Here is a 72,089-nt window from a genome sequence, read left to right on the forward strand (position 1 = left end):
AAGTTCCTGGAATAAACGAACCCCGTGTACGACGCATCTGCTCATAACAAACCAAACTTTATTCACATATCTTTATTGAATTGTACCATAGCTTACTCTAGACACATTACATGGAGCTTACTAATGTACAAACAAACCTACGGGTACGAAAACAGAACTACATAACTTAACTAAAGCTACTATTATACAACTCTCCTCCTTTCCTCAATTTCTTCAAACTTCAGGCTCGGTATCCATTCCGGAATTATTACCGCCTTCATCATCACTTTCATCGATCATTACTAATTCTTCAGGATCTTCTTCTTCTTCCTCTCCCGATTCATCATCATCGGCAAGGATGACACTGGGGTCCATGGCATCAGCTTGAGGCTCATGATTTGGATTCAGTAGATTGTTAAGCCTATGAACTTCCTCATGTAGATAGGTATTATGTTCTTCTAAATCTTCTACATAGAATTCTAGCTCATGAGTTCTAGCTCTAGCTACATTTTCCCTGTGCCAAGCTTCATTTCTTCCCTCCACCGTACGAACTAACATACTTTCGCAGTTCCTATGCGCGGTGGTGAGCTGCCTCAATTGACCCTGTAATTCACCTATTTGTATAACATCCAAAGCCCTATCTCTAGTAGATTGTGCTAACTCTGCGGAAATCCTCTATATCTCTGCCTTAGGATCAGGCCTAGTACTGCTACTGCTAGCACCATCATTTCTAGGGGCAAGTTGGTGACGAGGAACTCCTTTGGGTCTGGTGGACTTACGGGGCGTCATCTTGGCACGAGCCATACTGTAGGAAACCAATTTAATCCAAGTAAGACCATTTGATCAAAATCCAAAGAGTAGCTAAGATGGATTACATTCCTCAAACCAATCTCACTACTTAACTCCAGACTAAGAGGTGAAGGAAGTAACGAGTGAATTATTCATGATGCATGAATCGTTCTTACGAACAAAAACATCAAAGTTTATAATGCACATAAACAACATTTATTTTTATATAGGGCATAGCATAATTACTACTCCACCACACAAAACATTTTAATCAAATAGGGAATGGTGAGAAAGAATTAAGATAAGTCAGAAGCAATTTGGACCAAATTATCAAGTTAAATTTAGTCATCCCAATTCATTTTGAAGTTTTCGTAAAACAATACAGCAAAACCTTGTAACGAACGCTCCGATACCATTCTGTGGCAGAACCTCTTAAGTTATAGGGCCCACATGCACCTGTCACTGTCCGACGACCTTTGACATTTATGCATATGTTTCCAATAACTTAAAAAGACTGTCGGGTGTCCTCGGGGAACCCCGAATCATCCACGATTTCTGAGCAGGATCACGTTACAGGGTCATTGCAGTATTACAACATTTATTCAAATATCAAAACCAGAGTAACAACAGCGGAAGTCTTACAATAACATAGTTTACAAACTAGTTGTTTCAAACCTTACAAACTAAGTTCCATAATTATTACAAACCATAGTAGTAGTGGAGTGGCATAATTAACATATACTTAACACACAAAATAAACATCCTGCCCAAGGATCACACATTTAATTCTCATCGTCAGAACGAACGATAGTCATGCAGCATGATCCAAAACAGATCTGCTCATGAGGCTCACCTGCAACAAGGGGTCAACGAACCCTGAGTACAAAGGTACTCAACAAGACTTATCCGAAATCTTAACTGATAAACTCAGTAATGCAGGCTCAAGGATTCAAGGTATAGCTTTAACAATGATCAAAGTTCTTTTGCGTAAAAGCTCTTTTAACAACATTCTTTATATAGAAAACTTCTCTAGAATTATATACAAAGCTGACACGATCCGCACTGAGATCATGAAACTTCATATCCAACATCTTCACAAGCCTTATTTAAGTTCTGGTTATTAATTCTACGATGATGAACAGTGAGTTGAGTCTCCATAACCGAGGAGCAACGACGATTCGAACCGATTAAAACCCAGCTGGGGATTCCAGACCACACGACATATGCAGGTCCCCGATCTACATATACCAACCTACCCTCGGATCCTCTAAAACAAGAATGGGTCCGCGCCACCCGAGAACACAATACTCCACCATTCCAGCCCATGGCCACGTGGGTACACGCTATTCCCGCCATCTCTCCACTCCCAGTGCGCGAGTAGCCATTCTCGTAATAGAATTGCCAAGTTCAGGCTTACCGGAGTATGTGGTTAGTACTACAAATTCTCACCTCATGCAATTCAACAACGGACGTGCCTTAATCGACATAGGCGGAAAGAACCCGCTCACAAGACCTCCATGTCTTGTGGCTCACACTCACCGAGTCCGCCCGGTCTAGATTTATTACTCCACATTCCCATATCACATGTTAACATAGTTAACTAGTGTTCCATTTGTAACTTGCAGGTGGCAGGTAGTCACCCGACTTTCATCGTTCTACGCATAGCTAAGCAAAACTAAACATATACGAGTTTAAGATTGGTAAAATGGTAAATATGGAATAACAAGGGTGGTAATGCAACAATTAGGCTTTTACTTAACTCCTAATCACTTAATGCAGTAACGGAAAGCAAAAGCGAAATTAATTTATAAAACACAAGGTAGGGTTGTATGCATCCGGGGCTTGCCTTCGTTGACGGAAAAGTCCGATTCCTGCGACGTTACACAAGTATTTGACCCGACCTCAACAGACGGATTAACCTCTTCAACAGCTTGATTAACTACCACGTTTTCACCTTCGTTCACTATACGTAATAACAATGCCATGTTTAATATGATACAGAATTCGAAACATGATGCTCGATGAGGGATGAAAAATTAATAATTTGAATACAACTTTCCTTCGCGGTACAGTTGCAAGTCAAACAAACTAATTCTTTTTCGTAAACACATACATCAACTGCCAAGGATCATTAACAACAAATGACCCAAGGTCATCACTCAATCCAAAATTTCAAACAAAACCTAAATCACTAAAGGTTACTATTTGCTTTTATGAATTAATTATTTAATTCAAAATTATGAAATAAATCAACTTATTCTAATTGAGCCCAAAATTTTAGTACATGTTCATTACATGTTAACTAAGTGGCAAAACAAATTTCATAATTTTTGGATAAATAAATAAGCCTAGAAAAATCCTGGAAATCCATTTATGAATAAATTGAGCAATTTTTATCACATTTAAAACTTACTGAAAAACATTATTTCATATTTTTCTTAAATACTATACATCTCAGAGAAGTCACACAAAAATTTTCATAATTTTTGGAGCTCTAAATAAATCTACACAAAAATAACAAAAACATACACTATTCATTCAAATCTGAAAATAGAAAAATCCATTTGAACGCTGAGTCACTGACATCGGACCCCACCTGTCATCTTCTACCTCCCGCGTGTTGACTGCGACGACGACGGCGCTGACCGGCGCAAACTCACCGACGGTGAGCCCAAAGGCGACGGTCAAGGTACCAAAATGACCACATCATCACGGCGCATCGACTGAAGGCACTAGCTAGACGAATTACTACGAGTTACGAGCTTGGCGTCGGCCATGGCGGATGCGGTGGCTCGGCGACGTTACGCCGGTGAAATGAAGCCGAAAACGGGGAAACAGAGGGCATGGGAAGGTCCAGTAGCTCACCACGAACACGTTCAAGCAAGAATTAAGGCCGGAGAAGTAACGTAGACACGGGTCGACGTGAACAGCAACGGCGGAGGAGCAAGGATCGTCGGTGACGGTGTGCCGGCGACTGCAGTGGATAAAAGGGCCAAACAATAGTGAAATGAGCACTACGGCATCGAGACGAAGCTAAAGGGACATCAATCAAGGGCAACGGCTCACCGATGGACTCTGGCCACGAAGATGCGCATGCGACGGTGAGGTTACCGGCCGCGAGGAAGAAGGCGATGAAACTCGAGTTCCCGGTGAAGACAAGCCAAATTGGTGGGTCAGATGGACGCGCAAGGTTCAGGCGGAGCTGGGACTAGCTTAACAGCGACGGTGGAGCACGACAACGACGGCACGGGCTCGCCGGAGATGGAGCAGCGGCGACGGGAAAAACAGAGAGCGAAGAAAGAAGAACGACGGCGGCTCCAGAGCTTTATAGGGCAGCCAAGGAAGCGCAAGGAAGCCATGACGTAGCCTTCAGCGCGCCAACGCGACGCCCAGACGGCCACGCGCGCGACTGGAAGCAAGCCGAAGATCGCCGCCGGTGTAGCCTGAGCGGTGAGTACTGTTCACAGAAATTACAAGTTTGCCATTCGCCAAATTTCACAAATTACTCTCAAATTTTCATAACAACTCAAAAATCTCCAAAAATAAAAGTTGTTCAAAATCAAAAGTTCTACAACTTTGCTTTTATAACCATCCCCTAATTCAGTCTAGATTTTGAAATGAACTTTTGAATTTGAATAGGGAAATTTACCGAATTACGCCTTTTTGATTTACTCAAAAATTTTCTAAACAACTTGAAAAACTCCAAAAACAAACTTTGTATAACTTGCCAAGCTCTACACTTTTGCTTTTGGGCCCAACCCCAAAATATGCTTAGATTTTGAAATGGATTTTCAGGGTAGGGTTTACATGTTGAAACGCGGGGTTTTCTCGAAAAATTCAAAACCCAGTCAAACTTTGAACTTGAGTCAAACAATACAATTCAACACTCATTACACAAATGTAAACTTGTTTTAGTAAATGCACATCAAAGTTTTCACCAAATGCCAAATGCTTTGCAATGAATATGATGACATGTCAGATTTTAACATTTAAACACCCGAGGTGTTACAATACACCCCTCAACAAAATAGTGTGGTAGAGAGGAAGAATCGCACATTCATTGATATGGCAAGGACAATGCTAGATGAGTACATGATGCGGGACATCTTTTGGTGTGACGCCGTCAACACCGCTTGCCATGCCATCAATCGCCTCTACCTACACAAAAAGTTGAAGAAAACTTCATATGAGTTTCTAACCGGTAACAAACCTAAGGTGTCTTACTTTAGAGTGTTTGGGTGCAAGTGTTTTATACTTAACAAGAAACCCAAAATCTCTAAGTTTACACTAAAGTTGATGAAGGTTTTCTTCTTGGTTATGGATCAAATGAGCATGCCTACCATGTCTTCAACAAAACCTCCAGGAGAGTTGAGGTTGCGGTAGATGTGACATTTGATGAATCTAACGGCTCTCAAGCGGAGTAAGTTGATTCAAGTATTATAGGAAAGGAGGATCCACCATGTGAAGCAATCAAGCAATTGGCTATTGGTGATATTAGACCACAAGAAGATGAAGTCTCTAAAGTGGTGGTTCCTCAAGTTGCTACTGCACCAGTTTCCGCTGACATACCTGATGCTGAGGGGGAGCAGACCCCTGCTGCAAATCAGCAGAGCAGCAGTGCCGCACTCCCTCTAACAGTAGCAAGTCCTACTCTGATTCAAGGACAGAACCTACAACCCATATTCGAGGAAGAAGATAATGAAGATCCAGAAGATGGTCAAGAGGCCATTGATTATCCAAGGCTAAGACAAACTATACAACGGGATATCCCGTTGACAACATCCTTGGAAGTCTTTGAAAGGGGGTAACAACTCATTCACATTTAGCAAACTTTTGCTAATATTACTCGTTTGTTTCCTCTTTGGAGCCTCTTAAGGTAGAACAAGCACTTGGAGACCCGGATTGGGTGATGACCATGCAAGAAGAGCTCAATAACTTCGAAAGAAATCAAGTATGGACCTTGGTGGAGAGACCCAACACCAATATCATTGGCACCAAGTGGGTCTTCCACAACAAGCAAGATGAAAATGGTGTGGTGATAGGAAACAAGGCAAGATTGGTTGCTCAAGGTTTAACTCAAGTAGAGGGCTTGGATTTGTGGAAATATATGCACCAGTGGCAAGACTTGAAGCAATCTGAATGCTTCTAGCGTATGTCGCTCATCACAACTTCAAGCTATACCAAATAGATGTGAAGAGTGCATTTCTCAATGGTCCTACTCAAGAACTTGTCTATGTTGAGCAACCACTGGGTTTTAAAGATCCCAAGTTCCCCAACCACGTCTATAAACTCCAAAAGGCGCTCTATGGGCTTAAGCAAGCACCAAGAGCATGGTATAAATTCCTTAAGGAATTCTTGCTTAAACAAGGCTTTGAAATAGGCAAAGTCGACCCTACCCTTTTCACTGACAAAGTTTGCAAAGATATATTTGTGTGCCAAATATATGTCGATGACATAATATTTGGTAGTACTAATCATTCTTTTTGTGAGGAATTTAGTAGGATCATGACCAAGAGATTCGAGATGTCCATGATGGGTGAATTGAAGTTCTTCCTTAGATTTCAAATCAAGCAAGTGAAGAATGAAACTTTTATTAGTCAAACGAAGTACACCCATGATATGCTTAAGAAGTTTGACATGGTGAATGCCAAGTCTATCAAAACTCCCATGCCAACCAATGGACATCTAGATCTCAATGATGAAGGGAAAGCCATGGACACCAAGGTATATCGTTCCATGATCGGCTCTCTACTTTATTTGTGCGCATATAGGCCTGATATTATGCTTAGTGTGTGCATGTGTGCTCGATTTCAAGCTAACCGAAAGAGTGTCACTTGGTGGCCATTAAGAGAATCTTGAGATATTTAGTACATACTCCTAACCTTGGTTTGTGGTATTCTAAGGGCTCTTAGTTTGATCTACTTGTGTATTCGGATTTCGATTACGTCGGTTGCAAAGTAGATCAAAAAAGCACTTTAGGGACATATCAATTTCTTGGATGATCCCTAGTGTCTTGGAGTTCTAAAAAGCAAAATTGTGTAGCCCTTTCCACTGCCGAGGCCGAGTACATTGCGGCCAGTGCATGTTGTGCCCAACTACTTTGGATGAGGCAAACTCTTCATGATTTCAGATGTCATTTTACCAAAATCTCATTATTATGTGACAATAAGAGTGCCATCAAACTTGCAAACAATCCTGTAAGCCACTCTAGAACCAAGCATACAAACATATGCCATCATTTTTTGAGAGACCACGAAACCAAAGAAGATATCGAAATTCGCCATGAGAGCACCGAAAAGCAACTAGCCGATATCTTCACAAAGCCCCTCGATGAGTCAAGGTTTTGTTCTTTGCATAGTGAGATAAATATACTTGATTCTCGTAACGTGGTTTGAATTTTAGCATGCCTCTATTTGATAAACTAGTATCTAGGCAAAAGAGTTGAAAATTTTCATATTGTACATGAAAATGACTTATAAAAGGCAACTTATGTATCATGATCATGGTCTGTATTGATTATTTGTTTCTGGTCATGGTATATAGGTTATATGTGTCCATATCTTATACAGAGAGAGACATATAGATTATAGCTAACTCCTACTATTTTGAGGAGTGCGGTAGTGCCGCACTATGATTCTCAATTGAGATTCAGCCCAAATGGTTTTACTGCGGGGTTCATTTATTCTTTTTCTTATCCTCAGGCCTGCAGTAACTTCTTTCCCTCTCTCTTCCCCCCAACGTCGACACCCATGCCTCTCTCTCTCCTCTCGTGCCCGCGCCGTCGTCGTCGTTTGGTTGCGTGTTGCTGGTCTCCAGCAGTGCTATGGCAGCTGCCAGCCCTCCCTCAACGTCACCAACAGCTGCTACCGCTCCTGGCCTGAGCAGTTCCTTCCCACTCCTCTCCATTCCTCATTTAAGAAGATGGAGCATGGAGATTATGACCGAAGAGGGAAAAGGAAGATGAATGAGCAAAGAGACAAGGATCGACCTCGCCATGGTTGAGGGAGGTCAATAGCAGCAGGCAGTAGTGTAGCTCCAAGGGGACTTGGTGACTGTCGACGAAATATGGTTGGTAGTCTACCTAGGGGTATGCCCAAGGTAGTAGATTGTAGGTAGACAGATGCGCAAGCTACAAACAAGACGGTGACGCAAGACACACACGAGGTTTTATCCAGGTTCGGCCGCCAAGAAGGCGTAATACCTATGTCCTGCGTTTGATTTGTATTGATGTATGTCAATGAGAGATGATTTTTAGAGGGGTCCCCTACCCGCCTTATATAGTCCAGGGGGCAAGGTTACAGATCTGAGAACTAATCCTAGCCAGTTACAATTGCCATATGTGGCCGGATAAGGATTCCTATTCTAACCGATCAGGATCTTGCTTGATTGCCAAATCTGCCTTGACTCCTTGCGCGGGACTCCGAACAGGTTGGCCGGGCCGCGCGTCATCTTTTGGTGGACCAGACCCACTGATCTGGGCCGGCCCAAGCCTAGCCGTAAGGGTATAGGGGTTAATACCCCCACAGCTAGTCCCCGAGCGCCATATATTATGCTGCGACACGCCGTTTTAACCTTTTCCGACAAGTAAGGCTGGAGTCCTTGACATCTCTGACCACCGTTATCGCCGAAGAAGTAGGTTGTTCGAAGAATGTATGGTGCTCTTAAGAAAAAAAAAGAAAAAGATTTACGTCCTGTGAAGTGTGCCCACTTGTATTTCTGAAAAGAAATGTAAGTGAATCTTGAAATGTAGCATCCTTGATCATCAGAGGCATAGGGGTTGAAAAATAAACACATTCACCGCAAGGTGAAGTGTGCCCACTTAGTCCTTGAGCCTGGTAGTAGGTGACACAGGCACGTGGTGCCAGGGTCTAAAAAGAATTCCCAGTTAAATTGATAAACCAATCGTCGTACAGGCGATACGAGATGCACCGGCAGGTGCATCGTACCGATGTAGTCCCCGGGCTTGCTGGAAGGCAAAGTATGAGCCTTGTAGCAAGGTCTAAAGAAATGTCTCTCAACTGTATATGAGTACAAATCACATGTAGCCAAGGAAAACGATCTCCGAGCAGTGGTCGGGACAGTTCCCAAGCACGATGGTAATCCTTACAATCAGTCAAAGCATAGGGGTCGATTAAATAAACACATTTGCCGCAAAGTGAAGTGTGCCCACTTAGTCCCCAAGCCTGGTAGTAGGTGACACAGGCACGTAGTGCCAGGGTCTAAAAAAGAATTTCCACTGAAGTTAAGAATCCAACCGTTGTACAGGCGATACGAGATGCACCGACAGGTGCATCGTACCGATGTAGTCCCCGAGCTTGCTGGAAGGTGAAGTATGAGCCTTGTAGCAAGGTCTAAACAAATGTCTCTCAACTGTATGTCAGTACCAATCACATGTAGCCGAGGAGAGTGATCTCCGAGCGGTGGTCGGGACAGTCTCCAAGCACATTAGTGGTCGGAGCAGCCCCCGAGCATGGTAGTGGTCGAAGCCGTCCCCAAGCACGGCAGTGGTCTAGGCAGTCCCTGAGCATGGCAGTGGTCTAGGCAGTCCCCGAGCACGGTAGTGGTCTGAGTCAGCTGGGAACACCATCAGTTGCAAGCCAACCGACAAAGCCTGCGGTCTCGACCAGCCAGGCATCGGCGGGGCCATCCCCTTCAGCTTGACCAGCACAAGAGTCCCCGAGACTCGAGTAGGATATCAGAAGCAGCGAGCAGTAGGTGCCGCGCGCCCCGACCAGCCAATGTAATAGGCTTAGAGCTGTAGAAGGAGGACATAGTTGTGTTATTGTAAACTTGGGCCTCTTCAGGCAAGCTTGTAATAACGTAACTGTATATCATCATAAGCTTGTTTGCTTTGTATAAAACGTATTTAAGCTTGAGACTAATGTTGGTGTAACTAAGTGAGAACATGTTAACGTTCTGTTTAGTTATACCATTTTGCTCGACACATCATCTCGAAAAGTTTGTGCGGCCCTAGTTTGCCATATGGTTGGAGTGTGAGGTGCGTGACCTGTGCACACGTAGACGCGGACAAGTCAAACCAAGTGGGACCTGCCGATCACCCGTAATGTAGAGAGCGGATCCCATGCACGTGTTGGGAGGAACCGGAGATAAGGCTTGCTCCGAAAACCGTAGAAGGAGTGGTGGTCGGCTTTTACTGGCTAAGTTAGAATAACCATAAAATTCAAAGTGACATATTGGAGTGGTCAGAGAAATCATAATAGCTTTATTGAAGTGAATCAAAAGTACAAGAGGAGTACATATCTTAGTAGTTAAGCATAGAAACGTCTAAGCTTGTCGATGTGCCATGGGTTTGGTACGTCTGTATCGTCCAGGTGAGCTAACCTGTAAGACGTTGGTCGTGTGACTTCCTTGATCATGAAGGGCCCCTCCCATGGGGTTGCGAGTTTATGGACACCAGCCTGGTTCATCTTTCACTTCAGGACCAGGTCCCCGACCATAAAGAACCGCTCTTTAACGTTCTTGTTGTAGTACCTACGCAAAACAGCAAGGTATTTGACCGTACGTACACAAGAATCGAGCCGCTTCTCTTCTGTGCTATTCACTTCTAGCTCCCGTACTTCATTGACCTTGCCTTCGTCGAAGTTCTCTACCCGTGCTGATCTGAAAGCTATATCTGCAGAGAGGACTGCCTCAGCGCCATAAACCATAAAGTATGGTGAGACACCGGTGTTACGACTGGGCTGAGTTCTGAGGCCCTAGACCACGGCTGGTAACTCTTTGAGCCATCTTCTGGGAGTTTTGTCGTTTTCTCTATACATCCTCTTCTTCAATGCGTCCAAGATCATGCCATTTGCCCACTCGACTTGTCCATTAGCTCTAGGGTGCGCCACCGAGACGTATTTTACTACTATGCTCCTTTCATCGTAGAAGTCCCAAAAAGCGTTCCTGGTGAACTGAGTACCCAGATCAGTGATGATATTGTTGGGTATGCCGAAACGGTGGATGACCTGGTCGAGGAATGTGATAGCCTTTTCTGAGGATGCCTGTACCAAAGGCATGTATTCTATTCACTTAGAAAATTTGTCGATCAGCACAAAGACACATGTAAATTTCCCTGGAGCCGGTTTGAAGGGCCCGATCATATCCAGTCCCCAGCATGCGAAGGGCCAGGAGGCTGGTATGGTCTGAATCTCATGTGCTAGTACGTGGATTCTCTTGGTGAAGAACTGACAACCCTCATAGTGGTGGACTAGCTTCTCTGCGTCGGCTACTGCTGACGGCCAATAGAACCCTGCTCGGAAAGCCTTACCGACCAGCGTTCTTGAGGCCACGTGGTTGCCGCAAGAGCCAGAGTGGATTTGGTCCAAGAGATGTTCACCATCCTCCTAGGTTATACACTTCATCAAGATTTCCTCCTTTGCGTTCTTGCGCCATAGCTTGCCATCGACGAGTAGGTACTGCTTACTGCGACGCATCAGGCGCTCATTTTCTATCTGATCAGTGTAACCACTGCCATCTGTTAGGTACTTGATGAAAGGTATTCTCCAGTCGGGCTCATGAGTGGTCGGAGGCGGCTCGGCGGTGCTTGACGTGGGAACCGTAGCCACCAATTGCTGGTCTAGAGGCTTGTCCACCGTGGAATCTTCTTCTTCGATGGAAGGTGTGAGCAGGTCTTGGACAAATACGCCATGTGGGATTTTTGCTCGGGATGATCCTAACTTTGATAGTGCATCCGCTGCTTGATTCTTGTCCCAGACCACGTGTATGTACTCGATGCCATAGAACCTGCCTTCCAGCTTTCTGATCGATTTGCAGTACGCATCCATCTTTTCGCTGGTTGTGTCCCAGTCCTTGTTGAGTTGGTTGATGACCAGAGCAGAGTCTCCATAGACGTAGAGATGTTTAACGCCAAGCTCAACCACAATGCGCAAACCATGTAGGCACGCTTCGTACTCGGCGGCATTATTAGATGCTGGGAAATAAATCCTGAGGACGTACCGGAGCTGCTCCTTGGATGGTGACATGAAAAGGACTCCTACTCCCACACCGTCAATGTTGAGAGAGCCATCGAAGTACATTGTCCAATACTCGTCGGATCCGGGAGAGGGAGGCGTGCTTAAGTCTGTCCACTCGACGATGAAATCGACGAGTGCCTGAGACTTGATTGTAGTGCGGCTTGCAAACTCCAAGGAGAAGGGGCATAGCTCCATTGCCCATTTGACGATGCACCCGTTCGTATCCTTGTTGCTAATGATGTCTCGCAGAGGGTACTCAGTCATGACCACCACACGATATCCATCGAAGTAGTGTTTCAACTTTTAGGATGTTATCAGTATGGCATAGATCAACTTCTGAATCTATGGGTACCTGGTCTTGGACTCATTGAGTACCTCACTAATGAAATAGATTGGTCGTTGTACCTTGTAGATGTGGCTGGGCTCATCTCGCTCGACCACCATGGCTGTGGAGACCACTCGATTAGTAGCCGCAATGTAAAGCATGAGTGTTTCGTCTTCTCTTGGAGCAGTGAGGACCGGAGGTGACGCAAGGTATTATTTCAGCTGTGTGAAGGCAGCGTCTGCTTCCTCCGACCACTCAAACTTTTTGGATGCTTTGAGGAGTTTAAAGAACGGTAATCCTTTTTTGCCTAATCTTGATACGAAATGGCTGAGGGCGGCCATGCATCTGGTAAGCTTCTGAACATCCTTCACCTTTTTGGGTGGCTTCATGTCCAAGACAGCTTTGACTTTCTCCGGGTTAGGGCGTACGTCGTCGTGACTGACGACGTTGCCGAGTAGTATGCCAGAAGGAACACCAAAGATGCACTTCTTTGGGTTTAACTTCCATTGGAATGTGTTAAGGGCTACAAAGGTGTGTTCCAGGTTGTCAACAAGGGTATGTGCTTCCTTGGTTTTGACAACTATATCATCAACATAAGCCTCGACGAGGTCGTCTTTTATCTCGTCTTTGAGGCAAGCTTGTATAGCGCGTTGGTAGGTAGCCCCGGTGTTCTTGAGCCTGAACAACATGGTCGTGTAGCAGTAGGCACCGAAGGGCGTGATAAAAGATGTCTTGATCTGGTCATCCTTTTTTAGAGCGATCTGGTGATAACCAGAGTAGCAATCGAGAAAGGAAAGCAGCTCGCAACCGGCGGTTGAATCTACGACCTCGTCTATGCGAGGTAAGCCAAAGGGATCCTTAGGGCAGTGTTTGTTGAGACCAGTGTAATCAACACACATTCTCCATTCATTATTTTTTTGCGTACAAGAACCGGGTTGGCTAACCACTCTGGATGATACACTTCTTTGATAAATCCGGCTACCAAAAGCCATGTAACTTCTACCCTAATCGCCTCCTTTTTGTCGTGAGCAAACCGTCGTAGCTTCTGCTTGATAGGTTTGGCCATGCCGTTGACATTCAAGGAGTGCTTAATCAAGTTTCGAGGTACACTGGGCATGTCAGCAGGTTTCCATGCGAACACATCCACATTGCTCCTCAAGAATCTGACGAGCGTGTCTTCCTATTTGGGATCCAGGTTGGCCCCGATAAGGGCCGTTTTGCTGGGATCACCGTCGACCAGCTGGATCACCTTGTGCTCCTTGGACTTGATGTTCTTGCATGGAGCCTCAAGCTCCAGGATCTCCAGGTGGTTGGTAGAGGTCTTCTTGGTGTCGAGCATGGTCTTGGCCATGCGAATAGAGAGGTCGTGAGCCTCTGCTATTTTGAAACTGTCGTCTTCATAGGTATAAGCTACGTACACATTGCCTCGAAGGGTTAGAACTCCTTTCTTGGTAGGCATTTTGAGCACCAGATACCTGTAATGAGGTATGGCCATGAACTCGGTGAGCGACAGTCGACCAAGAATACCATGGTAGGTGCCGTCGAAGTCAGCGACCACGAAGTTGACGTAGTTGGTGCGGAAGTGGTCCGGGATCCCAAACTGCACAGGTAGCGTGATCTGCCCGAGAGGTATAGAGCTCTGTCCGGGGAGAACACCCTAGAACTGTGCCTCATATGGCTTGAGGTCCGCCTGAGCTATCTTCAGGGTGAGCAGACTGTTCTTGAACAGTATATCGATGGAGCTGTCGCCATCGATCAGTACTCCATCAAACTGAACCTTATTGATACAAGGATCGAGGACCAGGGGAAAATGCCCTGGCTCAGGTATTGCGGCCCATTGGTCCTTTCTGCTGAAGGAGATTTCGCGGTGAGACCACGGAGGGAGCCGCGGATCGGTGAGGAGGTTGTTGGTGTTGGCCATGTTCAAGCACGCACGGGCGAGCAGCTTGCGTTCTCGTTTGGTCTCGATGGACACTTTGCCTCCGATGATGGTGTGTACATGATCGGTTAGCTTGACGTACTTGTGACAAGGATTTGCATCGTCGTCGTCATTATCCTCGTTGCGCTATTCCCCTACGTCGTTAGGCTTGTTGGATGTATCCGAAGCCTGTTGACGCGTGTAGATAGACTTGAGAACGCAGCAATTCTCCATGGTATGGTTTGACTTAGGATGGAGCTGGCAGGGCCCTTTCGATGCTTTGGCGTAGTCGTCTTCGTAGTTACGACGTCCGCCACCCTTTTTAACGGTGTTGACCTCGCTGTCGTCTTCCCGAGCACGCTTGCTCCTATAATCGTCACGGCGATTACGCCGCTGATTACGTTGGTCACGGTGGTTGCGGGAGTCATTGTGCTGGTTGCGGTGGTCAAAATTGTTGTTCCGACCATGATTGCCGCAGTAGTCGTCGTGGTGTGGGGGGTGGTCGGAGCGTGGAACCCTTGCTGCTTCTTCAATAATTATCATTTTAGCGTCGTTGGCGTCCGCATATTTCTTAGCGGTGGCCAGGAGCGCTATGACCAATTCAGGTCTCTTGCGGAGGAGCTTGTCCCTTAGGGCGTCGTGGAAGCGGAGGCCAGTGATGAAAGCCTCGATTGCCTCGTTGTAGAAGATTGATGGGACCTTGATGCGCATCTCCGAGAAACGCCGGACGTACTCACGTAGTGGCTCGTCTTTCTGATCTCGAATTCGTTGCAGATCATATTTGTTTCCCGGTTGCTCGCAAGTTGCAATGAAGTTGTCGATGAAGGCTTGCTTGAGCTCCTGCCAAGAGTCAAAGTAGTTCGCTGGCAAGCTGACTAGCCATTGGTGACCTGCATGGCCAACAGCGACTAGGAAATAGTTAGACATGACGTGCTCATCAGCCATGGCTGATCTGTATGCAATTTCGTAGAGCATGACCCATAATTCGGGGTTTTCTTTGCCGTCGTACTTCTAAAGTTTCTCGAGCTTGAAATTCTTGGGCCATATGACTTGGCGAAGGTGTGGAGTAAACTGCTTCAAACCCAACGGGCCGTGGGCAGTGTCATATTCCATACAGCGATAACTTTTGTGGGATGCTCGATCGTCGGCTCTCTGGTTGATGCGAGCATGCAGATCGCATCCACCGAGGTAATGGCGAAGATCGTTATTGCCATCACGGCGATCTCGATTGCCATCTGGATTAGCCCTGTGACCGTGGTTATCGCGATGATTGTCGCAGTTGTCTTGGCGGTTATCGTCCCAGATGTCGCATCAATTGTCGTCCCGACAGCGGTTTTCATCCTGGCCACCATCATGGCCACCGTTTCTGCCTTGACGGTTGTCTGATGGGTCGTTGTTGCGCGAGCCATGTTGGTTGAGTGGCTATGAGCGACTTGGGTGCTAGCGGCTATGGCTTGACTCGACTGAGATGGATGGAGCCCGAGCTTGATTTACAATCTCTGCGGTCTGGGCCATAGCAGCCGTCAGATAGGCTTGTATTTCATTGCGAACTGCTTAGGTTTTTGGGGTGTTGGGTAGCCGTTGCATTGTCGCCATGGCGACGACTACATTGGCGCTTGGAGTCCTGAAGACCTATTTGTCCCCCACCCTGTCGAAAGCATCATTGAGGTCACGTGGCTGGACCCTTATGCGTCGTGCCTCCTGGTCTGCTTTGGCTTTGATTTGCCGGCGATTAAACCGGTCAATATTATGTGCTTCACGTGCAGTCCTTTCTTGTTCTGTTTTGCCAACTACCGGCGGTTCATCATTGTTGACAACATGGATCAAATCCCCTCGCCTTGGCAGGAAAGACGGGAATTGTGGGAACCCCGGGGCGTGGTCTGGGATATCCATATCGTATTTGACGCCTTCATCTTCATGATGCTGAAGCTCGGTGTGGACAGATGCATTAGATGTGATGCCACACGAGGAGCTGGAGTCGCCCTCTTGGACTATGTGGACGGACCCTTCTTGATAATCTTCAATCTAGATCATGTTGACAAAGTTGCGTGGCTTCGGCCGAGGTCGGTGCATAAATCACAGATCCAAACGGCATTGTAGGTTATACGCGTAGCTGGAGGCAATGTTTCGTAGGCCGTAGGGCTGGACCTGGTGGTTCTCCGTCGAGGCTTCATACTCGGAGAGCCGAAGACCCATCGTGAAGGTTGGCCGGCGATGAGCGGAGCGCCCTTTAGGAGTAGATATGACCACAAGATCTGTACCAAGTTGTGTAGGATGACTGGTCCGAGCTGGTCGGGTAGATCTATTGTGGGGAGCGGTTACTTGCTCATTAGGTTGACTTTGAATCGTACTTACCAGAGCTAGGGTTTCAGCGAGTTTGGTGCCGACCCGATCGATGGAGTTGAGCAGGTCGGTGTTGTCGATCTGCTTCCCTTTGTAGCAGGGAAGCGGATGACGAGTTGTCAGCGTGGCTGAAGATGATGTAGGTGTGGTCGAAGCCAGATCCATCGTGGTCGGAGCCAGATCCATCGTGGTCGGAGCCGTATCCGTCGTGGTTGGAGCCATATCCGTCGTGGTCAGAGCCGTAGCCGATGCAGGTGAAGCCATGGTCGACGTAGACTGAATCCATGCCTCTTCCGTGGTCATGGTGATGAAGTCGTCAGAGCCAGTGGTCCAGGTGATCTGGCCAACGGTGAATGTGAGGCCGTTCGGCGTAGTCATGGAGCCAGAGATTATGACCATCTTGTTTGCTTGGAGAGCAGTACGCACACCCCCTACCTGGCGCGCCACTGTCGACGAAATATGGTCGGCAGTCTACCTAGGGGTATGCCCGAGGTAGTAGATTGTCGGCAGACAGATGCGCAAGCTACAAACAAGACAGCGACGTAAGATAGACACGAGGTTTTATCCAGGTTCGGCCGCTAAGAAGGCGTAATACCTACGTCCTGCATCTGATTTGTATTGCTATATGTCAATGAGAGATGATTTTTAGAGGGGTCCCCTGCCCGCCTTATATAGTCCGGGGCAGGGTTACAGATCTAAGAACTAATCCTAGCCAGTTACAATTGCCATATGTGGCCGGATAAGGATTCCTATTCTAACCGACCAGGATCTTGCTTGATCGCCAAATCTGCCTTGACTCCTTGCGCGGGACTCTGAATAGGTTGGCCGGGCCACGCGTCGTCTTTTGGTGGACCAGACCCACTGATCCGGGCCGGCCCAAGCCTAGCTATAAGGGTATAGGGGTTAATACCCCCACAGTGACATGGGGAGGCGCGAGCAATACATTGAAGATGAGGAGAGGCTGGAGATAACAGGTCATACCACTGATGCTAGTCCTGACACCCTACAACATCTCTCTGAGTTTGATGGTAGATGCATGAGAGATTTTGGGGGTGAGATCATCATGGGACCTCCAGATGACTCCCACCAGCATACAGTTGTCAACTATTCCAAGAGTTAGAAGCTGGTGGAAGAGGCATGGAGGATCAATCCTTATGCAGTGCGCAATGATTTGGGCGTTGATTATAGATTCTAGAATAAGTTTCATTTCAACTTTTATGCCACTGCCATTCTTGCATCCAAGAAAATCAAGATCATCAAGATGCAATATATTAATTGAGATGAGATGCAGGAGAAGGAGGAGCCTAAGTTTGACAAAGTAATCAAAATTTGTGATAGGTTCCAGCTTTTCAGACATCATGGGTTTTTAGTATAACTGAAATGAGAAGGTCCTTGCACAGTTTTAGGCCACATACTTCTATGACCAGACCTCTAATAAGATTCACTAGATGACTGATGGTCGGCACTACCAAGTCGACTTTGTCACTTTTAGTCGGATTCTTGGCTTTGGGGAGGAGCATAGAGTTACACTTACATTCATGATGACCATCGAGCTGAGATCCGTGATATCAGTTACATGTGGAGAGATAGAAGAATTGCAAATGGCATGAGGAGCGGTCTACACAGCTTCTATTACATCCTCAACAACCTCATCAGGAACACCTTCAACCCAAAGAATGGAGCAGCCTCAGATATTAATGGCTACGTGAGAAATGTGTTTGCTAGATTTACTCCAGGTGGGGATAGGTTCAATGTTCCTAGATTTATATGGACTGAGTTGAGATTTGTAGTGGAGGATGGGAGGAGGGGGCAGCCCTATGCCCCTTACCTCATGTCCATGATTGAGAGGGTCACTAGATTTTATTTTCCGAAGGATGGGATACACACCGTCTACAAAATTGAGAAGACCCAGCCAATTGCAGCTACTCAGGGAGCGAGGAGCTCTCATGCTCATGTAGATATACCTGAGTCTTCCCACTCTAAGTCTCATAGATGAGGCAAGATGAAGAAGTTTGGCAAGTGGTTGAAGGCAATCTTCGACAAGTTCACCTATGCAGCTGACAGAGCGTATGAGATATAGCTTGAGCAGCGTCAGCAGTGTGGACAAGACCTTCCACCACTTCCTCCTATACCACCTCCTCAATAATATGACCTTCCAAGTCTCTCCAACACAGATTCAGATGAGGAGGATCATGATGATGAGGAGGAGGAGCAGGGACAAGCAATAGATTGAGCTGAGACCCTAGAGGGATACCGTCAGAGATAGGAGCCACGGCGTTCCACTCGCTACACAGCCACTACTCACCATCAGGGCCGTGCACGTATTGACTCCAATGACAATGATGGTGATGGTGGTACCAGGACTATTGCAGGAGGTGCTAGGGCTATAGGAGGTGATGATATTGATTGGATGGACATCCAGAGAGATGATGAGTAGGAGTTGATCGTTCTTCTTTTCTTCTCTTTTTGGTGCTTTATGCCAAAGGGGGAGAAAATTAGAGGGGTCAACAACTTTTTGATGCCATGATCAGTAGCTATGCTTCATGTCTGATTCGATGAGTGTTAGTTTTCTCCAGGTGAAAAGTTTGAGAATCGCTCAAAACTCTAAATTATGAAATAATGCTACTATTTGACTCTTTGTGTATCGGATATGGACATGTATCGTTTGTGTGGATTAGAAGTCATCTTATTGTGCAAGGTTGCATATCTTTTTCTTATCTGAGGTGGCTCTATGGTGCTTGACCCTATCTTGCTCGTACAGTCAGGTGCGGCAGTGGCGCACTCAGTTGTAGCAGCAAGCACATGTGTGCATGGTCTGTCATATGCATCACGTATATATTTTCTTGACACAGTGTGCAGCACCCCACAAGAGCATGGATGTAGGGGGAGCCCCATCACTTTCACTAAAATATGAATCTTGGCTTCTTATGCCAATTTGAGAATTTAATTCTCTATTCACATACTTAGGGGGAGGCTCTACACCCATGGCTCGAAAAGTCTCAGTATTTATTTCATATCTTTTATAAGCTCTAATTGGGTTGTCATCAATCACCAAAAAGGGGGAGATTGAAAGTGCAATCAAGCCCTAATTATGGGTTTTGGTGATAATGACCACGCAATTAGAGAACTAATGAGATTTATCGAGATGACAAGCAGGGAATTTATATTCAAGGATGCTACACGAAACGGAGGAGCCCCCAACTATAAATGTAGATGGCTTCAAACTCAAAGGAGATTTAAATTTCTTTTATATATTGAATTTGAGTATAGGAAAAGCCATACTATAAAGGGGGATGTCGATAGAATATCGTCAGCAGTCCTCCGAGGGGTATCCCATGAAGGTAGATTGATCGGCAGAGATGCGTGTAATCAAGAACAAGAAGGCAACAGAGACACAAGAGTTAGACAGGTTCGGGCCATCAGCGCGACGTAATACCCTACTCCTATGGCCTATTGGTTTGTATTGGCTATCATATGATATTGCGTGTGATCAGATGCCTTAGGCTAAGCCTAGGATCTATATGAGGATGTATGAGGTCTGTCGACTAGGGGACCCCTGCCCCTCCTTATATATTCTGGAGGGGTAGGATTACAAGGAAAGTATCCTATTCAGTTATACGGTAGGATTACAATATCTATAAGAGTCCGATCAGATCTTCTAGATGCCTTGTAGTGTACGTCGAGCAGTGTCGTGCGCCGCAAGTCTTGATCTTATGGGCTAGACCGTCCCTGACCGTGTGGCCTATGTCTTGTCTTATGGATACCAGGGGTCATATCCCCACAGCTAGTCCCCGAGCACCTTGTATCCTTTGAGCAACGCTGTCTTGAACAAGTCCGAGCAGTTTGATGTGAAGCCGACCAGTTCAACTGGTGATCCGAGCGGTGAAAGTCAAAGCCGACCAGTTAAACTGGTGACCTAGGCGGTGAAAGTAGAAGCCGACCAGTTAAACTATTGACATGGGCGGTGAAAGTCGAAGCCGACTAATTAAACTGGTGACCTGGGAGGTGAAAGTCGAAGCCGACCAATTTAACTGGTATGCAGATCTCGGGCTTAGCCAAGTAAGGCTTTCCAAAAGGATGTAAGGGGCTCAAGATAAAAATTGAAAATTTCTCCAAGCGAAGTGTGGCCACTTAGACTCTGTTTGCGAGGAATCATCCATGACTTAGTCGATAAGGAGGGTAAATCAAGAAAAGAGCACTACATTCATCGCTAGGTGAAGTGTAGCCACTTAGTCCCCGAGCCTGCTGGAAGATGAAGAAATAAATCTTATAGTAGGGTCAAAGAAAATAAATCAGAAAGCTTGCCAATGTCATCTGTCATGTGCGTATCAAGACCCCAGACGTGCTGCCCAAGATCAGCACCCTGATCCGAACAGCATGGAGCAACTTGATAGCACACCAATGAGATGTAGAAAGATCCGACCACCAAGGGAGTCCCCAGGTTAGCTGGCGATGCTTGGGCGAAGGATCGGAACGTCGAGGAGTCCCTAGCTTAGCTGATGAGCCCTCGGCGTGGCTGATGATGAAGCGACAAACAATCCGACCAGTTGGTTGGCGAAGAATCGTGCAACGAGCAGCCCAACAAACTAATCGGTGGCGAAGTGATGGAACACCGAGGAGTCCCCAACTTAGCTGATGAGCCCCAGCGTAGCTGACGATGAAGCGACGGACAATCTGACTAGTTGGCTGGCGAAGAAACATGCACCGAGCAGCCCAACCAACTGGTCAGCGGTGAAGTGACAGAACGTCGAGGAGTCCCCAGCTTAGCTGGCGAGCCCCAACATAGCTGACGATGAAGCGACGGATAATCTGACCAGTTGGTTGGCAAAGAAACATGCATCGAGCAGCCCAACCAACTAGTCGGTGGCGAAGTGATGGAATGCCGAGGAGTCCCCAGCTTAGCCGACGAGCCCCCAGCGTAGCTGACGATGAAGCGACGGACAATCTGACCAGTTGGTTAGTGAAGAATCATGCACCGAGCAGCCCAACAAACTGGTCGGCGGTGAAGTGATGGAACACCGAGGAGTCCCCAGCTTAGCTGGCGAGCCCCAGTGTAGCTGATGATGAAGCGACGGACAATCTGACCAGTTGGTTAGCGAAGAAACGTGCACCAAGCAGCCCAACCAACTGGTCGGCAGCGAAGTGACAGAACGCCGAGGAGTCCTCAGCTTAGCTAGTGAGCCCCAGCGTAGCTGACGATGAAGCGACGGATAATCCGACCAGTTGGTCGGCGAAGAAACGTGCACCGAGCAGCCCAACCAACTGGTCGACGGTGAAGTGACGGAACATCGAGGAGTCCCCAACTTAGCTGACGATGAAGCGACGGATAATCCGACCAGTTGGTTGGCGAAGAATCATGCACCGAGCAGCCCAACCAACTGGTCGACGGTGAAGTGACGGAATGCCAAGGAGTCCCTAGCTTAGCTAGCGAGCACCCTGCGTAGCGGACGATGGAGCGACGGACAATCCGACCAGTTGGTTGGCAAAGTATCGTGCACCAAGCAGCCCAACCAACTGGCCGACGGCGAAGTCCATGAACCTAGCGGTCCGACCAGTTGATTAGCGGAGAAGTCCGAAGGCCAGGTGGTGCGACCACCAGGACGATGATCCTACAATAAATATGTAGAATGGGTAGTACATGATGTAAAAATAAATATATGAACTCGGCGATGAAGGCAGCAGAGCAGAGTAGATAAACATTATATTTGTATGAAGTGTTCATATTTTAAATATGAGTAACTTCCTGCTAGTTGGTTCTGTATCGCATCACCAGCCCCACCTAGCCCAAACTCTATAGCGCGGAGTGGCTAGCACCCGTGTACATGTAAGAGCATAGCGTCGCCGAGGAGCCACTGCTGATCACCCATAATGCAGAGGGCTGACGCTCGTACACGTGTAGTAGTGAGATTGAGAATAGGGCTATTTCTGGTAACGCAAGTGAGAATGTGGCTGGTCGAGTAGTTTATGGAGAAGATATTGCATTATTGGGCATCTTTAACATAGAGATATTAAACGTGGAGACATTTAATTATGGAGAATAACTGGAGAAATAATAATTGGAGAAGGCTGTGTTAAATGCAGATATAGGAGAGGTACTTAGCTTTAGTCAAAACGTCTGTTCGGTGAATTTGTCCCTTAGGGCATCCAGATGGATGGTGGTAGTATCCCTAGGAGTTTCTCGACTAGCTTCAGATAGATCAGAATCGGAAGGTGGTCAGCGCCGAACCGGAGTGGTCAAATCCGATTCCGTGAGGGAGAGGCAGTTGGAGAGCTTCTGGTCGACCTGATCGATCGATACGATCAGATCATCATTGTTGATCTGCTTCCTTGGATAGCAGGGAGACAAGCGATGAGTTGCTGATGAAGACGACCTCGAAGGCGGTTCTGAGATCAGATCTATTGGCGCAGGCGCAGGCACAGGCGTAATCGACGTAGTAGAGTTCTACACCAGCTTGATGATCTCCCCATCACCATTGTCGTTGATGAACCAGGAGATTGACCCAACTATGAAGGTTTGGTCGGGCTTTCGGGGAGAACGAAGAGCTCAAAAATTGTACCATCTTGTTCGCTATGAAACAGCACGCACACCCCTACCTAGCACGCCAACTGTCGATAGAATATCGACGGCAATCCTCCGAGGGGTATCCCACTAAGGTAGATTGATCGGTAGAGATACGTATAATCAAGAACAAGAAGGCAACAGAGACATAAGAGTTAGACAGGTTCGGGCCATCAGCGCGACATAATACCCTACTCCTGTGGCCTGTTGGTTTGTATTGGCTATCGTAGGGTTACAAGGAAAGTATCCTATTCGGTTACATGGTAGGATTACAATATCTATAAGAGTCCGATCAGATCTTCTAGATGCCTTGTGGTGTACACCGAGCAGTGTTGTGCGCCACAAGTCTTGATCTTGTGGGCTGGACCGTCCCTGACCGTGCGGCCCATATCTTGTCTTATGGATACCGAGGGTCATATCCCCATAGGGGCACAATGCTTAAGCTAATATGTGCTACCAAGTGCTTAAACAACCATACGCATCCTCAGATTCACAGCCAAGATAGTCTACACTTCAAGATTACCCTTGTTGTCTTGCGGGGTGCGAGCTCCGTCTCGCCTGACCCCAAGGTCGCGGGCTCCGGCTTGCCCGACCCCAAGGTCACGAGCTCCATCTCGCCCGACCCCAAGGTCACGGGCTCTGGCTCACCAGATCTTCTGGTCGCGACCTTATCTTGCCTGACCTCTCGAGTGTAGTGTTTGTTGAAGTCTAGAGGTATATATACCTTTCCCTTTTTCTCCCTAACGACTATCTGCAATTTAAGTGACCGTTGGGGGCTGAGGGGTATATATACCTTTCTCCTTCCTCTCCAACGGGTATGAAACCAACTAGCTCTTTTCTTCCTCACTTCAGCACGCTAAAAATAGAGCAGGAGCTCTCTCTCTCTCTCTCTCCATTGTTGATCTCAAGCCCCCAAGCAAATCCATTAATTTCCCCATCAATCCTTAAGGGAAAAAGGATCCACAACTCGATTAGAGAGTAGCTCCATTGATTCTCAAATACTAAAGAGCACTTGGCTCACATCTTAGCTGGCGGTTGTGTTTGTTACTTTTAGAGCTTGGCTCCTAGCCGGCTAGAGCGTCGCCCGTGGAGCTTGCCAACTTATGTGGCAGCTCCGAGAGGTTTGTAACCACCTCTTGCAGTGAGTAAAATCACTCATCATCTCAAGAGTTCACTCTCTTGACTTGAGAACAAGGTAGGGTTGCAAACCCCTAAGCCTTAGTGGTATACCTCAACAACGTGAACATAGGCGAGCCTTGGTGGCGAGCTGAACCACAGGATAAATCATTGTGTCATCTTGTGCCTGTGTTGATACACTTGTGTTCTTGTTGTTGTTGAGGTAATTTCTAGGATTAAGACTGATCTACTTGTGTGTGGTGTTCCCACCACTTTCAACTGTCGATCTGTGATCTACCACCCTGCAGGAAGCTAAGAAATTACCCTATCTAAATTTCGTTGGATAGATTTTTAACTGTGAACTAATCTTTCCTGCAGGTGTGGCAGTGCCGCGCTCTCAGAGCGGTAGTGCCGCGGGTGAATTTAATTTCGGTTTAAGTTGAATTTTTACAGGTCTATTCACCCCCTCTCTAGGCGTACCAGAGATCCTACACTTTTAAGTGTGGTTATGATCTTTTAATATTTGGATGAAGCAACAAATTCGTCCAGACTCTTGGTAGAGTCTACAAGACCACGACTGATCCTCAAAGGGGGTGGGCCGCGCTAGGCAGCGCTTTCATCTCGCCAGGTGGGCCGCGTCGTCACGAGCGTGCCGCCTTCGTGTCTGGTGTGCGTACTACCGGGCCACGCCGTTGTCGTGCCTAGAAGCCCAGAGAGAGAGAGAGGAGGGACAGAGAGGAGAGAGAGAAAAAAAGGAGAAAAGATTGGTATGCCTGATATATGGGTCTAATATAATGAAGGAGATGGAGTATTCAAAATATGTTGCAGCATTCCTCACCTATAACTTTCAATTCGGTTTTTCTCAATCCCTTATATGACATTTTTAGGGAAAATGATACTCAATCGGGTGGAGATGCTCTTAGCACCCAAAAATACTCTTCTTCGATCCCTAGGCCAACCCATGCTAGCATCAGCTCGAGAAAAATTGCATGTTGATGAAGTTGCGCGTAGGCGCAGAAATAGAACCAATGCAAGTTGGTGACGACCGAGACGGATGTCACTCCGACCATAACGCAAGGACTTTTTCGCATGGTGATGCTACCACCTTAATGTAAATTGTACGTCAAACCCTTACAGCCCATGTGAATTGGGATGAATCGAAATATATCCAAACAAGTCTTTAGTTAAAGTACTTAGTACAATTTGCATATGCAACATGTACTACTGTGTTAAGACCACAATTTGCGTTACTATAGATGAGTGAGCTCTATCTTGGCGATGGGATTGGCACTTGATCTGGAGGGTTTCCACACAAAGGATGATGGTAGCCAAACTATGGGCTCGTTGTCAGTTTAATTGATTGATTATTATCTGGTTTTTTCAAACCCTCGTGTGCAACCGCATTTTCAATGGGTGACACGTGGCATTCTAAAAACCATGTGTGGCCCGCACATCTATAAATCCATCCAGAGATGTAGTCTACGGCTACAATGCACCCAGGATTCTTTAGGTTATACGCGATGGAGTACGCCAGTTGTGGCATCAATTCCATGCACAGTAATCGTCCATCAAAACTGTGGTCGCCTAGGAAGGTTGGCACCCATGTCCACGGAATTTTCTGCTGAATTTATTGCTTTAGTATGCATCGGATGGACAGTGCCGACAGTAGGTATACTTGGCATGCGGAGAGCAAGTGCGAGAACAGTTCAGTCACTGTTTCGGCCCGGCTACCACCATATATTATCAAATATATAGCAACTTCGCTTGTTTAGTTTGGTGAATTTGGGAATTTGGGCTACTGTAACACTTTCGTTTTTATTTGGCAATTAGTGTTCAATCATGGACTAATTAGGCTCAAAACGTTCGTCTCGTAATTTCCAACTAAACTGTGCAATTAGTTTTTTTTCGTCTATATTTAATGCTCCATGCACATATCGTAAGATTTAATATGATAGATACTACAACACTTTTTGAGAATTTAGGATTAAAACTAAACACGCGCTTGGTCTTAAAAAAATGTAATTCTAGTTTTGAACACGAGAGCCTGTAGGTTCGGTCAGTGAGTGGTACCTGCTTGCGTTGCCTACCTGGATTGGAGACACTAAGCTCTTGTTTAGTTTATCAAAACTCCCTACTTTGACACTACGCAAAAAGAAGATTTCCCGTCACATCAAATTTATGGTACATGCATGGAGTACTAAATATTGACAAAATAAAAAAACTAATTACACAATTTGGTTGTACTTTGCGAGACGAACGTTTTGAGCCTAATTAGTCAACAATTGGACAATTATTACCAAATAAAAACAAAACGCTACGATGTAGCTACAGTGCCGACGAATTCAGCCGTTGCCGAATCTGGTCGGAACTCAACGCGGCCTAATAACAGGATTACATGGAGGCGTGAAAATATCGGGTAAAGAAAAAGTGTCTTGCCTGCGTGCTTTACACGTCATCAGGAAGAGAGATACGGATATCTTTTGGGGTAGCACGCACCTCACTTCACTCCGGCCGGCGGCTAGCGCGGTGCATGGTGGGGCCCGTGTGTTTGTCTGGACTCCACTCACACTCACGAGGCGCTCAGCTCAGCTCCAGGCAGGAGTAGCTCACTCCCACAGTACAGTTCCTGCCGAGCAGAATGATTTGCTTCTAGAAAAATTAGTGACGTAACGAACGAAGAGATATGCATGGGGCTCTCTCTGGGGGACCGACCTTTTGCACCAGCTCGGAGGTGGACACACGCCAGTCAACAGAAAAGCTTCTCAACAAGACGGAGTGGAGGAGAGGTTGTCGTGTGTCATGTGGGCTGCTGGTGGTCCCATTGGTTAGATGGGATGTCGTCAGCCAGTGAGTGTCCCTTCATCGTGCCTGCCTGCCCATTCCCATTCCCAACACATAGGCACGCCTCCAGATTCTTGGCCCTGTTCGTGGGTACGAAATTTGGCTGAAACTGATGGAAGACACTGTTTCTACTGAATTGTTGGGGGAGAAAAACACTGTTCCGGCTGAAAAAAGAAGAAATATTTTAGAAGGGAGTGAACAACATTGCTGTTCGATCTTAAGTCTCAACCCTCCTACACTATAGAATTTTATCTAAAAATTCATAATTGCACTACTTCGATAGGGAGCCTTGAGCCTCCGCGCCCACTGCTGGATCCGCCCCTCAATCAGTCTGTTCGCTTGCTCGTAAACGATCGTAAATTTCCAGCCGGGAACAGTGTTTTTCTCTCACACCAAACCAGCCAGCAATAAATAATCCACGATACGATACGGCCTCCCGAACAGGCTGAATATGGGGTAAACAGAGCCAAAGTGCACCACCCATCCACTCGATCGCACCGGCTCAAGGCACCGGGCCACACGGTCGTCCGCGCCCTGCGCCCTGCGCCCATGTTCGCGCACGTGACGCGCGTCGAGTTATTCGCTGCCGACATCAGCTGCGACGTACTCCGACGGCACCTTCCAGGCAGTCGTCGTCGGCGATGGTCGCTACGCCGAGTGGCGCGTGGTCGACCGCTTCCCGAGCGGGCGCCGCGGTCGTGGCCGTGGTGAGCGCTGATGCCGCGACGTGTGTTGGCTATGTATAGGTTTCCGTGGGTTTCAAGCAGTTTTCTTAAACAAATAAAATGCTTCTAGAAGCAGGGCGAGCAAAGTACGTACGGAGTGCTAAAAGTAAAGCTAGAGCTGCGTCACTTCGGCTCGTTCGCTTGTCTTAAGAATAATTTGTTTTGTTTTTTTAGTTTGTCGGAACAATGTTTTCAATCAATTTCAGTTTCATGTGAATGTGAAGGCCACTGCGGGTCAAAGGGTCATGTTGCACGGTCTCGGTGTGACCACTGGTAGACTGGATCAGCCGGTGCTCCTACTTGTATGCCGATCGACGATTTTTCGGCCGTGGGATAATATTTTTTTTTTCAAAATATTTCAATATAAATATTAACGTAAGTTAAATTTCAGCGTCCGCGAACATGACAGCGACGTCTGTGGACTGGTTTTCCACCTGGCTCCACCGCACGACACAGCGCAGCACATCTACACATGGAAAAGTGCAGGGGCAGGGAGGAGGAGCATGTGAAGGAATATCACAAGAAGCATAGTCCTATACAGTGTGTACAGTCATTCTACTTTTTAGAATAATCCTTCTCAAATTAAAAAAAAGAATAAACCCTTATAACCATTCCTTATATCTTTTATATGCCATTTAAAACATAAATCATTTTCTTTTCTACGTGTACCATTGCCGGCTCACGTTTGTTGTCTGATTGTCTCCCACCTCCTTGCTCACTACCCGACAACCGTCACCACCGTCTTCCGATCATGGGAGTTCCCCACCGCCTTCCGATCTCAATAATCAACGAGCGTTCATTTTAGCGCGCGTTTAGTTTTAGGAAGTTAGAATTTTGGGCTACTATAGCACTTTTGTTTTTATTTGATAATTAGTGTTCAAACATAGATTAATTAGGCTCAAAACGTTCGTCTCGTAATTTCCCACCAAACTGTGCAATTAGTTTTTTTTTTCCATCTACATTTAATGCTCCATACACGGGCCATAAACATTCGATGTGATGGCTACTGTAGCACTTTTTAGGATTTTAGGTTGGAACTAAACATAGCCTTCAAATTTAACAAAAGATAGAGACAACCTCACGATTTTCCTTTTCAAGAAAAAAATTTTCACGCAACTTTCTATTTTTGGAAAGTTACAAAGTTATGCTCATAACTTTGATATAAAAAGTACCATCTTTTAACACGATACAAAAATAATATTATTTTTCTAATACGATAAGCGTTAGTACGCGATTATTATGCTATTGAAATTTTATATTATTTTTAAGCATCTTAACGACTCTAAATGTGAAAACTCAGAACTATAAAGTGGTAGATCTTATGGAGAGCTACAACTTTAATGTTAAAAGTATTTTTATTTGACACCATATAGAAAAGATATTATTTATCTAATGCGACAAGCACTAGTACGTGGGTATTATGCTCCTGAAATTTTATATTATTTTTTGAGAATCTTAACGTCCTTAAATGAAAAACTCAAAACTAGAGAGTTGTAGACCTCATCGAGAGCTATAATTTTCAAATAAATTTCATCTTTATCTGACGTCATATGAAAGAGCTATGATTTTTCAAAGTTTCAGTCTTTGTCACGCCACTCCCGGTGGCGCTACAGAACAGTACTGTCACGCCAGCAGGAGTGGTGTGACGGTGTTTTCTACGACTTGCGCGACAACGTTATTTGGTCGCGCCATCGATACTGGCACGACCAAAAGGATCAGATCCGTAATTTTTTTTAGAAACAATTATTATTCAAGTATTATTGAATAAAAAAGATTAAAAAATCCCAACCTGCACCGCCGCCCGGCCATCAATGCCCTGGCCGGTGTTTTTTTTTTAGAAACAATTATTATTCAAGTATTATTGAATAAAAAAGGATTAAAAAATCCCAACCTGCACCGCCGCCCGGCCATCAATGCCCTGGCCGGTGTTTGTCCTCATCTCCCATTGCTGCTGCCATAGCCACGTCCTTCCCTAATGTTTGCCGCCTTCTTTTTTTCTATTCCCCCTTTTCTTACCGTGCCTCCCCGCCCTCGCTACCTTGATGTCGCCCTTGTTGTCAATGACCTTCTGCCTACCTCCCACAACCGCCATTTCCATCCCACGCTTTCCTAATCCCAAGCAAAGAGGAATAGATGGCATTGCTTGTCCTCGTTATCTCCATCGCGGACTCTTCCCATCTGGGTGTCTCCCACCTCCTCCCTCACTACCAGACAAACGCCACCACTGTCCAGCCTCCTTTTAAGGCTCCGTTTAGATTCCAAAAAATTTTGCGCAGTACTCGTCACATCGAATCTTGCGGCACATGCATGGAGTACTAAATATAGACGAAAAAAAACTAATTGCACAGTTGGGTGAGAAATCGTGAGACGAAACTTTTGAATCTAATTAGTCCATAATTAGATACTAATTGTCAAATCCAAACGAAAGTGCTACAGTAACTAAAATCCAAAAAAAAAAATTTGATCTAAACGGGGCCTAAGCCCGAAGGACATTGGAGTTCCCCGCCATCATCATCAAAGGACTAATTCGCTAGGGAAGGAAACATGGAGGTGAACCTACCGGGCCCATGCGTGAGGCACCTATCCCAGCCCCCACCGCACACCCCACGCAAAGACTTTTCCACCCAGCCCCACAAGTGGGCCTACGCGCGGGCCAGAAACCGCCACGTCACCTATGGATCATGCGAGTCGTGGCGTGCAAGAATCGGTCAATTAAGAACCGACCCGATAATAATGCTAACCAGCAAGGTCAACCGGCGTCGGCGTCGCCGCCAATCCCAGAGCCAGCAATAAGTACCTTTCCAATAAGGCCATGTTTAGTTTACCTCCAACTTCCAACTTTGACACTATGCAAAAAAAAAGATTCTACGTCACATCAAACTTACGGTATATATATAGAGTACTAAATATTGAAGAAATCAAAAACTAATTGCACAGTTTGGTTGTACTTTGCGAGACGAACGTTTTGAGCCTAATTAGTCAACGTTTGGACAATTATTACCAAATACAAACGAAATGCTACCGTGTACGCTACAGTGTCAAGAAATCCGGCGTCGCCAAATCGGTGGCCAACTAAACATGGCCTAAGTTTTTAACCAGCATTTAATGCTGCCAATTTTTAGGCCTTGTTTAGTTCCAAAAAGTTTTCCCAAAAAGTGCTACAGTAGTCATCACATTGAATCTTGCGATACGTACATGGAGCATTAAATGTAGACGAAAAAAAAACTAATTGCACAGTTTGATTGGAAATCGCGAGACGAACGTTTTAAGCCTAATTAGTCCATGATTGAACACTAATTGCCAAATAAAAACGAAAATGCTACAGTAGCCAAATTCTCAAATTTCACCCAACTAAAGGCCTTAATGGTCGCCGCCAATTTTAACCAGCAATAATGCCGGCAATAAGTTTGAGCCGCACACGGTACATATATTGGGCCATGTTTAGTTCATCCAAAATCCCAACTTTGGCACTATGCAAAAAGAAGATTCCTCGTTACATCAAACTTGCGGTACATGCATGGAGTATTAAATATTGACGAAATCAAAAACTAATTACACAGTTTGGTTGTACTTTGCGAGACGAACATTTTGAGCCTAATTAGTCAACGATTGGACAATTATTACCAAATAAAAACAAAACGCTACAGTGTGCTACAGTAGTACCGAAATCAGGCGGCGCCAAATCGGGCCGCAACTAAACGCGGCCTTGGACTATTGGAGTATACAAGTACCTTTCTGCTGCGTGCCCAAACGTTTTCTTCGATTCTAAGCTCAATATAATTAAGTTGCTTTGGGCAAATATAAGTTAAACCTCGTTGGCACGTGTGTAAACTGTATTATGATTTTTTTTTTCTTTTGAAACTACGGTATTTGGATTTGATCTGATTTGATTTTGTAAGGATATGATGGACACGCCTTATGTATGCATCCCCACTAAGACCAAGACGTACCCTGAGACTCCACCCTCTTAGCAATGCCGGTCAAAATCTACACGCATAATGCACGTGAAAACCAGCACGATCAAAAGCACCTAGGCCACCGGATGATTGAGCTGGACATATTGCCGAGTGGCGACACCCCTAAACGCACACGCACACGCACAGGAGTACAGGACATACCGGAGGTGAACGATCCAGAGCCTCTCCCGCGCGCTCATGGATCGCGATCCAAGGCCGGCGTTGCCGCACTACCTCTAGCGCTGTCTCTTCTCTTCTCTTCTGCGGCCAAGGTCAGTCTCAATGGCCAGCTTCATTACCCTGTTTCCAAGATCTTCATATCATCTAGAGTAGGATGAAACAAAGAACGAAACAACCTCAACAATGCAGCGTTTCATTCTACTATTTCCAAGGCAAAGCAAAACATTTACTTACTGCAGGTTGTTGTGATCACTTGCCCCCTACGAACCGTGTAGCCATTTCCACATGTTGTCAAATCAAGTACTAGCTATAAAAGTAGTCCTAGCGCAGTGTCTGTGTAACCAGCGCATCTGATCGTGCAGATGCTAGATAGCCAGCAAGCTAAATTATGCTTTTCATACGATGTGGTTGCACCTGTGACCCAAGCTAAATTAAACAACCGTACCCGTCGATCAACCAAATTAAGGATGCGGTTGCACCTGACGATGATCGAGATCGAGATCACCGACACCATGCATGTATCCACGAGCTGCACCGAATGAATGCTTTTCCACGGGCCCGCATGGCCCACAGATCCAAGTTCCTTTTTGCCCCTGTCTTTGCTGTTTCAGGCTTCTAGAAGCTTTGTTGCCCTTTAGGCTTTAGCGCACACGCACACCAAAAAAATGCTTGTACGTACAGGTTTCTCTTTCTTGTCACGATACGACTAGTGGGGTATAGTAATTGACTAGTACGAGTAGCTAGAAACCGCAATGGAAAAAGAATAGAAGCCAGCCAGATGGATGGAGCTGCTACCAGGTGCTGGTTTTTATCGTCTCAGCAGCAGGATTAGTTTAAGCAGGGTGCGTGTCAGGCTCACAGCACACAGATAGATCCTCCTGCTGTGACGTTGATTATTGCTTGATCAGCTGATCTGATGCACGTTCCTCGATCTCCAGCCGTAAGTGGATTAAATTCGTTGAATCTGGACGGGCGTCCGTGCCACGCCCGACGATGGAGAAGGAATCGAGGAAACGAACCGGGCGGCCGGCGTGTTTGTCGTCACCCGGGCGAGCCTGGCGCACTGTTTATCTGAGCTTGTTTGCCCAATAAGCTATGACTAAAAGTACTGACTAAAAATACTGTTGACTAATTTGGTGTAAAAAAAATATTATTTATTAACTAAAAAAATATAACTTATAAACTAAACACGCTCAAACAGGACGTGGGTCCGTCTGGGGCGTCAGGATCGCCGTGGGCCCGCCCGTGCCGTACTGCACCGTCTCGCTTGCGCTGGCAAATCTGCAATCCGGCGGGCGGCCGCCGCCTGGGTCCGGCTCACGTCCGGAGCCCGGACCAGAAAATGGCGCATTTTCTCCGCGTCCGGAGTATCTCTACTCACATTTATATACAAGAGACTTGGGCTCCATTCACGTGTCCTTAAATCTGGCTTGATTTGCTTCTTTTTTTATTTGGAACAGTGTTTTTCTCTTATAAATTTCTCCAGAATTTCTCCAAACCATCCAAATTCCTTCAGAACCAGGGCAGCGGAACACCCCCTTGGTTGTACCTCTAGGGACACTTTAGACGTGGTCCCAGGCTCCGAGCTTTGAAAGTGCAGATATATTCGCATGCGTGCCCCATGGGGTGTTGCATCTTCTCATTATTTTCTTTTATTTTACAAGAATTGTTCTTATTCGAGCCTTTTTTTTCCTTTTCTGGTGAACATTCCGGTTGCTTATACAAGGCCATGCATATCTCGCGTTCGCGTACAAGTACGTAAGAGATTATCTACGCATACTTATATACACTAATAAAAGCAAAGATGCATCATGCATTTCAGCCTCAAACTGCACTTTTCCCGTGTGCTGCAGGCAGGCTTCTAGAAGCTCGACCAGTTTCTTGTGACGACACGATGGAGACGACGAGGTAGAGGCCAGCCAGAGCGACCGCGTAGAAACCAGAAGCCGTACTTAAGTTAGTAGAGTAATGATAATTAATAATTGATAATTGATGGATGGACCGATGATTTCAGAAACTAAATCCATCACCATCGGTTCGGTTCGGCAACATCCATATCAGTGCCGAAGCTTACTATAGTGCAGAGCATTCAGACCACCTCAAATCGCATCTCAATTCTCTCAGAGTAAAAGCAGGAACAACACTGGAGACTAAGCAGGAACAACACTGGAGACTAACCGTTGGTTCCATCGACGGTGAGGGCACGCACATTACTACAGGGTCCGCCTGCCTGCCACATGACGACGAGGGAAAAGGAACACAGGCGGACAAGGACGCATCATCAACAGCTGCATCGGAGCAACCGAGGAAGACGACGACAACAACGAAGCAAAGAAGCCTGAATCTGGGCAGGCACAGATGGATGGGAGAACCAAAGCTTCTAGATGCGTAGGCTTCTCTGTTTTTTAAGAACTATAGACCGAAACACACGTCGAGATCGATGAAAGAACATCGGCGGTGGAATCGTCACGGACAACACATGCTACATCTTGGGGCCGATTCATCAGGTTGAATGTCTGATTTCCTCTCCGCAGCCATCAAACGATGAGGTTGATGACCTAGAGTTAATATTCCCATGTGGAGTGTCCATGAGTACCCTTACCTTTGCATATTCTAACAGCGAACTGATGACCTCCTTCTAAAGAAACTAAATCTACATAATACCTTATATTTGTAAACCATGGATGGGGCCTCTCCTTCTAAACAAACTAAATCTACATGACTCCTTATTATATCTATCAACGGTAGATGGGGCCTCGATCTCCTTCTTATCATCAACAGAGCCTTGCTGAAAAGAAAAAAAAAGGAGCATCTCTTGGACAAGTGCGAGGAGATGCAAAACAACTCATGCAATCAGTGCTGCTATAGTTATTAGATCCATAAGAAATTGTGCCAAACAGGCTATAAGAAGAGAAACCAAGAGAAACCACAAATTTTTAGCCTGCTTGTTGCAGCTTCTTTGGCTACAGTTTATTTATTTATATATATATATTTATATATGGCTGACGAGTGACGACTCACGTCCCTGGCGGACGCCCACCGCAGACGGCTGAGGCCAGACGCACCGCCCCCACCGGCAGGCAGCTGCCCACCCAGCCAAACTCTGCCGAAGCCACCAAGCACGAGCAGGGCAGGCAGTCACTCTGCTCTGCACTCCACTCGATCACTCATGAGTCATGACCGATACGAATACGACGCGCGCGGCACAGCGACGGAGCCCGTGCATAAATCGCTGAGCTGACCCTGCCCTGCCCGCATGGTCTATACACAGACGGTTCCGGTTGTATTTGTCTTATAAATCATGATTTATTAGCTAATGAATAGTATTTTTCTCTCACGCTAAAACAGCCCAAAGTATTTTCAGCCATGAATTATAAGTGAAACCAGCCCAAGCCACGATTGTGGGGGCTGCTCACTGTCGCAAACACAAGAGTGAGAGCTCGGCAGCGCCGACGACGATGAGGCCGAGATAGCCGGGGGCCGGCTCGTTGGCCGCTTGCGCTGAAAGTGACGCCTCTCCCTCCGGCTCCGCCTCCGCGCTGGCCGGTCACCATGGTCCGCCGCCCGCCGGCTCCTCCCCGTCCTCGGCGGGCCTCATCATCCTTATCCAAATCGAATCATTATCCTCGCTGCGAGTAGTTAAAAAAAACCGCAGATGCGTGTCGCCAGTATAGATAAGATAAGGCTGAGGTGTACGAGTCCGCGTGGGACTGACCTGTCACGGGCCTCCCTGCTCCATCGCTCGCTCACTCGCCGCCGAGCTGGACCCTGGACCTAGACCCGCCGGATTGGATCGATGGCCCCGTTTTTCTATGGAATCAAAGAAAACTACCGGCGCCGGTGCGTTTTTTTGCCTCACGGTGACGGGTTAGAGTTAGCCAAAGCGCAGCAAGTTGCGTGAAAGATTAAGATAAACCTTTTTGTCTGCTACTACTACTTACTAGGAGCATGAATCTGCCATATGCCACCCCGTCAAACAGACAAACGGTTTTACTACCGCTATCTTATCGTGCTGCGCGGGCCTGGGGTTGCAACAGCGACAGCATTGCTTTGGGGATAACAAGGTACGGTGACAGGAACCAACGAACGGCGCTCACGATAGTCCCTCCCTCGCGTGCAGGATTGTGGCCAAATCTTGTTTTCACGCCTCCTACAGTGTCATCTGGACAGGATGTCCCAAACGTTGGGGAGACTCTATTGAGCTTACTTTTCTTTTCTGTTTGTATTTACTTGTACGTGAGATCGAAGCCACATCGGTTGTAAGTGCTCCTTTCTTCTTCTACGATGAATTAGCAGAGCAACTTCCTAATTTGCTCAGAACAAAACGCCATCTGGATCGGCTCAGCACTGCCGGGTCGCCACATTAACTCTGTCAGGTAAGCAAAGCTTAATTCAGAAGAAAAAAAGGTAAGCAAAACTGATTAGCATGGCTGCATGGGCAGCGTGCAGCAAGCCTGCCAAGGCCCTGCCAGATCACGCGCCCACCGCTTTTGCCTTGGCGTGCGAGTGCGACAAATTAACCAAGCAGCATCAGCATTAGTCTATCGTTTCTTTATGGCGTGAGAGCATCATCGATCGCCGGCCCGCCCGAATTCGTGCTTGCCAAGGTGCCTCAGTGCCTGCCCCAACACGTGACCAGCAGACCGTATCTTCCGGCAACGCAACGGCCGGCAGATTTGTTTCAGCGTGTTGCTTTTAAAAATCTTAATGCAGAGATGATAAGCGCACACGCACGCACGGCGCACACACAGACAGACGACATTGCCTGCCATCCAAAAAAATATCCTCGTATCGTATCACAAGCAAATCTCAGAAAACTCAGACACAGAAGCAGGAGAAAAGTCTAAACGAGATTTGCAAGTAATCCGCAAGATAAGATAATTGTAATGTAAAAATTTGCTCGCGAATAGGAGTAGGGGGGGGGGGGGGGGGGGGGGGGGGGTCGACCTGTGCTGTGCAGCCGGATGAGATCACGGCGCAGCAAAAAAAAAAAAAGTCCCACCCCTTTAGACCGTCTCCTAAAGAGCATGCAAATCGTGAACCAAACGGAAAATAGGTCCTTCACGTTGTTTTGCCTCAAAAAACAACGCTCTAACATGACCCAAACACCTCATCCATTTTGCATACGAGGCTCGAGAGAATGCAAATCTGCGTCGTCGAGGAGCGGGGATCGGGGGTACTCTGCGCTCGCGACCGCCGGATTCGGGGGGAGAGGAGGGAGGGGTGCCGCCGCCGGCCAGATCCAGGAGGGGGGGGGGGGGGCGCCGTGCTCACCGAGGGAGAGGAGAGAGGGACGAAAACAGGCGGCGAGGTCTGCCTCGAGGCGCGACCGGCGGGTACCTCGGCGAGGCGGGGAGCGATGCGCGGCCGTCGGGGAGCGGGGATCCCGGGTCCTCCTTGCCCGCGACCGCCGAATCCTAGATGGAGGGGAGGGAGGGGTGCCGCCGCCGGCCGGATCCAGGAAGGAGGGGCGCTGTGCTCAACGAGGGAGGGAAGAGAGGGAGGGGCGGCGCCGGGGTAGAGAGAGAGAGGGACGGAACGGGCAGCGCGGGGGAGAGAGTGAGGAGAGAGGGATGGGCTTTTGGGTAGGCTGTTGGAGAATGCAAGTTTTGGGTGCATGATCTTTTTACTGTGTATAATTCAAACTATGGAGCAGGTCTCTGATTTGGGTCTACGCTGTTGGAGATAGCGTTACGCCGTCAGCAATTGGACGACACCCATGGTTTATGAGCATCCAAAGGCCACTTGTTCTACGCAGGTCAGTGTCACTGTCACCCTTTAATCCGCAGCCTGCGTCGTCCATTTGCTCCCAAACGTAGACATCACAAGTTATTTGTACAGCTCCGTCCTCCTCCTTGTGCTCATCTACACGCTGTACAGAACCAAGACCTTCTAGATCCACAAGCATGTAAAAAAAATATGTTTCAGTCACATATGTAGGCCCAGGTTTAGTTCCCCTCCAAAATACCAAATATTTCAAGATTCCCCGTCACATCAAATATTTGACGCATGCATGAAGCATTAAATATAAATAAAAAATAAAACTAATTACACAGTTTAGACGAAATTCATGAGACGAATCTTTTAAGCCTAATTAGACTATGATTAAACACTAATTGTCAAATAACAACGAAAACGCTACAGTAGCGTTTTGCTAAATTTTTTGACAACCAAAGTAGCCCTAGGTTGCAAACTTTTCATCCTTTGTTGCTTTGTTTTTCTACTCTATGAGGAGTCCACTCGGACTAGTAGTAGCATAAAGATGCAAACCAGAAAACCCCAGCTTTATCACGACCCGTTTGCAGGGTTTTTATATCGGCTTCACTGTGCGTTCGGTCCAATAAGCAGCGCCACGTCGCAGGGGCACCCCTCTATTTAATCCCCCATCCGCCGCTCGACGAGGCCGCACACATCCCTCATCTCATCTCAACTCCCAGACTTCCAGAGAGAGGAGAACAAGAGAGCAAAGCTGAGCTCACACGCAGGCCGAAAGAAACCCAAGATGCGGAGCCCGAGGGGAGGAGGCGTCGGCGTCGGCGTCGGCGGCTGCTACCGCGGCTCCGGCGCCGGCCAGGAGCACGTGGACATGATCCCGGGCATCCCCGACGACGTGGCGGTGGACTGCCTGGCGCGCGTCCCGCACGCCTCGCACCGCGCGATGCGCCGGGTCTGCCGGGGCTGGCGGAGCGCCGCCGCAACCCCCGCCTTCGCCTCTGCGCGCGCGCAGGCGGGCGCCAACGAGGACCTCGTCTACCTCATGCAGTTCGGGAACCCGTCCGCCGCTGACGCTGACGGGCCCAAGGACGACGACGGACCCGCCAACACCCCGGCCTACGGCGTCGCCGTGTACAACGTGACCACCGGCGAGTGGCGCCGGGAGCGCGGCGCCCCGCCCGTGGTCCCGGTCTTCGCGCAGTGCGCGGCGGTGGGTACCCGCCTCGCCGTCCTCGGCGGCTGGGACCCGCGCACCTTCGAGCCCGTCGCCGACGTGCACGTCCTGGACGCCGCCACGGGGCTGTGGCGCCGGGGCGCGCCGATGCGGTCGGCGCGGTCCTTCTTCGCGTGCGCCGAGGCGGGCGGCAAGATCTACGTGGCCGGGGGCCACGACAAGCACAAGAACGCGCTCAAGACGGCGGAGGCCTACGACCCCGAGGCCGACGCGTGGGACCCGCTGCCCGACATGTCGGAGGAGCGCGACGAGTGCGACGGCATGGCCACCGTGGCGGGCGACCGGTTCCTGGCCGTCAGCGGGTACCGCACGGCGCGGCAGGGCGGGTTCGAGCGCGACGCCGAGTGGTTCGACCCCGCCGCGGGCGCCTGGCGGAGGCTCGAGCGCGTCCGGGCGCCGCCCTCCGCGGCCCACGTCGTTGTGAAAGGGCGCGTCTGGTGCATCGAGGGCAACGCCGTCATGGAGTGGATGGGGATGCGGCGCGGGTGGCGCGAGGTCGGCCCTTACCCGCCGGGGCTCAAGGCCGGCACGGCGCGCGCTGTATGCGTGGGAGGAGGGGAGAAGGTCGTGGTGACCGGGGCGCTTGATGGGGAGGGCGGCGGTGGGCGGCATGCCGTGTGGGTGTTTGATGTCAAGACCAAGAGCTGGACCGTCGTGCGCCCGCCGCCCGAGTTCGCCGGCTTCGTCTTCTCCGTCGCGTCCGTCCGGATCTGAGGATCTGGATCTCTGAGTACTTCCTCGTCCCGTCTGTCCGCGACCAAGAGACCTAAAGGCTACTACTAGTACTAGTACGTACTCCTATGTCCGTGCACCGTTTCCGCCATTGCTGGATCTGGTCGAGATCTGCGCCTCATGCACCATGGATCTGCGCATATGCTTGCTACTACTATGCCCTGCCATCGAAGGAAGGGGAAGGAGGCGGTGCACGCCAGCCAGATCCGTGGAGCCATGGGTGGAGAAAAGAGAGAGAGATTCCTGCTTTGTTGCTGGTGGTGAGTGTGAAATTGGATGAGAGTTGAGTGTGGTGTTTTTGTCCCGAGGTGAAGGACACAGACTGTTTCTTGTTGCTCTTGTCCTACAGCCATGCTTTTGCTATTGCTAGCCGAGTACTAGTAATAAAAAAGCCACTGTACATACTACATACAATTGTGCCTGCGATCCAAGTTCGCCTGATCCTGCGTGTGTGATCTCGAGCATGGCGATGACTGACGATGAGCAATTGCAGCAGCTCTCGTCTCAACAATGGTTTGTTCCATTGCCGTCGTTGAACACAAGACGCATAATCTCGAAAACATAATCTTGAATTTGTTTATCATCTCTCTTGACATACACAACGGCTGTGCTTGATTGCAATCCAAGCTGGCATTCGTCCATAAATCAAATCAATCCAACAAAGGAATCGAAACAGAAGAGTTGACATTGCCAGGCGATATTTTTAAAAAATTGTAGCCGGAGGGTGGGGTGAACCTTCGCCTTCACCAAGAGTCAAGAGCCATCCATCCATCCATCCGCCTCCGCCACCCATCTGTTGGTGATCTGTATCGCCCGTCCTCGCAACGCCCGTCCCCCCTTCAGCTGGTGTGCGTGTCCGTGTGCGTCTGGTCCCCCTGAACCTGAAGCGAAGCAAAGGCGAGGAGGATAAGGCCGCCGCCCGCCAGCGGTTTTGGCGTCCAGGCTGGGGCCGCCGCGCCCGCTGATTGATGGAGACGGCTACCCCGGCCGGGTGGCTGGAGCCTTGTCTATCTTCTCCGCTCCACCGTCCACAGATTTTATGTAGCGGTGGTACGGGCTGACGGGTTAGAGCTGGGAGCCGTTGCCCTCAGGCCGTGCCGTGCCGCCGGAACCAACGCCGCCTTGATGTGGGTGCCTGCCGGCCAGCAGATCTCGGAGTTGAGCGGTCGGTGGCAGGCCGGCAGTGGGGCGTTACTTTCTCCGGCAGTCGGAGCTGATCGTCCAACCAACCACTGTTCTCCTTCTCCTTCTCGGACACATCAAAATCAAATCCGGCACGCTCGCAAGAAGGTGAACTAAACAAGAGCACAGCAACCCGGCTAGCTGGCTAGCTGCTGAGCTAATCTCTGTGAGTGGACTGTGGTCCGACTTCGTCGTGCGGTCCCCATCCATCGGCCATCGGTGGCTGTACACTTGTACTCGAGGTCGTCGGCACGCGCACGCGGTGTTTCTTGGCAGGCGAAACGGAACGGGTGGGCGAGGAGGAGGGAGGGGAACGGACCGCGATCCGTGGTCCACGGCCCCATTCGCCATGCGCGACATGGCGATGCGTCCGCAGCTCGCCAACCGATGGCGTGGACGAGCGGGACGAGCGGTCTGTAGCGTCCGGACCACCCAGATGCTGCCGCCGCAGCTGGCCGACACGGCAGCGGCCGTTCGGCTGCTGACCTGACCGCGTGGGCGGTGGGCGTGGCTCATCTGATTGCTTTCGTGAAAGCTCCCGCCAGCACGCCAGCACTAGGCGCGTTTCCTTCATTCGTAAAATGTCATTTTGTTATCTAAGCCCTTGTTTAGTTCCACCCCAATTTCCAAAAAGTTGCTACAGTACCTGTCACATCGAATATTTGCGGCCCGTGCATGGAGCATTAAATATAGACGAAAAGAAAAACTAATTGCACAGTTTGGTGGGAAATTACGAGACGAACGTTTTGAGCCTAATTAGTCCATGTTTAAACACTATTTACCAAATAAAAACGAACGTTGCTACAGTAACCCAAAATCCAAATTTCTTCAACTAAACAAGGGCTAAGATAATAATTTATTTATAGGGATGGAAAATGTTTGGAATGGCTGGTTCATGCGTTGGTACAGGCTCAACCGCTCAACTGCTTGCCCGTGGAGGCCGTGCTTCAGAGAGCGGCAGGCCCAAAGCCGACGAGCCACGCTGGGAAATCCGGGTTTGGCCCAGGCCGTGGTGGTTTGTAGGGATCTGGGAGGGGGGATGTGGCTGCGCTGCCAACATGGGCCTTTCGACTTCAGGAGCTGCATCTTATTGGGCCTACCTTTATATGAGAGGGAGATTCTGAAATGGAACAATGCCCCTCTGGTGGAAATGGAATAACCATTCCATTCCATCCTCTGCTTATATCTTTTAATAGACGAAACTCGCACCATTCTCTATCGCATCTTAGCTTGCCACGTCGCCTGCTTTTCGCAGCCGTTGGATTTTGATCGGGCCATTGAAAAATGAGCGAAGCTTGAAGCTTTTCCTATCCAGATCCTTCCCGAGTGTCCCACGCCGCCGTTGCTCGCGCACCTCTGCAGCCGCCTTCGCGTCGCCGTTGGTCCCTGCTCCTCGCTTTCCCAGCCACCGCTGGTACTCCGCTGCTGTCCACGAGCGGCGCCACCCCCGCCGCTGGACGCGGTCGATGGTGACGGCGGAGCCTGCTGCGGCGACGCGAAGGCGTTGAGGAAGCCCATGGCGGTGTGCAGACCATGAGGGCGGCCTTGGAGGAAACCGAGAGGAGCGTTGCCTTCGACTTCGTCTTACGTACGGCAACGAGCCTTCCCACGCCCGCCCACGCTGCTATAGCCGTCACCGCGGCCGCCCATGCCGCTGCAGCCGCCCGCGCAACGCCCACGCCGTCAGCGACCACGACCGCCGCAGCCAACTCACTCCTGCGCCAGTGCGCCCACGTGAAAGGCTCTGAAGCCGATAGCAAGGACACCTCCTGCTCCTGTGTGCTCCGCATTCCTGGCCACCGTCGACCAATGTCGGCAACAATACTTCCATGGATGATGCCCTTAACGTGTTCGATGAAATGGGCACAAGGTGTATATGCATCCCCCACCTCTTTTTTTCCTTCTCAATTTTTTTTGCTGATTTGCATTCCCCATCTCTATCAGTTGTGCTTTCCATAGTCAGGTTTAAAGTTTAGTACAGAGTTTGACATGAGGTCAATGATTTCAGTGCAACTGATGGGATGAGGGCTGTGCTATCTTTTTTGTCAGGCCCTGTTTAGATTCCAAAATTTTTTAACCTAAAGCGTTACATCGAATTTTGTGGCACATGCATAGAGTACTAAATGTAGACGAAAAACAAAACTAATTGCACAGTTAGGTGAGAAATCGTGAGACGAAACTTTCGAACCTAATTAATCCATAATTAGATACTAATTACAAAATATAAACGAAGGTGCTACAGTAGCCAAACAGTACCCCCAAAAAATTTTGGGAGCTAAACGCGCCCTTATTTGATTAATGCACCAACTTGCCTGCGAGCCACTAGCGCTAGCAGCCAATGTGGCTGGGCACCTTAGGTTCAATCGAAGCTGATGCACATACCGCCTATCCATGCACAATTGCTCATGGTGTCTTGTTCCTCAATCCAGAAATGTTGTGCTCATCCTCCTTTTGTTTTTGCCATGCACATTCAAAAGCATCAATCTCATATGACCATTTGAATTGGCTTTAGTGAATGGTGACTGTGCAATTGGAAATAGTCACCAATTCTAACTATCTTTCGTCATTATATGTTGCTCAATTTGTCATCTTACCTTTTATTCACTTACAAATGCACTCAGTGACATTTGGTTTGAAGTTGCCATTGTAGTTGCTGTCCCCCACCTATGGAAATATCATCAGCATGCATTTTGATGTCTGCTTTAGCTGCATGGAGATCTTACAAGTGCACCCTCTACCTCTGTGTTGCATCCTATTAATCCAATGAAGGTAGAGTACCATGCTTCCTTACATTATTTTTGTTCAAACAAGTGATTCAATGAAGTTCAGGATATTCAATTAGAAGATTCCTATGTATAGTATCCCATATCCCATCTTGAGATTTTCATTTATAAAAGGCATTATTGCCGATCATGAATCGACATCAATAATAACTTTCATAAGTTAGCCTAACTTTTACAAGAACAGATAGGGGTACTTTAGATTGAACATTGGTCAAGTAGATAGCCATATAAGCATGTTATAGATTTGTAGTTGAGGCCTTGCACAGATCTTGAGAACTGTCCTAGGATTACTATGCTGGGATACAACCACGATACAGTTCTGGAAGCCAATCTGTGGAAACTTTGAAATAAGATCTGGCAACGAGTGTATATGCTTGGACAGGTGTTTTATACGACACAAAAGCTAATGCAATGGAATTTTGGGCATTTTACTCATCAGGTTGAACTTTTGTTATCCCTTATAGTAATCCAAAAGACCAACAAGATTAAGCCTATGTGTGGATTCACGGACAAACTTATTTCCATCCCTGTTAAGTGCCTAGCGATTCAAAAAGTATAGCCTCATGGGACTTTGTTACATCCATATATCTGAATGACTTGAAATGAAGCAGCTTTAGGCGTAGAAATTTTGACTCATTTGGACAGGTGCAACTGGTGTGTATTTTGGTTATCGTGATTTGCATGTGGCAGGTACATCTGTTGTTAAAGTGTTAATATCAATTTGGCTTGCATAATATCATATCTAATGACGATGGACTTAGTTTTGCAGGCGGCACGACATGTTTGAACAATGATTCAGAAGCATGGGAAACAATGACAGTTCCAGCATTGTCTGCAGGAGTTGCGTCAGTAGTAACAACTAACTTCAACGTGATGAAGATGCAAATAATGACTGCCCTTCCAGGCACACCATCGTTCATGAGAATCCACTTGCGCTCTTTAAGGCTTATGGTGTATCTATAAAGTTTGGTCTCATTTGTTCATATCTTCTTTCATTTCAATTAAGTGTGACTATTTCTTCTATTTGATCAGAGTTAAGACCTAATATGAGATTATAGATCCTCTAAATTTCCCAGGTGCAATATAAATGATTTCACCTACTATGAATTTACGCACTCTGGTTCTCAATGATATAAATTTCTGTAGTCGAATATTTTCAAGATAACAGGTATTATCTGCTGGCTTACATACGGTAAAACACTTACTATGTAACCTATACAAATAAAGGAAAAAAAAAAACTTTATCCAAGCCTGCACAGGCTGAGGCGCGGATAAAGTTCCAGCCGCGCCAGTTTTTCTAGTATCCTTGAGTTATGCTCCAGTAGTCCTTTCCCCTAAAAACTGCAAGAATTCTTTTTTAGATAACAGAATAAAGTTATAGCATTTGGAAATGGTACACAGCTGAGCGTCACAATAATAATAAAAAAGAAGCCATAAGGCAAACACACCCAAAACAGGGAACAAAACATGGTTCAACTCAACTAGTGAGCTTGGCGCCAAAAAGGGAAACGCTAAATGCCAATACGTTTTGTGAAGTTCCAACTAAACTTTGCAAAAACAGACAATCAAAATCTCCCATCTTCTGCATCCTACCTTGGAAAACTGATGCTCTTTCTCCTTATGCAGCATGGACCAATGACGGATCCAGTACGTCGTCCCTAGAGATTAAACAAACAATTGATTAATCGATTGAAATAGTCTGGACTCGGCCGTGCCTATGCCCGACCTAATGCCCAGGCGATTCCTAAATCTCATCCAAAAACACTTCCAATCCATTTTGGCCACATTTTGTCCGCCATCCCTGCTTCGAGAACCTCCTTTGGTGACGGGGCTTTCGTTAGGACCTATCCATTGGTTTGATCAACAAAGCCTTTAAGTGCCAAATAAGTTGGGGTAGGCTAAAGTTAAAACCCAGCAGAAGCAATCAAGGTTCAGGCACGTAAATAGTTATTTTTCAAGCACTCCTATCTAAGGTTAAGTCTTTGGGTATATTCCATCCTTTCAAGTCTCCTTTTATTGCCTCTACCCAAGTCAATTTCGGTCTTCCTCTGCCTCTCTTCACGTTACTATCCTGACTTAGGATTCCACTACATACCGGTGCCTCTGGAGGTCTCCGTTAGACATGTTCAAACCATCTCAACCGATGTTGGATAAGCTTTTCTTCAATTGGTGCTACCCCTAATCTATCACGTATATCATCGTTCTGAACTCGATCCCTTCTTGTATGACCGTAAATCCAACGCAACATACGCATTTCCGCGACACTTATCTATTGAACATGTCGTCTTTTCATAGGCCAACATTCTGCACCATAGAACATAGTAGGTCTAATCGCCGTCATATAAAACTTGCCTTTTAGCTTCTGTGGTACCCTTTTGTCACATAGGACACCAGATGCTTGGCGCCACTTCATCCACCCTACTTTGATTCTATGGCTAACAACTTCATCAATATCCCCATCTCTCTGTAGCATTGATCCTAAATATCAAAAGGTATCCTTCCTAGGCACTACTTGACCTTCTAAACAAATATCTTCCTCCTCCCGACTAGTAGTGCCGAAGTCACATATCATATACTCAGTTTTAGTTCTACTGAGTCTAAAACCTTTGGACTCCAAAGTCTCCCGCCATAACTCTAATTTCTGATTCACTCCTGTCCGGCTTTCATCAACTAGCACTACATCGTCCGCGAAAAGCATACACCAAGGGATGTCCTCTTGTATGTCCCTTGTGACCTTATCCATCACTAAGGGAAACAGATAAGGGCTCAAAGCTGACCCTTGATGTAGTCCTATCCTAATCGGAAAGTCATCCGTGTCTTCATCACTTGTTCGAACACTAGTCACAACATTGTTGTACATGTCCTTAATGAGCCCGATATACTTTGTTGGGACTTTATGTTTGTCCAAAGCCCACCACATAACATTCCTTGGTATTTTATCATAGGCCTTCTCCAAGTCAATAAAAACCATGTGTAGGTCTTCTTCTGCTCCTTGTATCGCTCCATAACTTGTCTTATTAAGAAAATGGCTTCCATGGTTGACCTTCCGGGCATGAAACCAAATTGGTTCATAGAGACCCGCGTTATTGCTCTCAAGCGATGCTCGATAACTCTCTCCCATAGCTTCATAGTATGGCTCATCAACTTAATTCCCCGGTAATTAGTACAACTTTGAATATCCCCTTTATTATTGTAGATCGGTACCAATATACTTCTCCTCCACTCGTCAGACATCTTGTTCGATCAAAAAATATGGTTGAATAGCTTGGTTAGCCATACTATAGCTATGTCCCCTAGGCATCTCCACACCTCGATTGGGATACCATCCGGTCCCATCGCCTTACCTCCTTTCATCCTTTCCAATGTCTCTTTGACCTCAGATTCTTGGATTCTCCGCACAAAGCGCCTATTGGTGTCATCAAAAGAGTCATCCAACTGAAAGGTTGTGTCCGTATTCTCACCATTGAACAATTTGTCAAAATACTCTTGCCATCGATGTCAGATCTCATCCTCCTTCACCAAAAGATGCTCCCTTTCATCCTTAATGCACTTAACTTGGTTGAAGTCCCTTGTCTTTCTCTCATGAATCCTAGCCATCCTATAAATGTCCTTCTCTCATTCCTTTGTACTCAAATGTTGGTAAAGATACTCATACGCTCTACCCTTTGCCACACTTATAGCTCACTTTGCAGTCTTCTTTGCCACCTTGTACTTCTCTATGTTGTCCGCACTCCTATCATGGTACAAGCGTCTATAGCATTCTTTCTTCTCCTTAATAGCCCTTTGGACTTCCTCATTTCACCACCAAGTATCTTTAGCCTTGCCTCTACTTCCTTTGGTTACTCCACACACCTCTGAGGCCACCTTCCGAATGATGGAATCAAAAGCCTTAACAAATATGCACACGTAAAAAACGGTTTACAAAGCTAAAAACCAAGCCAAAGAAATGATGAAGTTGAATTCATTTTCACAAAAAACCGAAGCTACACAATGTAATTTTCTTTGACTTCACTGTATTTGGAGATACCAAAGCCTGCCGAAGAGAGCCTAAATATTCAGACGAACATAGCCTTCATGCTCAACTCTTTGAGCGCTTGTTTGGAACACAGGAATTTCATAGGATTTGTAGTTTAATTTCACAGAAAAACACATGAACATGAAAAACAATCCCATGTTCTAAACAGACCCTGAATCTGAATGTAAAAAGCATCAATTGCCATATTGTTCAAACCGCGAGATGATAGTGCTGGCTGTTAGCAAATTGGATCATCTAGGTGTAGATCAGTGGGCGGCTACTCTTCTATTAGGGCTAAAACAAGTAGATCGACCTAGAACGTGTACTAGAGAGACAGAGAGAGGGGTAGAAATGGCCAACCATCAGGCTTGGTGGAGGAGCTAGCCATGGCGGTGAAGAGGATGCTATCGAGTCGATGGCGATGGAGAGGGGCGACGCAGTCTAGTGGCGGCGGCGTCCCAGTGGCTACGAAGGTGGTGGAGCTTCCCGTCGCTCACAACGCACCCTCTAGATCGGATTAGGGTTTATAGGTGGGGTTTGTGGCGGTGATGGTGAACCTTGTACCATGAGCCCTGGCCCCCACCTCCTCTTTATATCGCTGCACGATGGGGCCCCACCAACCATGATTTGGTTGGGTGCCCCTGATGAGGGCACGAGTCAGGGTTCGACTCGGTCGTTGGACCAAGCCAGTGGAGATCAATCTACATTCTCCCACTTGATCTCACTTTATGACTTACACTTAAAATACTTATCTCAGCCCATTCCATCACAGCTTAGTGTATACAGCGTGCCTCGTCACAACAGTTAGTACCATTGGATTAACAGCTATAAATGCACCTCTTTGTTCTAAAATAAATTCTCAACTAGGCCCTTACTATCCAGGGATCATAGGCTTTCCCATAAACCCATGCCGGCTAAGTGTTCTTTAAACACATTGGGCGGTAAGCCTTTTGTAAGCGGATCAACAAGCATTTTTTTTGTCTTTCACAACATAAAACTTTATGTCAATGTGTTTGGCAGCACCACTTGACTTATTATTATGAGCATAACATACTACTGGCTCATTGTCGTAGTACAACTTGAGTGGTCTATGAATATCGTGACCACTTTCAACCCGGGCATAAATTTCTTTAGCCAGTTCACCTGCCCCGTGGACTCATAACATGCTACAAACTTGGCATACATCGTGGATGATGTAGTGATGATTTGCTTGGAGCTTTTCCATGATATAGCTCCTCCTGCGAGAGTAAATACATAGCCTAATGTGGACTTTCTATCATCTACATCTCCCACAAAATCTGAATTTGAATACCCCTCTATATGTAGGGAATCAGATCTTCTATACGTTAGCATGAGGCCTTTTGTGCCTTGCACATAACACAAAGCTTTCTTTACCATTCTCCAGTGTTCTATTCCTGGATTACTCTGATATCTGCCAAGTATCCCGGTAACAAAAGCTAAGTCAGGGCGTGTACATACTTGAGCATACTGTAAGCTTTCGATAGTTGAAGCATATGGAACCACTTTCATTTGATCGATCTCATATTGGTTCCTGGGACATTGGAATTCCCCAAAACTATAACACCCTAGGTGTTTGGCTCCCACAAAATTGCATTTCATTTCATAAACATGTGCATCATCTATCTCATCATGCCATTGTTACTGAAACATGTATATGCAACATTCTCAATTATGTTTGTTTCATACTTGATTGCTTGTGAATGGTAGTTAGTGCAACATGTGAATGCAACATGATTTTCTCATACCTTGAAACATGGCAACATGGTAGGGTACTATGACAAGTTTAAAATTGCAACAAAGTCATGAAACATGTGAAACATGGATTTGCAACATTAGGGTAATTTGAGTGTTTTGTTGTTTTATCACATGTGATACTTAGAAGTTGGTGTAGCACTTGTGTAGAGTGGTTAATTATGGTATAATACACCTTAACTACACTTAGGGTAATTGATGGGACATTGTTCATGTGGACCAAAATGACTAAATTGCCCTCTAGGTGGAGATTTGACTTTAGGATGACCTATAGAGTGACTCTGTTTGACTGATTAAAAAGTCCAACCTAGAGACCTTGCATGGATGTGCACCCTTTACCAAAGTTGTAGCCAATTTATCAAGGAACAAAAGTCTCAATATGACTATCTCATGAAAATGGCTAGAACATGCTCAAACAGGGCCCACAAGTCAGGTTTCCCTGCTGATTTCAGACTTAGAAAATTTTTTCAGTCAAGTCCTGACTTACAGTTTCATGAGCCCCTCTTTGCGACCTTGTATCTCCCAATCCAGACCGAATTAGTCCAAGCCCCAATTAACAATGTTGTAGTACTACTGTAGCTATACAAATTTGCTGTTACTACCTACCGCTAACTCGGGCTAGATTACGAGCTATGAGGCGATGAAATGGCGCTGTCAGTCGTGCCACCGGACCCTGATTCAGTCGTTTCTAAAAACGTTCAGTGAACATCATGGTCGACCGGTTCAGAGGCTGGCCACCACGTGGCGTTCATGCCCAGCTAGCACCTCCACATCACGTGCCCATGCTCCTAGGTGAAAGCCAAGCCAACGCCTCGCTCACTCCCTCTTCCTCTCGCCATTTCTCTCTCTGTCGTCCTCCTCCACGCGAGCGCGGTGACCGGGAAGACCACGACCGCCGCCGAGCCAAATCACCTAACCGAGTGCCATTGTCTGATTCCCCTGAACCACAGCACCACCATGAGCCCCTCCACGTCCTCAACCTCACCGAAACCTCATCCTTGCCTCAGGTAGGGCTCACCATGAAGGCGGCTCCACCGGGTCGCCATGACCGCTGCCGGCCGAGCTCGCACGTGGCTGTGCCGCTCGAGCCTCTTACTGCCCCCTCTTTCCCTTGCTTTAGGTCCAGTTAGTGATGCTGATGCTCGTAGGGTTGACCTTTAAGACCGTGATGCCATCGGCTCGCCGGAGCTGGCCAACTCACGGCCGTGTGTCGCCATGGCCGCCGCCATTCCCCCCTTGCCACCGCAATTGCTGCAATTAATGGAACCCCTAGGTGCGCACAGGTGAGGTGAACACGCTGGTACCCGTGGCCTCACTGGAGCTACCACCGGCGGTGAGCTACCACCGTCGCTCTTCTTCCCTCCCCAGTTTTTCTCTTTGACTAGCGAGGCCCGCTTGTCAGCAGCCGCGCGCAGGCGGGAGCTGACCACGGGCCACGCGCGTGAGTGGGCCGTGCCGTGTTCTAGGCCGCGCTGGCATGTGCAGGCGCACGCGTCGCGGGCCGTAGTGGCTTTCCGGGCCGGCCCAGTAGTTGGTTAGGGTTTCCAATTTGTTTTGTTTTATTCTTTTTCACAGATTTGGGTACAGATTCAAAAATGTATATCTCTTGGTTGGTAGATCCAAATGATGTGGTTCCAATTTTGTTGAGTTCCTGGTAATGTCTAGTTTATATTAAAAATATAATTTATGCCATGTTCTGTTATGAAAAATGGAGTTGCTAATTATCTCTTTTTATCATGTGGGAAATAGGGGTAATTATATCTTTTTCTGTGTAGCTCCAAATGGCATGAAATTTTTATGGTGTACTGCTCATATCATGAATAGCTTGTAGTTAAATTTTCATACACTTTGGACACTGTATGTAGGAGTTATGTAATTCTCTTGTTTTCATGGATGGATCTTGTGTGAATTTTCATAATTTTTCTATAGATCCAGTAAAGGTAAAATTTGGTGAGTGCTATTCTTATGCTAGAATGATACTAGAAAAAATGCGAAATATGTTGCTTGACACTTTTCAATAGGGTTTCCTAATTATGCTAGAAATAGACCTGCCATCTGTTATTTTTGATACAGCAAGTTTTGCTTGTCCAATTGCTTTGAAATTTTTATGGTAGTCTATGTGAAGCATGAGGTAGCTACTGTAATTTTTGTAGATTTTTCTGTATAGTTTTACTATATGTTGCTTTAATCACCTAATTAACTAAATAAATTAGAAAAGGACATTAAATAATTTATTTAGAAGTTGGCACTATACTTTCTGATGTTCCTCTGGTATGCACAAGAAGTTGGTAAACTTGGTTTGGTCCAATTATGCTTTTACATCATCACTAAATATTTAATTTAGTAAACCTGCCATTTCTGGACAGATTCTATGTTTACTTGAATTCGAATTGGTTAACGTAAGAATCATGCTTTGATGTTTATAAATGATTTGTAGAGAATTTCATAAGATTTCTAGAATGTCCTCTTGCAAGTCATTTGAATTTGTAGAACTCTTGTTGTGATTGAATTAAGGAACTGCTCGTTTGCATATGAAACCTTAACTTTTGATTTAAGTATGTCTTTACTATTCCTAAGCTTGTGGTAATGTTCCTAGGTGTTAGGCCTTTAACTGAAGATGGATATCTTTATCTTAGGTTATGTAAGTTAGGTAAGTTGATCTTGTTCTTCGAGTTAAATTAGATACATGTTTTAAAGTGATTTGAATAGAGCTATTCTTAATCGGTAAACGAGTGTCCAGTGATGTTTTCATTAAATACTTACTGTTATCCATTCATCATGAGCATCATGTCATTCCTTATGCATTCATGATATTTATCTTATGCATCTGCATGCAACAGGTGTACCAGAAGGAGTGACACTGTTGGAATTCGAGGAACCGAGCAGGGAGCAGCAGCAGACAACACCGGAGGTGCAGCCCTCAGGAGAAGTGCCAGATGAGGTCGCCGTTGAGTGCCCGGATCACCGTCCGTGCAACTTTGTGAAAGGCAAGCCCCGGAGCATATTAAGCCCCTTAATTTCTGAAATGCAATTAAAGTATTATTGTTACATATATATTGTTGCATTAAGTTTAGGTGTTGGATGCAAACACTTGCTGCATTGGTTATCCAATCCTTGTCCAGATATTGGTACCCTGAATCCTATGTAGCTCAGGCTCGTGTAGTGCTTAGCCCTGCTTAAATGCGGTAGAAGTCAGGTGATTTCCTGTCACCTACAAGCTATAGGGATATACATATGGCACGGTTGGCTATATTTGCTATCATGGAAAAGAACCTGTCTTAATTTGAATTGAAGACCGGGTGGAGGCTTGCCGTTTTGCAGTGACTCCGTCTGTGTCGCTTAAGGACCGAATCTTGGAGCCTTTCCTGTTCATGTTGAACACATGCCTCTCTCTTAGTTGGCCGGGTCTGGAGACCGACCACGAAGCCGAGTAGCTCAACTCAGGCCGGGAGTCGATAAGTATAAAGTACGCCTCGGAAGGGAGCCGTAGGCGTTAGTCCAAGGGCAGGTGATTTAAAAGTCCTGATCGTCCTGGCAGAAGGGTAATCCCTGAGAGTGCTGGCGCTGATCGAACCCGCGAATTTGGTTCCTGAGTTGTACCAAAGGTGACCCATGGCTTCCCTTGCAAAGTATGCCAGGGTGAGAGTTAGGAATACCCTCTCAGCTGAGTTGTAATTCGATTCGAGTCGCTGTCTCTCACCGGTTAGTGAGAACTTGATGGGCTTATCTCCAAAGTAGATACACTAAATAACATAATGGTTCAGGAATGATGATATGATGATGACAGCCTTATTATACCTACTATGGTTAATATTGTTTGCTCCTAATAAGTGAGTGCTCTAGTATAGGTGCTAATCTAGTGGACAGGTAAATGATGATAAACTTGATGCTAAGTTTAAATTGGGCACTATATTCATAAACTCTTTTATGCAACTGTGTCAAGCTAGCCCACCTCATAAGCCTTGCATGACCCTTGGTGTCCTTTATTTCTGGTTTTGATGGGTAAGTCTAGCTGAGTACCTTCTCAAACTCAGGGTTTATTTCCCACCTGTTGCAGATGACCAGTTCTACTTTGGTTGCTGCAAGTATTGCCTTCTCCCGGCTGGGGATGAAGACTAGACCATTGGGCGCGGTCTCTCCTAGTTCTCATACCTGAAGATGCTTTTGGTGGGACATGACTAAGATCTGGCAATGTATTTGAAACTATGAAGTTATGTACTAAACTATGTTGCTTCCGCGAATTTGAACTTGGTTTGTAATATTTTATTTGAACTCTGATGGATGTAATCCAGATGCCACTTGTGAAATGTTGTAACGAATGATGTGTTGTGTTGAATCACTACAGTCTTGGTTTGTATGTCGGGAGTTATTTGAAATCCTTCGTGATTTCTGGACTACTGGGATTATGGGAGCTTAAGTACAGGAATTTGATCACTTCGGTGATTGTTTTTGTACTTACGTTCTTATAATTTGGTCGGTTCTGTTACAAAAACTATTGCCCTTGACTATGGGAGCTGGTGAAGGCTTACACGCATGCATACTATATTTCTTTAGAACCTTTTCTAAGTATGCCTTTTACAATAATTCTGAAACCCCCTTTCTTCTATCTCGGTGAATCTCTATTCCTAAAACGAATGAAGCTTCACCGAGATCTTTCATATCAAAATTTGAGGACAATAACTTCTTCATCTCTAGTAGTAGATTAACATCACTACTAGCGAGTAAGATGTCATCCACATACAAGATTAGAAAAATGAATTTCCCATTCTTGAACTTTGCATAAATGCAATTGTCCTCCACATTCTCTTTAAACACAAACTTCCTTATCGTTCCATCAAACTTTAAATACCACTGTCTAGAGGCTTGTTTTAATCTATAAATGGATTTCTTCAGGCGGCATCCCATATGTTCTTTTCCTTTCACAACAAAACCTTTTGGTTGTGCCATATAAATATTTTCATCCAAATCCCCTTTATGAAAAGCCGTCTTAACATCCATCTGATGTAATTTTAAATCATAATGTGCCACTAATGCTATTATAATTCTAAAAGAATCCTTGCATGAGACTGGAGAAAATGTCTCATTCAAATCTATTCCTTCTCTTTATGTGAACCTTTCGCCACAAGTCGCGCTTTAAATCTTTCCACATTCCCTTTGGAGTCATATTTTATTTTGTAGACCCATCTACATCCTACTGTCTTGGCTCCTTTAGGAATTTTTTCTAGGTCCCAAACACCGTTGGTGCTCATTGATCTCATTTTATCTTGCATGGCTTCAAGCCACTTCGACGAGTGAGCGCTTCTCATGGCTTCTTCAAATGTTGTGGGATAACCCTCCATTTGGAATTCTTCTTCACTCTCCATTTGAAATTCTTCACTAGCATAGACTTCATAGTCATCTAGAATAGCTAATTTTCTGGCTCTTTGAGACCTTCTGAGGGCCTCATTAGTTGGCACTTGTTCCATGTGGGGCTATTGTTGCTCTTCCTCATGTGCGACAATGGGCTCTATAGGATCATGAAGGACATGTTCCTCATGTTCATTTATTGTTGTCATGGGAGAATTAACAACACGTGCTATCACTATAGTGTCTGGCACTGTTGGTGCAGCAGCAACAGGTAGCGAGAAAAATGGCTCCTAAACCATCAGAGTGGGCACATATATCCGCTTATCCTCAAGATTAATTTCTCGCGCTACCATGCTCCCCCTAACCATCTCATCATCCAAGAACACATCATGTCTTATTTCTACAAACTTCGTATGTCTGTCAGGATAGTAGAAATGATAGCCTTTTGACTTATCTAGATAGCTAATGAAGTAGCAACTTACTGTCTTGGAGTCTAGCTTCCCAATGTTTGGGTTAAATACTTTATCCTCAGCTAGACAGTCCCACATACGTAAGTGGTTAAGTGAGGGTTCCCTTCTAGTCCACAACTCATATGGTGTTTTGGGTACCGACTTGCTTGGTACTCGATTAAGAATATGAATGGCGGTTTTTAACGCCACCATCCATAAAATTATCGGTAAAGTGGAGTAACTTATCATACTTCTCACCATATCCATTATGGTACGGTTGCATCTTTCAGCTACTCCATTCTGCTGAGGCTCGCTTGGTGTAGAGTACTGGGCAACTATGCCATTTTCTTGTAAGAACTTTGCAAAAGGTCTAGGAACTTAGCCATATGGGGTATGCTGACCGTAGTACTTCCCCCCATGGTCGGATCTTACTATCTTAATCTTTAAATTGTACTGATTTTCTACTTCAGCCTTAAATATTTTAAATTTATCCAGTGCTTCTGATCTTTCCTTAATTGGATAAATATAGCCATAATGAGAATAATCATCTGTGAATGTTATAAATGAATCATAACCATCCACACTTTTCATAGAAAAAGGACCATAGATATCTGTGTGAATTATTTCCAAAATTCATGCGCTTTGTTTGGAGTCTTTATTTATTGTCTTAACATACTTCCTTTAATGCAATCAATACATTGTTCTAAGTCTAAAAATTCAAATGGCTGAAAAATTGATTTTTTAATCAATCGTTCTATTCTCCCCCTCAAAATATGGCCTAAACGATAGTGTCATAATTTTAATGATACATCATGAATTCTCATCCGCTTATTTTCTTGCATTCATAGACGAGGATGCATTCTCATTCTTAGTGCTTACAACATTCACATTCTCACAAAGTGTCGGTGCAGAAAGTGATCAACACGTAAATATTTGTAGTTTTGCTGTACGTTGTGATTGGAGGTGGCATAGCACTCAATGACATAGGGTTTATACTGGTTTAGGCAACGTGCCCTACGTCCAGTTTGAGTCAGTCGGTGACTTTATTCCTGAGCCCAGGTGCTTGAAGTTTGTAGTGGGGTTACAAACGAGAAGGAGAAAGATGGGGGGTACAAGTGGTCCGGTCGGACTCTGGTCTGAAGGGCCGAGAGTGACGGGAGCCCCGCTATGTGCTAAGTGTTCAAGCGTGTGCTCGTTATAACCTTAGAGTGTCTAAAGTTACAGAAGGTGAATCAATGTAGGTGAACTGATCGATCTGAATGAACCTATCTGTTGGGAGAGGGCACATCCCCTTTTATAGATGAAGGGGATGGCCTTACAAGTGAGAGGAAGAGAGTGCGTATGTTACTAAGTCTTGCTGCCCACGCTGATGGGTACAAGATGGTGGTAGGCGCCCACAATACTATTTAGTGTCAGATGCACGTGGGAGGTTGTGTCGTCTTCTTCTGGTATGGCAGACATTGGTGCCTGCCATACTGTTGACGCCTAGAGGCATGCAAGGGGTTTTACCATGCTCGTCTGGTATGGCAGTTGTTGTTGGCGCCCACAACACTGTAGATCAAATGTCGATGCCTACAACACTGTTCTGACATGCCTAGAAGTTTGTAGGGCAATCCTCTGACATATCCTATCGATACTGTCCTGTAGGTGTACAGGGTATGGCCCCTAGTCTTGCGGTTGACTTGAGTGCCCTACCTTACCTTCTCCATCCATTTCCTGGTCCTTACCGAGAGGGCATCCCCGGTGGGTTGGTCCTAGTCGGCTCTGATTGCGCCAGTCAGAGAGGAGCTATAAGCAGTGGTTCGGCGCATTCCCAGTCGGAGAAGCGGATTGGAGCCAGAAGTGGTGTTGAGGCCAGGCCTTCTGGTCAGAGAGGCCATCCGAAGGCGGGCTAGAGACCAAAGCGAGCGCTTTGGTCAGAGAGGTGGGCCGGAGTCAGAAACAGGCACCGTTCCTCCTTGGCCAGGCCTTCCGGTTGGAGATTAGATCGCCCTTCTGGCCTGTTGTTTAGGTATTTGGGTCAGCCTAGGAGTTGCATGTTTGTTTGCGATGTTGTCTGCTAGGCCGAGCCTTTTGCTGGGAAGCCGGTCCAAGAGGGACCCTAGGTTTATGAACTCGACAGGAGCACCTGAGCCCCCAGGCGATTTGGGTAGAATCGTCTGGGGGATTTCTGTATTAACGGTGGGTGCACGCGAGCGCACCCGTGGGTGTAGCCCCTAAGCCCTCGGGCGATTCGAGTAGAATCATCTGGGGTTTTTTTCGTGTTGCCAGCGGGGGAGGTTATGTTTTGTCTGTGGGTGCACGCGAGCACACCCGCGGGTGTAGCCCCTGAGCCCCTGGATGATTCGGTCAGGATTGCCTAGGGGTTTTTTGTCACCGGATGTGTGTGCATGCATTTTAGTTGAGACAGAGTCATCAGCCAAGGTGCCATGCGCAGTCAAGGCGATCGGGGGAGCCGAAGCTCGTGAATCCTAGCGTTGGTGCAGCCTACGTAGCCGAGGCAGTTAGTTTTGGGATCAGGCGAGTCAAAGCTCATGGATCCTTACGTTGGTGCCACCCGCGCAACCAGTGTCTTGACCCCTAAGCCCTGTTGGGCTTGGTAGGGGTCGGTTTGAGTTTTGTGCGTTACCCCATCCTCGGTTTCTCACAACCAGAGGTGCTGAGCTTTGTCGCTTGCCTCAATCACTCGAGATCGAGTGACGCGCTCGGTGAGCTCGCTAATGGGTATGATCGACTGGAATCCGAGACATTCCACTGCTCCTTAACGTGCAACCCGGTAGATGCCTGGGTTGTTCCAGAGACCGACCTGGGTGGCCCGTTGGCCTCCCCTCGATGGAGATTCTATGGGTTTGGTGGAGGTTTAGGATCAAACAAGAAGGTTGAGATGACCCTATGTGCTTTGGGGCAGACTGGACGAGGGTCACACGGGGCTCATCTGCATTTTCTCCCCTGGCTCTGTTTGACATGAGGTGGCCTCAAGCCCTTCGTGGGCCAGCCTTCGAACCCTGGTCGGTCGTTGCTCATGTTGAATGAGGCAACTGCCGCTTCATGACACAACACGGAGCGTTGTGATGTATTTAGCCGCATGTGCTATGCCCTAGTTCTCGAGACCCTAGGCGATTCTGGCCCAAATCATTCAGGGGGCATGGGCGTATGGAATGAATGCGTGTATGGATGTATGAATGATTATATATAAAGAAATACTAGATTTTGGTAATGTTACCTTGATGACTCGAGTGATAGGGTTTGAAGAGCTCCAATCAGAAATGTCCAACTAGGACCCACGCTAGTCATTCATGACAGAGTCGGCATGGCATACATGGGGCGTCCCTTTGCTCCTTACCTATCTCTCAGTGTTTTCCTAAGCCATTCGATTGACTCAGGGAGCCCGATGGTGTCTCCTGGCGGAGATCCCATTGTTTGGGTTTTTCCATGTCTTGCCTGGGGAGGCGGAGAGCCGCTCACGCATGGTGGTGCCCAGTCATGTGGTAGTGGTGGGCCATACCCAGGCCATGTCTTGTTTGATCAGGCGTCGTTCCATCGCATAGGGTGTGTCTCATCAGTCAGGGCGCATCCCATTGTATCCTATCTGCATTAAATGGGGAAGGGAGAGGTTTTTTTGCCCCCATCATTTCACCTTTCCCCGATCACCGTGCCTTCCCCAACTGCTATGCCCTTTTCTTTAAGTAGGAGAAGGGACAAGGCTTTTGCCCCGTTCCTTCGCCTATTCCTCATCTGTCGTCTCTTTTCTTTCTTCCTTCTCACCAAGAGCGTCTGAGTGCCACGGTGGTTCCTAGGAGAGAAAAGGGAGAGAGCGAGGGGAGGAGAAAAACTCACAAATCCATTTGTGAACCTAAAGCAAAAAGTTGGGCTGGAGGTCATCCTTTGTGAGGGAGCCAGTGTTGGAGGCCTTCGCCAGGAAGGGGTTTCTACCGTCGAAGGAGGTGGTGCACTGGAGGGCTCCCAGAGGGAAGATTTCCCGCAACCTCAGCCTAGCGAGGTGGTCTCCTTCTTTGCCTTCCACGAGCGTGGGCTAGGATACCCTGCACATTGGTTCCTGCACGGGCTCCTCAACGAGTGGGGTCTGGAGCCGCATCACCTCAATCTGATTAGGGTGCTGCATATCCTCGGCTTCATCACCATGAGCGAGGCCTTCCTTGGGATGGAGCCGCATGTGGACTTCTTTCGGTGGATGTTCTCTAGGCGAACTTTGTCGGTGGGGAATCCATCTGAGATCGCACCGATGGGGGGCTTCGCCCTGTAGAAGAAACTGAGCACGGGGGGCTCGTACCCCATGTACACCCCCTGCAATTCCAATCGGGGGTGGCACAGGGAATGGTTCTATATTAGGAACCCAGCAGAGGCGCCGTTCCCCCCTTTCACTGGCAGGAGGCTAGAGAAGCTAGATAGCTAGTCATGGGGCCCCACCAGTCGATAGAAGCACAAGGTGGAGACCATCGAGGTAGAGCTTAAGTAGCTCATGTGGAATGGCCTCGATGGGGTGCGGGTGTTCCACACCCTCTTCAGCCGTCAGGTTGCTCTGTTGGCGGAGAGGACGTGGCTGATGTGGAGGTATAGAGGCTTGATGGACCTCGACCACGCATTGTCGGAGGAGCTGCCGAGCGACGAGGTCTAGGGTTGCCTCGACCGGGTGCTACAGCTGAAGCCTAAGGAGAACATCGATGGAAAGCCCGGACCTCTTAACTCCTCGGTGGTGTCCACACTAGTATGCTCCTCTCTCTTTACTCCATGTTCTTTTCCCATTTGCTTTCCTATTTTTTAAGTCACTTGTTTCGTAGGGACTTGAAGCTTATAAGTCTCGGCCGCACCTTCCAAAGGGGCCGAAGGGCGTAGCTCGATAGACCGCCTAGAAGGAGGCGGCGGATGCCAAGAAGAAGAAGAAAGCCAAGGAGGTTCGATAGAAGTATGAGAAGGAGAAGGAGATCGCCCGGCGCATGAAGGCCGGGGAAAATAGGAGCGACGTTGAGTTAGAGCTCGAGTCGGAGGACCCCACAGAGGTGGGGGATGACATGATTTTCTTCAAGGCGGAGGAAAACTAGGAGGTTGTTATGACCTCAGCAGAGCATCGTGATCCTATGGCCGTGTCTGCTAGTGGTGAGCATGGGGTAGAGAGGCGCGGTGATGTTCCCGTGCCGAGGAAGCATGCTGTGAGCGCGGACGCCCTCAGCGAACGGGAGGCGAAGCGGACGCAGTCACCGCACCCTTCATCAGCATCGCTGGCCTTGTCCCTACCTATTGTGGATGCATTAGGACAAGCCTGGTGGTCGAAGGAGCCGGCTCGCACCCATGCGTCGTTGGGGCCGGCGCCAGTGTGTGACCCGCAAAGCGTGCCCTGAGCCGGAGGCCATGCTGACTCGCAGGCTGAGCAGGAGCTGGTTGGCCCGGCTCCCCTGGTTGAAGCGAGGGGGCGTGGGTCATGGCCTGGGAGTGGTCCTCGCCCTATGGGCCCATCATCACCGGGTTGGGGTTTTAGAGTCGTACTGCTTTCATCCCAGTATGCCTTTTTGTTTCTTTTCAATCTTGCTGTTAGTTTTTTGGAGTGTGACTGACCTGTACTTTTTCAATAGTAGCCGAATGCTGACAGGGCTGAGCATCACCCAACTCTTGTGTAGGAGGTTTGGAGGCCCACCTTGCAGCGTGTCGCGGCGAGCGGCGGGGATAGCAAGGTGGTGGTGGTAGATTTTCCCTTCCTGGGGTGGTGCCCCTTAGGTCGGTCGCTAGTACGACGACAGCAGCAGCGATGGTGTTGGCGGGGATCTCGGTGGTGATGGCAGAGGTCATGTTAGAGGTGTCCCTTGCGGCCCCTCCTCCACTAGCTACGGTGGAAGAGGAGAGGGAGACTGAGCTCCCTGCCTCACCGAGCGGAGGGCTGCATGGCTTACCTTCCCAGTCGGCTCTAGAGGTGCCGGAAGAAGATGTGGCTAGGACAGAGCCAGAACAACTATCAGTGGCCCGTCAACCTAAGGTGGTGGAGATCCCCTGTAACGATGAAGCAATTGACGAGGTGGAGCCACCGGTGCTGTCATGGGAGCTGGTGGTGGTTCGATTGGAGGCTGGACCCTCTAGCGGGCTAGAGGAGACTGACCTGGTGTGGCCCTATCCTAAGGACCCAACGAAGGTCTGGTTCATCCTTCAGGATTCACAGGAGTGTCAGCTCTAGGACATCCTTGGGGGAGAGGACTCACCATGGAGTCTAATCTTGCCAAGATGTTGGTGAAGCTTGAGGATGCCTAGGAGCAGGTTAAGTCCGTCCAGCGGTTGGTCAAGGTCGACCTACGCCACACCACGGATGTGAGTTTCCCACACTTGTCCTTGACCCCTTAGTCTCTCGTTGGTTGCCTCAAGCATGCTTGCTTCTCGTTTTTGCAGGGTCTGTAGGAGATGTCGTGCCACAAGTCCTGTTTCCTCCGGATGGAGCACGCCCGAATGGCTAAGTTTGAGCGCCAGCTAGAGTCCACCCGCTGTGAGTCCCAGGATACAAATGAGTCCTATTACTTGTACTCAAATACAAATGAGCTTTATTACTTGTACTCATGCTTATTTCATATCTATTGAGTACATCATGTTGGCTTGGGTCATATAAGCTTGCCTAACTCTTTTGTTCTTATTGTCAAAAGCTTATATGAACCAAGCATGTTGAAAACCTCATCTCTTTTACATACTCGAGGTCGTATTGTCATCAATCACCAAAAAGGGGGAGATTGAAAGCAACTAGCCCCCTAGTTGGGTTTCGGTGATTAATGACAATATGAGATTGCTGTGACTAACATGTATTTTGTAGAGGCAATTAAGTTAGGTCATGATAATGGCAATTGATTGGGCAATCATGGTGGTCATGCTCCTACGATGGAAATCATTTCAGTTTTCAAAGGATGGACGACAAGGTTAAGGATGGACTAGTTCTAAGTGTCGTTTGGTGTTGAAGAGGCACTTAGAGTAGTTTAGGACTTTGTTTTTTCTTTAGCCATACTATTAAGGGGGTATGGACGGGTAGCTTGACCTAGGTGAGTCTAGTGGGTTAGGTGTGGTGCACACTTATCAAATCTAGCACTAGGTAGCTCCCAAATAGCCCTTAGATCAATTGGAGCAAATTTCATTCACATATGATTGCGAGTTGGAAGTGAATGGAGGGTCAAATGTTGACTAGACGCTGGTTCCGGATTGAACGCTAGCGTAGAGTTCGGTCAGTTCATTTGATCAATGTGGAGTCGTCTGGATGCAACTAGACGCTAATCGAAATGAGAGAGGGAGAATCCTGATCGGACATGTCCGGTCAGTGCTGACCGAACGCTGGTCAGGTTCTGGCTACTGACCGGTCGCTGAGCAGCAAAGTGACCGGACACTGGGTTCCAACATTCGGTCAACATCAGTAAGGTTTCAAAGGGTAGTTTTCATGACCGGATGCTGATCAACGTTCGGTCACTACTTAACTGCTCGGTGGTGGGGAGAACTGACCAGAGTGTCCGGTCAACTTGATCGGAGCGTCCAGTCACCCTGTAGAGGCACATAACGGTTCGTTTTGAAGGAGGAGTTATAAATACTTCCTCTATTCACTCAAGGGATTACTTTTGCTCATTCCAACAGCTGAGAAACACCCTTGAGAGTGCCAAGAAGAGCAAGGTCCTAATGAGGTGATTGAGATTTGAGAATCCAAGAGAGAGACCTCATTAGTGAAAGCAAGAGTAGCAAAGTGTGCATCCACCCTTCTCATTAGGCTTGTCATGGTCAAGTGAGAGTTCGTGCTTGTTACTCTTGGTGATCGCCATCACCTAGATAGCTTGGTGGTGATTGGGAGCTTGGTGATCATCTGGCGGAGCTTGTGGATGACCCAACTCAAGTTGTGAGAGGCTGTGGGTGATTCACCGCGATGGAGTGTCAAAGAATCAACCCGTAGAGAGCACTTGATCCTTGCGTGGATCAAGGGGGAGCTACACCCTTGCGCGGGTGCTCCAACGAGGACTAGTGGGGAGTGGCGACACTCCGATACCTCGACAAAACATCGCCACGTTCCTCCTTCTCTCCTTACTTTGAGCATTTACTTTGAGCAATTCAATTCTTGTCTTTACATTCATAGAATTGTCAAGCTAGAGTAGGATTGGAACCTAGGGTGCAAAACTTTTTGTGCGGTAGAACATTAGAAACATTTTCTAGGCACAAGGGGTGAAGTGGGCTAACCATAGGGTTTAATTATTGCAAAGAATTTTAGAATTAGCCCAATTCACCCCCCTCTTGGGCATCTTGATCCTTTCAACATGTTTAGTGCATCTAGTCATTCCTCATGTCTTATAGGCTCATTAATGAAAGTCAAATGAATTTAATGCTTGTATGGTACCACTATTGCTTCTATGTTTGATTTGATCTAGGGGTAGCATATGACATGTTTGTAGGCTTGTGAACCTAGTGTTTGATCTAGAAAATGAGCTATAAGTATTTAACTCAATAGAGTACAAGATAACCCTTATTTGGAGGTGTGAAGAAGCTTGTCCTTGGATCAAACAAGTTAAATATCTTAGGCAAGTGATCTAGATTGAACCAATTTTGGGAAAATGATCCTCACCCCATTGATTGACATTGATAATCTTAACCAATCTAAAATTGAACCTTTGTGGTCATTGATGACAAAGGGGGAGAAATAATGCACAAAGATAGTGAAAAGATGACAAAGGGGGAGATATATAAAAGTAAAGGGATCAATTAAAATTTTGAGCACACAAGTAGGGTTGAGCACATAAGTAAGGGGAGCAAGCTCATAAACTTTATTGATCCATTTGAATGTGCATTTCATATGTTTGCTTGCATGGCACAAGTTTTAAAATTCAATATCCATGCTTGTGTGGTGGATGCTAGTTGTAGGTTTGTTTGATGAAATGAAAAACTAGCATGCATAGGTTGAGTAACTAGACTTGTGTTTACATTGTGAAAACTATACCCTTGCTTCTAATGTTGATCTCACTGGGTATTCTAGTTTTTTTATGCATATCTAGTTACTAATGGTGCTAAGGATGGTATATTTGGCGCACTCTGATTGGTATCACGCTTCAAGGGTCCATCTCTTATACCTTTGCATCATTTGGTAGACATTGCCCTCCCACATTTCCAATTCATGCATATGTGCAAGCTTCAATCCAAATTCTTAGCACATATGTAGGGGAAGCAAATGCTACCAATAGGGTTCATGAAACTTGTCCATATCCTTTTACACATGGTAAATATGCTTGGGCAAGCAACATGGATTCAAAAGAATTTCAACTCATATCTTTGTGAAAGGGTTGTCATCAATTACCAAAAAGGGGGAGATTGAAAGCTCTAGTTTGGTTTTGGTGAATTGATGAAACCCTAAGTGCTAACCTAGTTTATCAAAGTGATCATGAGATTGGTAGCACTATTCCAAGTGGTGGAGCAATTGGTGAAGATCATGATGATGGTGATGGTGATGGTGATGGTGATCAAGTGCTCGGCCTAGAAAAGAAGAAAGAGACAAACAAAAAGCTCAAGGCAAAGGTGAAACTTGATAGGAGCTTTTTGGTTTAGTGATCAAGACACTTAGCAAGTGTGATCACATTTAGGATAGATAGCCGTACTATTAAGAGGGGTGAAACTCATATCGAAATGCGGTTATCAAAGTGCCACTAGATGTTCTAACTCATTGCGTATGCATTTAGATCTAGTGGAGTGCTAACACCCTTGAAAATATTTGTGAAAATATGCTAACACATGTGCACAAGATGATACACTTGGTGGTTGGCACATATGAGCAAGGGAGGAGAAGTTGGAGAAGTGAAGGAGGTGATTGTCACTAAAAATCAATAACCGGACGCTGGTTTTGGTGTGACCGGACTCGGCGTTCTAGCGTCCGGTCATTTATAAATTTGGTGGCGCGCTCAGTCTCTCGCTGATGTTTGACCGGATGCAGGAGCAGAAGGTGACCTGACGCGCAACCTCTGAGTTCGGTCATGGTGACGTATGGTGGCGTATGCGACTAACTGAGCGCAGTAAGGACCTGACGCGGTGGTGCATCCGGTTGAGGAGCACCTGACGCGTCCGATTACGGAAAAGCACCTCTAGAACCTCTTTGTAAATGACCTGACACGCGATGGCTGTTGTTGAGCTACGTGTCCGGTCATAGTGTGGTGGCACGCGTGGTTCTATTGACCTAATGCAGTGCGGGAGGGTTAGGTCGGCCGTTGGCACATCCGGTCACGGTGTGGCAGCGGTGCGCGTGCGTGGGCTAACTTGGCACCGACACATCCTTTCTATGGGGCTACGCATCCGGTCATGACTTATCACATGGCGCGAGGCTAACTAGCCGTTGGGATTGCATAGACGACATCAAACACAGTGACACATGGCGAGCATCCGAGGACCGGATACAAGCCTAGATGCGTCCGATCGCCCTGACCTGCGTGTCCGGTCGATGCCAATTAGCGCGTTAACTTCCAAGTGAGTGAATTGCCACAACAAGGACTAGCTTGCTGGCAAGCAAGTGAACCTCGGTAAAAAAATCATTGTATCATCATTGTTCCAAGGATTTCATTGGTTATCTTGTGATTGATTGATTGGCTCCATCTTATGATTGGATCATACCTCGACGCGTCGGTATAATCTTCGCCATTCTCTCTTGTATTACGTTCCTAGTGTGTAAGCTAAGCTCTTTAGTGTAATTAGTTTTGAGAGCTAGCTTGCGTCGGGTGTAGTGGTTAGTGAGGCTCTTTAGTTAGCCTTTGAGAACTCACTAACTTAGTATAGTGCCATAGCCTTTGTGTGTATAGAGACTATAGTAACTAGAATTGTGGTAGGTGTCTTGTATTTTTAGTAGGCTAGCGCAACATTCTCTTCGCTTCATATTTGTCTAATCACTTTGTTTAGTGTTGTTGTAGAAAATTTTTATAGGCTATTCACCCCCTCTAGCCATTAGGACCTTTCAACCGGGTCCTCAGGCTCAGTGGGATAGGGAGAGGTTAGCGCTAGATCAATGTCGGACAGCACAAATGCTATCTCAAGCTTCTCTCGCCATACATTATAGTTGCTTCCATTGAGAGGCGGAATGGACGATATAAACATCATTGGGTTGTATCCTAAAAACAACATCAGAGAAAGCGAGAAACATTTGACATAATAATTACATGCCATAATTTAACGTTGGTCAAAATTAAAGCCTACAATGTTCTTCTACATTAACTCTACATCACTGTTGGATAGAAATAGAACTAATGCATAAAACTTATAAATAAAATTATAATATTGCTATTATCAACGTTGGTCAGAAAAATAGCAATATCATAAATACGACATTCTTTTACATTAATTCTATATCACCGTTGGGGAAAAACAGAATTAATGCAGGCAAAAACTTATGAATAAATTTATAATATTGTTATCATCAACGTTGGTTAGAAAAATAACAATACCATAGTTTAACTTAAACAAATATGACTACTTCTCTAATTACTTTTTTTCCTTCTTGGTTCCAATTTAATTAGAGGATAAACATATTCATAGTAGCAAAAACATTAAATGAATTTATTATACTTATTCAGAAGCATTTTATGGTCCTCATCTACTCTCTGGAAAAATCTAACACGTTGGTGCAAATTTTATCAGAGATTTAAACTCATACTTTGACTGAAATTCATCATGTAGGGGACCGTGACACCTAAGAGGGGGGGGGTGAATTAGGCAACTTAAAAATCTACTTCTAAACTATGGCCTCTTTTTCTAACTCTAGCAAAACCTATGCAATAGATAAACTATATAAATATGCAACTACGGTTTTGCTAGTGTGTTGCTATGTCTACCATAAAAGGAGTAATACAATCAATGTAAATGTGGAAGCTAAAGAGCAAGGTAGATATATGCAAACTCTCGTCGACGAGTCTGGTATTTTTACCGAGGTATCGAGAAGCCAGCAAGCTTCCCCCTAGTCCTCGTTGGAGCCCCTCGCAAGGAATCCCTCGCACGGGCCAAGCTCTCGGTCTAGTAACTCCGTGGATAGCCTTAGGCCTTCCCCATGCACAAGTGGGTCTCTGACGTGCCTTCCGACAAGCCTCTCCCGGAAGCTCCCCGCCATATTCACTATCAAGCTTCCGACCAAAATGCCACGGGTCTTGTTCCCTCCGGTACACGGTGGCGGCCTTACCACAAACGCGGTTGGTGTGATCTCGTAAGACTACAAGCCCCTCTGATGTACAACAATGGTGTGCGCAAGCACCGAGTGATAAGAGGTATGCAAACCTCACTAAACACTAGGCCTAAATCTAGAGCAAGCCCATAAGCGCTGGTCTAATTAACCTAAGCACTTCGCAAAGCACCTACGCTAATTACCTAATAAAACACTAAGCACTATGCAAGTGGAGATCACTAAAATGGTGTATCAACACCTTTGATATGTTACCTTAGCTCCACTCTACTCAAATGGTTGGTTGGGGGTTGTATTTATAAGCCCCACTGAGAAAGTAGCCATTGAGGACGAAATCCCGCTTTTCTGCTACTGACCGGACGCTCAGGTCATCTTGATCGGACACGTCCGGTCGTCCCGACCGTTAGAGCCGTGATCAACTGATCGGACGCTGCCAGCGTCCAGTCACATGCCACCAGACGCGTTCGGTCATAATTTTGTTGCTCTAGAACCTCTCTGTACTCGATCGGATGCTGCTATCCTACGTCCGGTAGATTTGCTGCCAACGTCCGGTCAATGCTGAATGTGTTGCTAGAATGATGAACAGTGCCAGCGGTGCGTCTGGTCGATTTTAGAACTCAGCGTCCAGTCGCTACTACTAATGCTTGCTGTTGCTAAGCCTCTTGATCGGAGCGTCCGGTCACTTTCCTCTAGCGTCCGGTCACCTCTGTGAGCTTGTTTCTTCACGATCTTGCATACAGCTTAGTTCCTATCTTCGTACTTGGACTTTGCTTGATATCTTGGGTCTTCTCTTGTGCTCCTAGGGTCTTGCTTATGGTGTTGATCATCGGATCATCATGCCGCCTTCATCCAAGTCACGTCTTGCACCCTATTGAACTATAAACAATCACTTACAAATTCATTAGTCCAACTTGGTTGTGTTGGTCATCAAATACCAAAATCCAAAGTAAATGGGCCTAGGGTCCATTTTCCTTACACATCAAATAAATCAAAAAGTGCTTCTAAAAAATGAATCTTAAAACTCAAAAGCTACTTTGCATTTGGCCCAGCAGCGAAAATGGCCTGTGGCCCAGCCACACACGCCGCCCTTCCCCGCCCCTAGGCCGCAACCTGGGCCTAGGCCAAGAATTCTTGAACTCGCCTGGGCCAAAAAGCGGCCTGACCGCTCTCAGCCGTCCATCTAATCTGACGGCTATCCATCGATCTCGGCGGGACAAAAATAGCCCCCCTGGCTGGCCGCCCAAAACCTTAATTCATTTGTTTCTCTCTCCTTCCCTTTCTTTCCACGCGCAGCAGCACCCAGCCGGGGCTGGGAGCCGACACCGGCGACCAACGAGCATGTGATGGGAGGAGATGGTGGCATTACAGCAGCACCCCTCGCCGACGCACACACGCAGCCAAAGCTGCACGCTGCACCGTTGAGCGACACCACCGTGGCGCCCTTTATTAGACACGCGTGTGCACGCGATGAGCCTCACGGCACGGTGGCGGGAGCTTCTTGTTTACACCAAAATTTGGGAGAAGAGCGTGGGAACTCATAGGCTTCCAGGATTGTGCCAATCAAGGAGTCGATTGAGTAAGGATTGATATCTACCGGGTCGAATGCGACACTAGGATCCATTTTCTCTGAATGACGTCAGCAGATAACGATGACGAGATGTGATTAGCATCGAGAGATACATATCAGACTCTACAAAAGGGGAAAGATTAGAGTTCAAGTTACCTTTAAAATAGGAATGTTTTCTTCGTACCAAAGATTGTACTGAGTCGTACTCGAGTAGGATTTGTTTTTAGGCTCTGGATATAAATACCAAACCTCGGCTATTGTAAAGGACACACAATCAATCCAATATACAAGTCATTTACTTTTTTGGCTCTGACCACCCCTTAGGAGTAAGAGTAGAGTAGATCTCGGCGAGTTCTTTAGCGAGTATGGCTGCATCGATCTGGTCGACCTCCACTGCTTGTTGTAAGTACCGTCATGGCTTATACCTCTGTTCGTACGACTGCATCGACCCGGTCGACCTCCACTATGACTCTGGTATAAGTTAGTTACCGATTCTTGCCTAGTTCAAGTATGGCTGCATCGATCTGGTCGACCCCCACTGCATGAACTAGATCAAGGTAAAGTTATCGGCTCTATTTAAGGGTGGTGTTCCTTTGGATAGATTCATTAAGTTACCAATATTGCTTATTGCTTCCATTATTTATTTAATTATAGCAATATCACTTCACTCGATTAGGATTGATCTAGATCGGCCTTATATCCTTTGTAACCCATCATTTGTTAATCTAAAACTGATCTAATCTATACTTTAAATGATGAGTTATGTTTTATCGGCTGTTTTACATCAATCTTGATCGTGCACAGCGTGCGGTTAAGGCATGTTTGATCTTGAGTAGATCTATTGGTTAGCAAAAACTATTCCATGGCCCGTTATCACGGCCTGTGTGATTCTACCTCACACCCTACTATTAGCACCGTGGAGTAGGGATTGTCATTTGGTAGATCTGTTCTTGAGAGGGCATGACCTTAACTGTGCGCTATGCCTGAATCAGCTGTTTTAGCCGATATCGAGCGCTTTCATGAACAGTTCGCATCACGAGATCATTGAAGTAGCGATAGATTGAAAGATGTGTTAGCCCCATGATCTTATTATTGTATTACGGCCTGCATGATTCTGCCTCATGCCCCACTAATATTAGTAATAAGTTAGGGTCGTCGAGTCCATTGTTGTTTCTATGGCTTGCATGATTTTGCCTCATGCCCCACTAGTCATAGCGATAGATGAGATTTAATATGTTCATTAGATTTATTTCTATTAAATGGTTGAATGATGATGAATTGTTTCTTTTATAAAAGAGTTCGGTTACTTGTAGTCATTGGCTTAGCATGAACTAATTACTGTTGATATCTTTTTGCCAGTGACCAGTATTTGTTTAAACAACGACATTCGTAATGATAACCGATTCTTCTTACACAACCCCATGAGCTTTAACCGATTTATTCTTATGAATATGCTGGAATCAGCTATTTAGTCGATTTCCTTTCATATCGACTCTCAGAGCCACACATTCGGGACTATCTAGCAACACCGGCATGTTTCTCCCTTAATTACTGATAAGCTTTCTCTCCTTATCAATTGCAGTGTCAAATTGACTAGAACGTCTTAGGAGGAGTGTGCAAGATCGACCACCCTTGCGCTAAAGCTAGGTGGATCTCCAGCTCCATCGAGCGGACCCTTTCGGCTTGCTACATGTGTCCTCGGCACGGGACAAAATTCTGTGTCAACACATGTTTCTGGCACGTCTAGTGGGACCCCACAATTATCATGGCGGTTCACAACAACAATGACATCCTTATGCTATATTGTGAAGATCTACCTGATGGGGATAAGGGTATCATCAGCAAAGCTACAAAAGAGTTTCAGAATAAGTGTTTGTTGTCCTACACCAAAATATGTGACAACACAATTGTTCAAAAATTTCCACTACCAAGAGTTCTATTGCACGGATAGACGGATACAACTGAAGATAAATATAGACATTTCTTTAAGGAAGTTATTGACAAATCTGTTCGTGATGCCATATCAAGCCATAACGAAGCTTTTGTGGACATATTCCACAACACCATGAGAGTGGCGATTCATGGGTTTCCAGTTGGTCAAGGTGGGCCAGCTTATTACAACATTCCAGATTTGTCGACCTAAGGGAATAATCAAGTCGGTACCAGCCATCAAGAAGCAGCACCAGCTAGTAGTGGTAATGTCTAGACGGTTCAGGGTTCATCTGAACAAACTCAAGGAACTACTGCAAAGCAGACAGAGTACAATCCTAGACTATCAATACAACATGTGTAATAGCCAGTGGGGCAAAGTCAGAACCTGGCGATCAATTTTGGTACATCAGGCCACATACCGTCATCGGCTAAAAAAATAGCACCATCAATTCAAAGGATCCGTAGAGATATAGATCCTTATGTCTACAATTAGAGACTTCAAGCAGCGAGCCAGCAAAGGACCCAGTAGATCGAGATTCCACAAGGGTATCACTTTGGCATAGATTATAACTCCCTTCACATGATGCCAAATCCAGGATATCAAGGCACACGGGATTTCAATCCACAGATGGGTCAGCAGGTGTAGAGGAATCCAAATCTGCAAGCTGATGAATTATTGCTGAGGGTGACCGAGATGATGAAGAATCAGTTCAGTCTGAAACCAAAAGGGCTGACCTTTTTGTACAAACGCCCATATCCAGAATGGTATGATTTGGTCGCCCTTCCAACAAATTATAGGCTCCTAGAGTTTGCTAAGTTCACTAGCCAAGACAGTACAAGCATAATAGAACATGTCAATCGATATCTTACACAGCTGGGTGAAGCATCAGTTGAGGATGCCCATCGAGTTCATTTCTTCTCCTTGTCCTTATCAGGGCCAGCCTTCACTTGGTTTTCATCACTACCAGTCAATTTCATTGCCAATTGGGCTAACCTAGAGAAGAAGTTTCATATATATTTTTACACTAGGACTGGAGAAAAGAAGATTACCGATCTGACAACTATAAGACATAAGACTAATGAATTGGGCACTGAATTTCTTCAGAGGTTCTGAGAAACCATGAACTTGTGCTTCTCCTTAAATTTGGCTGATGATCATCTAGCTGCTTTAGCTGTTCAAGGAATGCTGTCAATGTGGAAAGAAAAGCTGCTGGGACAAGAATTTGACAACTTGGGTCAATTGGCTCAACGAGTGGCAGTGCTCAATAGCCAATTCCAGAGTATGCGTAGAGATACCTGATTTTAGAAGAGTACCACAGTAGCTGAAGCTTATGATCCATACTCAGTCAATGATAACCATGAAGATGAAGAAGAAGAGGTTGCTGTGGCTGAATGGAATTGGGGCAAGATGACAGTAATGGTGCCAAATCCTTGGGGAAGAGGAGTCAAGGAGAGCTATGACTTTGATGTCACCAAATCAGACAAGCTCTTCGATTT

The 72,089-nt window shown here is 46.7% G+C and overlaps 1 protein-coding gene and 1 long non-coding RNA gene across 4 annotated transcripts; both read left to right on the forward strand.

The window, feature by feature from the left end:
- Positions 1-38,104: 38,104 nt before the first annotated feature.
- Positions 38,105-39,843, forward strand: LOC136486720 (F-box/kelch-repeat protein At2g44130-like). Its single transcript, XM_066483683.1, has one exon. The coding sequence runs from the start codon at positions 38,210-38,212 to the stop codon at positions 39,368-39,370; it is 1,161 nt and encodes a 386-aa protein (XP_066339780.1). The 5' UTR covers positions 38,105-38,209; the 3' UTR covers positions 39,371-39,843.
- Positions 39,844-41,517: 1,674 nt separating this feature from the next.
- Positions 41,518-44,354, forward strand: LOC136486721 (uncharacterized). 3 transcript variants are annotated; one of them, XR_010766934.1, is made up of 2 exons: positions 41,518-42,440; positions 43,192-44,354. It is a non-coding gene; the product is annotated as an uncharacterized lncRNA (long non-coding RNA). The 3 variants fall into 3 exon arrangements; XR_010766932.1 differs by having other exon boundaries at positions 43,209-44,354; XR_010766933.1 differs by having other exon boundaries at positions 43,221-44,354.
- The last annotated feature ends 27,735 nt before the right edge of the window (positions 44,355-72,089 follow it).

This window comes from Miscanthus floridulus, chromosome 10 (genome assembly GCF_019320115.1).
Source record: "Miscanthus floridulus cultivar M001 chromosome 10, ASM1932011v1, whole genome shotgun sequence".
Lineage (NCBI taxonomy): Eukaryota > Viridiplantae > Streptophyta > Magnoliopsida > Poales > Poaceae > Miscanthus > Miscanthus floridulus.

Excerpts from the sequence above, each read along its gene's own strand:
- LOC136486720 (XM_066483683.1), top strand. The coding sequence starts at position 38,210 with ATGCGGAGCCCGAGGGGAGGAGGCGTCGGCGTCGGCGTCGGCGGCTGC.